Raw genomic sequence first — 72,089 nt, forward strand, 5'->3', positions numbered from 1 at the left:
AAATTTAAACTGAAACTTTCCATGCTCTGTTGTGTTCAAACTGTCGATGTTTATAAATTATATACTGTTGTTTAATGTTTTTCCTGTAAACTATAAAATTTCATTCGTGTTAACTAATGAATAATGGGATTTAATCAACTTTGGAAAACCCTAGGGACATCATTAAACTGGTTATGGTTCGTGTGGGTGTTCATCTGAACAGTATATGCATGGAGGGGAAAAACATTCCAGTTTAAATTCTTGGTGGTATAATTCATGATTAATTAGTACCGTTGGTTGAATAAGGAATTTACATGGCTTTTGATCTTACTGGAATCTAATTAAAACACTTAGGAACTCTAGGGATGAAGAATAGTTCGTCGAAAAATCACCGGACGTAGAAGAGATGAAGCACAGAGAAGAGACAGCTCAAGATTTCAAAGAGCCGGCTCATTGAAGCAAAGAGCAGGCTCTTGGAAACCAAAGAGCCAGCTCTAAGGGACTTCGAGCCGGCTCTAGTGGACTTGGAGCCGGCTCCAAGACTAGGAGAGCTGGCTCCAACCAAGAAAGAGCAGGCTCTTTCTTTGCAAGAGCAGGCTCTTTCAACCGGTTATCAGTTTTTGGTTTTTCTGCGACCTGTTTGGCTACGGAACTCGGATTTTAGGATTTTCAAATTCTGTAGGAAGTTATACTTAGGTTTTTTGAGATGTTCTAAATCTAATTAACACTTGTAAGAGTGGATTAATGCTTAATAAACCCATAAGTGTTTATAGCTTGAACATTGGTAAGTCTCAACGGAAGTTGTTTTATTTCAGTACAGAGGAATTTTAAATTACTGAACCTTAATTTATTTATTCTCTGTGAGTGGAAATTTTATTAATATGATATTATTAATAATGGAAAATCATGATAATAAATATGATTTTTATTAGACTTGTCATGGTTTTATGGACGAGAGGAATAAATTATTTGCATGCTCAAGTAAGATAATTTGTAACGGAGTTATGGGATGAATATGATGCTTATCTATTTAATTTGTGTTCATCATGGAATTAATTGATATGCCTTATTATTTTGATCTATCAGTTACTGGAGTAAGCATGTTAGTCTATATCTCTATTTATGCTTAGTATGGTTAAGTTGCTATGTATATTGATTACGTATTCTATCAACTGTTGGATGGATTGGATTGTATGTACTGGTATGGAACGGTGACATACTAGGTTTAGATTAGCTTAAATTACTAAGTCCTACCTACTTTGGATAAGGGTATGGATCACAAAAATAGAATCCTCCTTATGTATAAGTCTGTGCGGTTGAATAAGCTGAACCACTTACTATATTTCTTATGGATGAATGTGAACGGATTTTAAATATATTATTATGGTACTGTGACTTGAGTTTGAGTCTCAGAGTCAACGGTTAGGGAGCGTATATGCAATAGGACGCGTAACTAACTATGCTGGTTGAGGTGTACCCTGTTAGGCTTAGGTAGTCATGCCCACTCAGGTGCGTTTTGCATGTTACCTTCTACTCAGGTTGAGACCCGTATCATAGTCCAGTGAGAGTCCATAGTATGGATATATATATATATAGACACGGATTATATAGTTATTGTTGAGTTGGTTATAGTGTATATGCGTATCGAGTCTCTGCTTGGATTGTAGTAGGATAGAACTTGTTCGTGGGCCTGACCCACTCCTATTTTTCAGGTGTACGTCAGTCCCAGGCTTGAGCTTGTTCGTGCTGAGCAGAGGCAACCACTCATTCTTCCGACAACGTAGGAGCTCCATTTATATGGTTTTCTTTTAGTTTTTCAGTTCAGTTTGGTTTTCTTATTAGGGGTCCACTAGATGGATTTCCGAGTTGTACCCTTAGAGGTTTTGGAGTTAGATTATTATTATCTGGGATTTTAAGTATTTAATTTTAAAGGATTTTATATTTTAGATATCTTTCAGCTCGTTATATTATTATTTTTTTTATCACCTTGTATTCCGTGTTCGTTTTACATATTAATTGTTTGATATTTCGCTCAGGTTTGGGCTTAGGCCTGATCAACCCGTGTCTCAGATCCGAGGGGTATCACAGTTGCTATCAGAGCACTCTAGGTTCAAGTGTCTCTAGGGTGTTTCGTATTAAGTCTTCCGCGTAGTGTTTTCTCTTAATTAAAGCTTAAGTGTAGAATTCGTTGAATTCTTTTACGGTTCGCTTAGAACGTACTGATGTCTGTCTTTCTGTGTTAACAGATGGTTAACGGTAGGAGAAGAGGACAGAACATGCAAGGAAATTAGAGGCAGAGGAGAGCAGCACGTAGTTAGCAAGAACACCTACAACGTCAGCTAATGGAAGAGGAGCAGCAATTGCCTGGATTTAAGGATAACAATGGTCAATTTCATAGTAGACTCCAGGTCAGGTTAGAGATCCAGAGTTTCCTCCTCACCTCAATGACTTTATTGCTCGGGCTATAGAAGCTGGGGTAACAGCTGCACTTCGGAATCAACCACCGGTTCAGCAGGCACCTGTACTAGCACCGGTTGTTCAGACAGACTCATGGGAAAAGGCTAGGAGTTCTTTCACAAAAGGGAGTCCACCTGTGTTCTCAGGCTCCACCGATGCAAGAGTAGCTCACCAATGGAAACAGGACATTGAGCGACATCTTCGTTTGGTTCAGTGTACGGAGGTTCAGAAGTAGATGCTTGTTACCTTCAAGCTAGTTGGAGATGCACTACAGTGGTGGGAGTCAGTTACCACCACAGAGGAGAGGATGTCATTGACCTATGATCAGTTCAGTGCACGCTTTGATGAGAAGTACTTCCCTTATACAGTCAGGGCAGCTATGAAGATTGAGTTTCTTAATCTACAGCAATGGAACATGACAGTGGTGGAGTATGAGCAGCAGTTCACGCGCTTGTCTCTTTTTGCACAGAAGGAGGTGGATACAGAGGAGAAGAAGCACAACAGTTTCGTTAAGGGACTGATGTGGTCTATCAAGAGAGCTATTACAGGTAGTCCAGGTTATACTACATATGCTCAGGTGGTAGACGCCGCGTTACAGTAGTATCAATTGACCGTGGATATCAGACAGGCCAAGGGTGAGAAGCGGGGTGACAGAGACTCTGCTAATCAGTCATCTGAGAAGGGGAATGGCAATGGTCACCGACAGAATGACAAGGGCAAGTTCTAGGGACAACAGCCTTGGAAGAAGCACAAGAGTGGTTCAGATGCCCACAGGAATGGGTCACCTATTCAGAGGCAGTCGAATGGGGGACCACAAGCAGGACAGGGTCAGCCACCGGCTAACCGACAGAGGAGGCCATTTGGTACTTTCCAGGGTAGTTGTTACACTTGTGGAGAATATGGTCATACTATTAGGCAGTGTCCTAAAGCAGGATAGGGACAGGGACAGGGACAACATATGTAGCAAGGTCAGAGGGTGCTAGTGCCTCTACCAGCTCCACAGGTTCCATGGATTCAGGGACAGACACATCTGGCTTTACCGGCACCACCGCAGACTCAAAGACAAGCACAACAGCAGTTGCACTATGGCAGGGTATACAACCCCGTGCCACAGGATGTTTAGGCACCTCAGGCTATTGAGGGTAAGTTTCCAATTCATGGTTTGCATGGATGTATTTTATTTGATACGGGTGCTACACACTCATTTGTAGCAAGGACTTTTATTGTTTTATCTGGGATGAGGACGAGGGTATGCACTAGACCTCAGGGTATTTCTACACCATTGGGTGATACAGCCATTTTACATAAGAGTGATGGGCCTGTGACACTAGATATTGGCAGACTCAGGTTTCTAGCCAATCTACTGGTCCTGGACATGCACATTTATGACGTGATACTTGGGATGGATTGGTTATCTCATTACCATGCCCAAGTTAATTGCTTTGATAGGTCTATTGTGTTCACCATACCTGGTCAAGATATGTATGTTGTAGCTATGCCACATTCTAATGGGGGCGGTAACATGTATTTGTTCCATATGGAGGAGGAAACAGAGGAGGAGGTTACTGTATCATTGGATTGTATACCAATTGTACAAGACTTTTCGGATATATTTTAGGAGATTCCAGGGTTACCACCTAGTCGCGAGATCGACTTTGTGATTTACTTAGCTCTAGGCACTATGCATATTGCTAGGGCACAGTATAGGATGGCACCAGTAGAGATGAGAGAGCTGAGGGATCAGATTCAGTAATTACTCAGCCAGGGTTTCATTCGTAGGAGTACTTCACCCTGAGGAGCACCAGTTTTGTTTGTGAAAAAGAAAGATGGTTCGCTTCGCCTGTGTATTGATTACAGGGAGTTGAACAAGGTTACTATTCGTAACAAGTATCCGCTACCCAGGATCGATGATTTGTTTGATCAGTTAAGGGGAGCCACATATTTCTCCAAGATTGATTTGCGTTCTGGGTATCATCAACTGAGGGTTAGGGAGCACGATATTCCTAAGACAACATTTCTCACGAGATATGGGTCTTATGAGTTCTATGTCATGCCGTTTGGGATAACTAACGCACCAGCAGTGTTCATTGACTTAATGAACAAAGTTTTCAGGGCTTATTTGGATCAGTTTGTTATTGTCTTTATTGATGATATCTTGATCTATTCTTGGTCGAAGGACGATCATGCGAGACATCTTCGTATAGTATTATAGACGCTTCGTGAACACCAGCTGTATGCCAAGTTCAAGAAATGTGAATTTTGGCAGTGGAAAGTGAAATTTCTGGGTCACGTGGTGTCAAAAAGGGGAATAGTGATGGATCCAGCCAAGGTTTCAGCGGTGGTTGAGTGGGGACAGCCTACTTCACCTATCGAGATTCGGAGTTTTCTCGGTTTGGCAGGATATTACAGGAGGTTCATCCAGGGATTCTCTAAGATAGCGGGACCACTCACTCATCTAACTAAGAAGGGTGTACAGTTCGTGTGGGATGAACATTGTCAGAAAGCTTTTGATGAGCTGAAGACTAAATTGACTTCTGCACCGGTTTTGTCTACCCCACAGAGCGGGATAGAGTATCTGGTTTACACGGATGCTTCGCTGCAGGGTCTTGGATGTGTTTTGATGCAGGAGGAGTGATCGATTTCATATAGATCTCGGAAGCTTAAGCCTCACGAGTTTAATTATCCAACACATGATTTGGAGTTGGCAGCTGTGGTCTTTGCCTTACGTATTTGAAGGCATTATCTGTTGGGTGAGTCCTTCAGATTATTCAGCGATCACAAGAGTTTGCAGTATTTGTTCACTCAGCGGGAGTTGAATATGAGACAGCGCAGGTGGTTAGAGTTTGTGAAAGACTATCACTTTTCTATACAGTACCATCCAGGGAAAGCGAATGTGGTGGCGGATGCACTTAGTCGCCGACCTGTTGGTAGTCTTTTTGCCTTATTCACCACTGAGTGGATTGCTTTGAAGAATGTATATGAGTTGTCGGACACTTTTATGGCTTGCATGGTGGTTACACCTTCCATCATTCACAAGATTTTGCAAGCACAACTCACCGATCAATAATGTATCGACAAAGTTACAGAGATAGCTTCTGGTGAGGTTCCATTTTACCATGTTGGGGATGACAGAGGCCTGAGGTACAAGGGACGCTTAGTGGTACCTTCTGCTGATGATTTGAGGAAGGACGTGATGATGGAGACTCATCACTCTGAGTTCTCTGTTCATTCAAGCGAAGACAAGATGTATCAGGATATGAAGTGGTAGTTTTGGTGGGCAGGTATGAAAAGGGACATTACTCTATTTGTTTCTTAGTGTAGTACTTGTCAAATGGTTAAGATTAATCTTCAAAGGCCGCCAGGAGCTCTACAACCACTACCAATACCGGAGTGGAAATGGGAGAGCATTTCTATGGACTTTGTGGAGGGATTGCCCACTTCTTTCAAGGGTCACAATTCCATTTGGGCCATCGTGGATAGGTTGACCAAATCGGCTTATTTCCTACCTATTCACACTGACTTCACTTCAGAGCAGTTGGCGAGGCTTTACATTTCAGAGATTGTAAAGCTACATGGTATTCCGTTGTCTATTATATCGGACAGGGATTTGAACTTTGTGTCTGGATTTTGGAAGAGCTTTCAGCAGGCTTTGGGTACAGAATTGCATCTTAGCACTACTTATCATCCTTAGACTGATGGACAGACTGAGAGGGTGAATCAAATTATGGAAGATATGCTTCAGTCGTGTGTGCTTGATTTCAAGGACCACTGGGAGGATTATTTGCCACTTGTGGAGTTTGCTTACAACAATAGTTTCCAGAAGACTATTGGTATGGCACCATTTGAGGCATTATACGGTCAACTATGTCGATCGCCTGTTTATTGGATGGAGGTTGGAGAGAGCAGATTCTTAGGTCCTGAGTTTATTAAGGATACTTCTTAGAAGGTTGCTCTTATTCGGGGATCGCATGCGTACTGCTCAGAGTAGGCAAAAGAGTTATGCTGATCGGCTTACTCGTGCTTTGGAATTTAGGGCTGGAGATTAGGTTTTACTCAAAGTGACGCCTATGAAAGGTGTTATGCGCTTTGGGAAGAAAGGGAAGTTGTCACCGCGGTTTGTCGGTCCATTCATGATCACGGATCGCGTTAGAGCTGTTGCTTATAGATTAGCACTTCCGGATACTTTGGATCGCGTTCACAATATGTTCCATGTTTCCATGTTGCGGAAATTTCTGCAGGATAAGGATCGGTATCAGCATATTGGTATTGGGGAGATAGAGTTGCAGCCGGATGCGACTTATTTGGAGCCACCGTGTCGTATTGTCGACCGGCGAGATCAAATCCTTTGTAATAAGGTTATCCCTTTGGTTCGTGTTCAGTGGAGTCATCACAATGAGGCTGAGTCTACTTGGGAACGGGAGGATGTCATTCGCTCACAGTTTCCGGAATTATGGGAAGAAAGTAAGAGCGAATTCCGAGGATGGAATTCCTTTTGTTAGGGGGAAGAATGTAATACCCATAATTTTAAAAGGATAGTCCTGGTATTTAATTTATTGTTTTAATTGAATTTTAAATTTGTTTAAATTGTTGATTGGCATGTTTATTTGCAATAATTGATGGTTTGTTATTTAATGGTGATTTTGTGACTTAATTAATTATTAAATTGTATTTTATTTCTGTATTAATTATACACTTGTTTTTATTTTCTGTATTACGTTAAATTGGAATTTATTGTTTGCCTTTAATTAAATTGATTATTAAATGTTTTAATTTAAGAAGTATTTTAATTAATTATTTGTTATGAAATTATAATTAGGGTTTTTGTTTTTAGAAGTCACGTATGTAGCCGACGCAGGTATTAATTAGGTTTTCTATGGACCGACTAAGAAATAGTTTAGGGTTTAGTTAAACTAGGGTTTTGGTGTAAACCTATAAATATAAGTATTACGTTCAGTTTAGGGTTTGAGAACCCTATTCACGACATAAAGAGAATAGAGAGAAGTCTGGAGGAGTCTGGGAAAGAACAAAGAGGGAAAACCAAAGGATCACCGGGACAGCTTAGGAGAAAGACGCTGAGATTTCTGAACCGAGTCTCACAGGCAAGTTCTAATCTAAACTCTTTCCCTTTGCCTCATGTTCTTTGCACATCTAATACAACTCCAGGGAATATAAGGATTGAAATTTAAACTGAAACTTTCCATGCTCTGTTGTGTTCAAACTGTCGATGTTTATAAATTATATACTGTTGTTTAATGTTTTTCCTGCAAACTATAAAATTTCATTCGTGTTAACTAATGAATAATGGGATTTAATCAACTTTGGAATACCCTGGGGACATCATTAAACTGGTTATGGTTCGTGTGGGTGTTTATCTGAACAGTATATGCATGGAGGGGAAAAACATTCCAATTTAAATTCTTGGTGGTATAATTCATGATTAATTAGTACCGTTGGTTGAATAAGGAATTTACATGGCTTTTGATCTTACTGGAATCTAATTAAAACACTTAAGAACCCTAGGGATGAAGAATAGTTCGTCAAAAAATCGCCGGACGTAGAAGAGATGAAGCACAGAGAAGAGACGGCTCAAGATTTCAAAGAGCAGGCTCATTGAAGCAAAGAGCAGGCTCTTGGAAACCAAAGAGCCGGCTCTAGGGGACTTGGATCCGGCTCCAAGACTAGGAGAACCAGCTCCAAGAAAGAAAGAGCAGGCTCTTTCTTTGCAAGAGCAGGCTTTTTCAACCGGTTATCAGTTTTTGGTTTTTCTACGACCTGTTTGGCTACGGAACTCGGATTTTGGGATTTTCAGATTCTGTAGGAAGTTATACTTAGGTTTTTTGATATATTCTAAGTCTAATTAACACTTGTGAGAGTGGATTAATGCTTAATAAACCAATAAGTGTTTATAGCTTGAACATTGGTAAGTCTCGACGGAAGTTGTTTTATTTCAGTACAAAAGAATTTTAAATTACTGAACCTTAATTTATTTATTCTCTGTGAGTGGAAATTTTATTAATATGATATTATTAATAATGGACAAACATGATAATAAATATGATTTTTATTAGACTTGTCATGGTTTTATGGACGAGAGGAATAAATTATCTGCATGCTCAAGTAAGATAATTTGTAACGGAGTTATGGGATGAACATGATACTTATCTATTTAATTTGTGTTCATCATGGAATTAATTGATATGTCTTATTATTTTGATCTACCAGTTACTGGAGTAAGCATGTTAGTCTATATCTCTATTTATGCTTATTATGGTTCAGTTGCTATATACATTGATTACGTATTCTATCAACTGTTGGATGGATTGGATTGTATGTACTGGTATAGGACGGTGACATACTAGGTTTGAATTAGCTCAAATTGCTAAGTCCTACCTACTTTGGAACAAGGGTATGCATCACAAAAATAGAATCCTCCTTATGTATAAGTCTGTGCGATTGAATAAGCTGAACGACTTACTGGATTTCTTATGGATGAATGTAAACGGATTTTAAATATATTATTATGGTACCGTAACTTGAGTTTGAGTCTCAAAGTCAATGGTTTGGGAGCGTATATGCAATAGGACGCGTAACTGGCTATGCTGGTTGAGGTGTACCCTGTTAGGCTTAGGTAGTCATGCCTACTCAGGTGCGTTTTGCATGTTACCTTCTACTCAGGTTGAGACCCGTATCATAGTCCAGTGAGAGTCCATAGTGTGGATATATATATATATATATATAGACACGGATTATATAGTTATTGTTGAGTTGGTTATAGTGTATATGCATATCGAGTCTCTTCTTGGATTGTAGTAGGATAGAACTTGTTCGTGGGCCTGACCCACTCCTATTTTTCAGGTGTACGTCAGTCCCAGGCTTGAGCTTGTTCGTGCTGAGCAGAGGCAACCACTCATTCTTTCGACAATGTAGGAGCTCCATTTATATGGTTTTCTTTTAGTTTTTCAGCTCAGTTTGGTTTTCTTATCAGGGGTCCACATGATGGATTCCCGAGTTATACCTTTAGAGGTTTTGAAGTTGGATTATTATTATCTGGGATTTCAAGTATGTAATTTTAAAGGATTTTATATTTTAGATATCTTTCAGCTCATTATATTATTTTTTTTATCACCTTGTATTCCATATTCATTTTACATATTAATTGTTTGATATTTCCTTCAGGTTTGGGCTTGGGCCTGATCAACCCGTGTCTCAGATCCGAGGGGTATCACACACAAGTCCCCGTATAATGATCTCACATCAATCCACTCACTCTGAGTATAGCAAACTCCATCAACAACCATGGCAAAACTCCCCAAGGAAAAACACGAAGGAAATGGAACCACCAGTCCTATAAAGAAAAACACCACAACTCCATCTCTGAAATAAAAGACAATAAAGTCAAAGACATCGCCCCCTGCATGGAAGTAGGCCGACCAAAATCCATCAAATCCTCACCAAGAACTCAAGACAACAATGGTGATCCTCACGGACCAACCAACCCCAAAATCGTTCACAACGCAACGAAGCGAATAGACTCACTCCTTGTGAAATCCCTAACACGAACCAAGAAAGAGAAGAGAAACCTTATTCTCCCACAGGGGTCAACACGACAAACATGAAAAAAGATAGAGCATCCTTCCCACCTTAGGGAAGTGGACAGCTCAAGACAAAACAAATGTGACAACTCCTCTACAAGGAATTTCACAACGAAACCATTGCAGAAACTGGCATTCAACTACGTGCGACTGAGGGGAAACAAAAGGGAAAACCAAACATGGAAGTCATGCATATGACAAAGAATGCAACTACCAGATAAGAAATCTACTCGCATAGATAAAATCAAGGGTACATGCTGCACGTCTCAACGTAAACATAAAAATATGTCATTAAGGCATAATAAAAACATGGCATCTCTAAGCATGTATATAAAGCATGCTAATGTCACACAACAGGAAGACAAATTTGGATACACTTCCACCTACTCATGCATCACAATATCATAAATCTTACTACTAACATGGTAGTAAACGAAACTGCAAAAGATAAAATGATGCAACGATAAACCCTATAGACATCATGTCCTAGAGTGTCTAGGTAAAAAGAATGACCAATCCTAATCATAAACTGACTCTAAAACCCAATGGAACAACAACTTATCTCAAAATAAACGTGAGCCCTCACCACAGTGGTAAGCCTCTAACAATCCATCTCCGAATCTAAAGGTGACACTACAAGTGACACTAACAATGCAATGCTCTCACTAACCCAAAATATCGATCAATCGACTCGATCCCAAAAGCGTCATCACGCAAGGAGAGCTCAAATGAAATGGTACTCTAGCCGTACAATCGAATAATCAAATCGATCTCCAAAATTGTCCCCAAAACAACCATCAATCACCGTCTCAACACCAAACACTCAAAACAAAACTCACATCATTGCCAACAAAAAGGACTACACCTATCAGAACAAAAACCAACACTGATTCCATCTGAACTGCACTTGTAGCTAGCTAGTACGGTAGCATGACAATGCCATGCACCCACCACAAATGTACCCGCCCACAAAAATTACAATCTCAGAGGAACCGGTCCCAACCAACAAAGGAGCCTGAGAGGTCCATAACCTCATCATGGCCCAAAACCAGCAATCCAACACTACGGCTACGCCTAATGGCTCACCCCATGAAAGCCTAAACAAAAGGTGACCCTTCACCTATCCAAAGCCAATGCTAGGTCAACAACGACCTAAACTACCATGAAACCAAACTGACAAATGCCAACAACATCAAAGAAGGGTGTGATACCTCCTGATTTCGGAACATGGGTTGATCAAGTCCGCGCACAAAATCAGGGGATATCAAACCAACTATCAAGCACCTAATTAAATAAAACAAAATCAGGGGATATTAAACCAACTATCAAGCACCTAATTAAATAAAATAAATCATTTCAAAATAATAATAATAATAATAATATAATATAAATTAATTCAATTAATAAATCCTTTTTAAAATATCGGGGTATTACAAAGGGTGCCTAAACATAACTAGACACACCAACCATCGCACTACGTGCAAACTCACCAAACAGCCCAACCTCAAGTGAAAATCCCATGACTAATCCCAAGTCCGTTCAAATATGCAAAAAAAATCATGCACATACAAATTTACTCTAGTATACATCATATGTCATCCTCTTTACAATAGAATTAAATCATGCTAAACAAACAGCATACCACATATAGCACATAGCACATAAACATGTTATCATTAAGCATATAAACCCATAGAGCAAAGTAACATAAACATGATATGCACACAAAACCCGTCGTCCAAAGGTTTTCGAACCTAGGAGCTCTGATACTACCTGTGACGACCCTAGATTTTTACAAACCCAATGTGTTATGTGATGACCTAAAACGGATCCAAAAATGCGGAAGCAAGAAATAAGACAACAATCTCTCAAGGCACAACACACTTTTAAGACCCTAGGATGACCTTCCATGAGGTCACGGAACCCAAGGGATAAAGTGCGGAAGCAAAAGATCAAAAAAAATAACAATTAAGCCCCAAGGGCAAAATAGTCATTTCTAAAAATATGGATTCGGGTTCCACCGAACACACCGCTGGAAATACAACAAAAAAATAATCAAGATGGACTCAAGAATCACATGGTTCAGAGTCCAGACGGCAAAAATATCAAGTCTTGAAGTCGAAGGAAGGGAAACCCCATCCCGGTTCAAACCAAATCCTTACACTACTTCACTAAAACTTAAATATCTTGAGCTACAAATGGAATATAAAACTATAATTGGTACCATTGGAAAGCTTATTTTGACACAGTCAATTTAGACTCAAGAACGGACCAATTCGGAGTTAAAACAAAGAAGATACGATGACCCGAATTCGGAGGTGCAGTGCTAAACCAAACACACACACACACATGAATAGTACGAACGAGCGCTCGTCCATGGGCAACGAGCGCTTGTATAGAGCATGCCCTAAGGAAAAAACCCACTGCCCTATTTATGAGCGCTTGTCCGCTATGGACAAGTGCTCGTCCTGCAGACAAACTTAGTAGTTTTTTGAGTTTGAAATGTTATTTTAAGGACTTTATAGGCTTTTTTGAAAAAAAAAAAAAAACCCAACGAAGAAACACCCCCCCCTCCCCCCTCCAAAATCATGTTTTCTACCCGACAACACAGACGGAAATAAAAAAAACTCACTGTAAAATGTCTAGAATGCCCCTAAATCAGATTAGGCTCAAAACGGCAAAAATGCAACTTTGCACCAAGTATGCATTTGACCCCAAATGCATTTCTAGCTGAAATGAATATGCACGCAAACATAATAAGTGATTTTGAATGCGCGGGAATGGTCCGCGGCTCCCGAAAACGGCCGATACAAAATCCGACCCCCCCCCCCCCCCCCAAGACGGCTAAAAAGGCTAATATGCACATGAAATGAAAATTTTGAAATTCAAAATTATGAAATGGTTTCAAATTACCGTTTGGCCTTTGGCCACACTTCATACATGATTAATGAGACCCTATGAAAGAATAAAAATGGAATTCCCACACCCAATGCAAACATAGTGAAGCAATAACTTGTCATTTTTCAATATTTCCATAATATTTCATAAAGTTAAAAGTTATATAGGATACAAGACAACTGTCATTGGCCTCTGGCCTCATCTCATACATATCAAATACATTCCAAAAGGTGTGCTTATACACACATTACATATTTGAAATCAAATATACAAGTTTTGACATATAATGCTACAAAATGACATTTCATGCTAATATTTGCATGAAGTGTAAAATTAAAAGTTACAAGTCACCCAAGGAATGATGTGCATCTCGAACCAAGGCATCCGTACCGGACAAATCACCCGATAACTTTGGGGTGAGTAAACAAGTTACTCGTAGGGAATGAGCATGCATAGACTCAACTTTTTACAGATTTTTACATTAATATGAAACAATTCAAAAGGATCATGCCACCTAACATCTATGTCAAAGTGAGACTCAGGGATCATCCTAAGCTGCCATAGCATACGAAAAAAAACTAATGCCCTTCCGTTTCCAACTTGGAGCAGTTCAATTCTGCTCCCTCCACATTACAATTACTCTTCTTCATTTTTTCTTTCTTTTTCCTATTAGTTCTGCAAATAAGAAAAAATTAAGTAAATTAGGGCATGTTTGGTTCTATCTTTTAATTTATGACGATATTGTGTTTTTTTTTATAATTGAAAAATAAAAAATTGTACACAAATCTATTTTGTCCACGATTTCAGCTCAAACTATATGTTGTAAACTTAGATAAAAAAATGATTTATTTATTTATTTTAACAAAACTATCTTTTATATATAGTTATTTGAAAATATTATTTATTTTCTAAATCTTTAAGAACTGTTTTTATAGAAAAGTTGATGTAGTGTCTACTTGGCAGCCTTGTCAATTGTTGATGCGGAAATCCTTACGACTCGGAACGACGGCGTTTACCTGCAAAACAAAGGGACGTCACCTCGAATGGCACCGGTGGGGTGCCGGCCGAGGACCCTCCGACGATCAAGTTAGTACTTTTAATCGTATCACATAATAATTATGTATATTATGTTTAGGGATTTTTCTCGTACCTTCTTTAACGACTTGGTGCCCTATTTATGGCTGTCGATTGGAATCTAATTGGTTTTGCCGATGTCAATGGTTGATCTTATCTTCCGCTTGTGCGAGATCATAGGAGATTTGTCAGGGATATGAATAATCCTTTTGACCTCCTCCAATTATGATAGGATTATTTTTACCCTGTTGAACCACGTCAGATTTCATTATCCTTGATAATGAAATTTAATCAATCTTATCGAGGGTAGGGTAGGTTTATATTTTTCCCTATCAATTGCCCCCCATCCCCAAGCTTGCACGTCTAGTTTTGGGAATGTAAATTTATTTATTATTATTTTTTTTTCATCAACCCTTGTGAACAGTACCCGCGGGGTACTATTCCCGCGGGTACTATTCATGTGAATAGTAACTCGGGAATGTTTTTTTTTTTTTTTTAACCCCTATGAACAGTACCCAGTACCCCGCGGGTACTATTCATGTGAATAGTAACTCGGGATTTTTTTTTTTTTTTTCCTACCTTGGAATAGTACCCCACAGGTACTATTCATGTGAACAGTAGAAGATTTTATTTATTTATATTTTTTTTTTTTGGCCCTGGGAACTCTTCCCTCGGGTACTATTTTTAGTACCATTGGGTAATCTCCTCGCGGGTACTATTTTTAGTACCTTTGGGTACTCTGTTCGGCGTACTCTTTTTGGTACCCTTGGGTACTCTTCCCTTGGTAAGGGAATAAATTGGACGAGCTTTACTCAGGTCGTCACTCCTTTAATAAGGGAATTAAATTGTATTAGCTTTACTTAGCTCGTCCCCTTTAGTAAGGAATTTTTATTTACTATCCCTTATAGTACGGGGATATTAATTACGGGATTCATTCAGCCCCGGTCCTTGCAGTACAGAACATTTATTTACTATCCCTTATAGTACGGGGGATATTGATTACGGGATTCATTTAGCCCAGGTCCATGTAGTACATGACACTTATTTACTATCCCTTATAGTACGGGGATATTGATTACGAGATTCATTCAGCCCGGGTCCTTATAGTACAGGACACTTATTTACTATCCCTTATAGTACTGGGATATTTGATTACGGGAATCATTCAACCCGTCCCTTTAGCAAAGGAATAAACTTTACGAGCTTTACTCAGCTTGTCCCTTTAGTGAGGGAATTAATTACCACATAAGTATAACACGTGAGGGGGAGGATCGTTTTTTGACCTAACCTTTGTAGGTTAAGTCCTGATCTTAGGCCCTCGTCTTGGTCTCTGATGACCAAACTTGGGGTAACCGGGCACTGATCTTGGATGACCGAGCCTTTGTAGACTTTGGACAATCAATTCTTAGTCTTGGTTGACTAGGCCTTAATTTTGGATAACCAAGCCTTGATTTATAATAACCAAGGGTTGTACCCTTCCTGTCGTGTAGAGACTAGAAACCCGACTAGCTCGATGTACCAAGGTACAATCAATCTTCTAAACCTTGTCATCATATGTAGATCGGCGATTGATATCATATGATCACTATTTTGCCCCCGATGTTAGGATCTTGGGTGATGACCCATTCTATAGACTTTTATGCAACGGACGGGGTGTCTGGTGCTGCAACAATTTACAGTTGTCTAAAAATATTGGATTGGGTAATTACTAAAAATTAACCTGTAATGGATTATCAATCCAAAATTCTGCATAATCTGAAGTCGATAGGCAATTCCTGCAAGGGAAGAGAGGTGACGACTATCGTCTGGTAGGTGGAGGCTTAGTATTCAGCGACTGGCTTGATGCCTGGTGGATAGAGGCGTGGTACCCAACGGCTGACAGATGATGGTCTGGTGGTCAGTACCTTGTTGGGTCCAATGATTGCCCTTAACTTAGGAACCTGCTTGGGAATATAGACCTCATTGGACATGGGATCTTGAGGGACATTGGACCTCCTTAGACCTGAAGGTCTCGATACATTCTTGGGTGTTAAAGGCCACCCTGATTGTATGAACGGATGGAGTAATGAAACTTCATTGCTAGAGACATCCTCAGTAGTAGAAGCTTTACTAGTAGGTAGAGACCCCCTTGTTAGTGGTGATCTTCTTGATGGATAGAGACCTACCCATTTATGTAGGTGCAGAAGGACCAGGTCTTAGTCTTCAACGATCAGGCCTTGGTTATTGGCTGCTGCCCGATATGAGATGGAGTCTGGTCTTAGACGACCAAACCTCAGTAGTGAAGGGACCAAGCATCGCTAGATGGAAAACACCATATTGGACTGCCTGGGTCGACGTGCCAAATTTTGAAGGGTGGCATCACGTAACCCACTATTTTGCCCCCAGTATGATAGACGGGTAATCAAGATGTAGAGTCCCATCCTTATATAAGAACATAGAAACCCGTTGTCAATTGATGACTTTGGGAAGGTTTCCATGATCAGAAACTTTCGTCTTGCCGTACAAGCCAAGTCGCGTCGGGATTATTATTTCTTCAGAGAACTAATCGTTCCCACAAACGGCGCCAGCTGTTGATGCGGAAATCCTCACGACTCGGAACGACGGCGTTTACCTGCAAAACAAAGGGACGTCACCTCGAATGGCACCGGTGGGGTGCCGGCCGAAGACCCTCGGACAATCAAGTTAGTACTTGTAATCGTATCACATAATAATTATGTATATTCTGTTTAGGGATTTTTTCTCGTACCTTCTTTAACGGCTTGGTGCCCTATTTATGGCTGTCGATTGGAATCCAATTGGTTTTGCCGATGTCGATGGTTGATCTTATCTTCCGCTTGTGCGAGATCATAGGAGATTTGTTGCCAGATTTGTCAGGGATATGAATAATCCTTTTGACCTCCTCCAATTATGATAGGATTATTCTTACCCTGTTGAACCACGTTAGATTTTATTATCCTTGATAATGAAATCTAATCAATCTTATCGAGGGTAGGGTAGGTTTATATTTTTCCCTATCATCAATGATATTTGAATGCTAAAGTGGTTCTTTGGAAGATCAAGATATGTTTTGAAAAATGACTTGTTTTCCTCCTACTACTTCAATTTAATTTATTGTAATTGGTATTTTGGGTCCTGTAAGTTGCCTTTGATTTAGAGTTGTCAATATTGAGTCTTGTATTGAAAGTTGGGAGTTATAGTCTCATAAATGTAGTAGTGTTGAAGATGAACCTTATATTTATAGGTGCGGGAAGTGCAGGCAGAATTTAGACTTCAAATTTTTTTTTTTTTTTGATAATGATATTATAGAGCCTAGCTCTTGCTTATTTAACTCCTCCTAATTTATTTATTTTTTTTTTTTCTTTTCTTTTTGGCTGGCACCGGAACTCACCTGAGCAGGGTCCCTTCAGGACCCACCCTAGCCAAAGCTGAGATGCTGTCAACGGCCCCACACCTCAGCAACAATTTGAGTCGAGGGTTATAATGACGATGGACGGATTCGAACCTAGAACATGAGCATTACCAGGTCGTTACCTTACCAACTCAGTCAAGCCCGCAGGGGTAAAGAACAATCCATTTAAGACAAACATTACAATAATTAACTCCTCCTATTTGTTGCCGTCTTTTGTTCTATATTTTTTCCTTCCCTCTTTTCCGCCAGCGTCAAAAGCAAACAAAATAGGTCCTCATTTTTTCTTTTTTTCTTTTTTTTTTTTTTTCTGACAAAAAAAAGAAGTTTGCTAAAATGCAGCAAGACGAGGAGTTTGTCAATAAGCTCATACTCAATTTCTGCTCCAACGATAGGATACAAAGAATGGGAAAATGCTTGCATGTATTGGATGTGTATAGGAAGAGCCTGCTCCGGGGAGAAGACCCTAGGAAAAGTTATAAACCAAGAGTCACTTTAAGTGGTGGTGGGATCATCTGGTCAGCGTCTGAGCTCAACGAAGCCGGAATCAGATTCAAGAGAAGTGGAAGTGTAAGCCTCAAAGACATCTCATTCCATGGCGGAGTCCTAAGCCTACCTCGCATTGTGGTGGACGACGTGACTGAGCCGTTGTTCCTCAACCTGATAGCGTTTAAGAGGTACCATGTCGGGACAGGGAATGAGGTGACCTCCTATATCTTCTTCATGAACAGCCTCATCAAGACTGTCGGGGACGTTAGCCATTTAAACTCCCGAGTATCATCCTGAATGCCATCGGTACTAACAAAGCTGTGACTAATCTATTCAACACCCTCTCTAAAGATGTCACACTCGACCCGGACTGCTGCCTCAATGAGGTGCACGAGCGGGTCACTGACCACTGTAGGAAGCCGTTTAACAAGTGGCGTGCCAATCTTATTCACACGGTCTACTTCACCACTCGTTGGCCTGTTCTGTCTACCAGTGCTGCAATTACCCTCTTAGGCCTCACCATAGCTCAAACTCTATACACGGCTCTTAGTTGCTACAAACAATAAATAAATAATCTCCTCTCATGCGTAGTCACTTCCTCTTTGTCCAACCGTCATCACAAGGATTTGATTTCATTTTTAGTTGACCAGCTTTGACTTTCCAACAATGTGGTTGTTTGCTTCTCCATACCAATTTGATTCGATTGATTTCAAAAGGTTGTAACAGCTTTGTGAACTTGGTAATTCAATTAAAACATTCTTGTACTATTCTTTTCTTTTCTTTTCATGTGGCGTGCAGTAATTAACCATATTTTTCTATTATTTATTTTGAAAATGAATAACCCCGGCTAGTTACTTTGAACTCTTGGGATGATGTGTGAAATCAGAATGGATGAAATTGCCTACGAACAATATGCATCACTTAAGTTCAGGCTTCATCTTCCGTAAGTCTCAAGCTGACGATCAAAGGGGAGTAGTTGGAAGGATTGTACAAACTAAGCTAACCCGTTTGGAGTTGATTAACAATTTTTTACCTACATATATAACATAGAAGTGCAACAAGCAACTAAAAAAATATGTAAGAATAATAATTTAGGAACCGAATTCCACAGTTATCGAATTCAAATTATGTGACCCCTCTCACATAATTTAAATTCGGTAATTTCTAAATTCAATCTTTAAATTATTATTCCTAAAATTATGATGGAAAATATATTTTTTTTCGAATATTTATAGAAATATTTCGATAACCCTAAATTTCCATTTCCTTGAACTACTCTAGGCAATAGCTCTACAAGGGGTTCAATGATATATAACATAAGATCAATGTAATTTCTAGGCCTTCCAGTAAAATCGAATATTACAAGTAAAAAGGTGTACCATTCTTGGCAAATAGAGGTCGTTTGCACAATTGCATGTTGAATGCCTAAAATTTTATTATGATCGATCAACAGCATGACAAGCTTGTCCAAGGTATCCTACTACTCCACATGTCACCTTTAAAGGGAAATTAATGACATTAACCTTGGTACTTTAGTTTCACAAATGATATTCTAAATTTTATATTAAAAATTATAATTTTGCAATTAATCCCTTCCAAACGTTAAACACATGTGCGAGATGTTCTGACTCAACATGCATGTTATGATGTCTACATCGAATCAAATTATGCTTGCACTTATTATTCCACTTTTAAAATCAATATTCAAAATAAAATATAAATTACAACGCGAACGAACATGTTTTGACACTGAAGTTAGTCAATACAAAAATTACATACCTCACATCTATGTGCACAGGAGGGACATCTATGAGCAAAGGAGACTCGATTTCTACTATGTTACTTACATGTGTTTCTCTCTAATTTTCATACAAAATACACAATTTTGGAGGCTCTTCTAATTCCTCCCGTAACTCTTCAATAAGAATAATAATAATAATTGAAGCAAAAAAAATAAAAGAGAACTGAATATATGTATGAGAATTCAAAGGTGAGTCCAAATATCATATATACATACCATATAGTATCAACAATAAGGCTCTTTTGTAATTTTAAAGGTCATATAACGCTAACATAATGTATTTGGTCTTATTAGAGCTAATTTATATGTGAAAAGGGCCCTTTGAAATATATATATATATATATATATATATATATATATATATATATATATTAGTCAGTGGTCTAGCGGTATCAGTCTCTTACTTCTCAAAAGGGAAGTCAGGGGTTCAAGTCTCAGAAGAGATAAGTTTGTGTGAGTACCAACTAAGAAAAAAAATGAAAAAGTAATTATTTGGGATTCTTAACTCTGAAACCAAATGTGATAGGATATGGTGAGTTCGGGTTCACCAGCCGGCAGGGATGGAATCAAAAATTCTATTCAAGGGCACAATGTAATAAATAAAAAATTAAGGGGGGAAATTTTAAAATCCTAATAATTTATACATACAAAAATGCAAATATTTAAAAGTTGAGGAGGGCACATGTCCCCTATGGACCTTAATTGGCTATGTCCATTCCCCTTGTGAGTTGCCCAATGCGAAAGGTTGTGAAATAAAACTTTGAAAAAAGAATTAGAGGAGGGTGAATAGGTTTAACTTGCTCTTTTGTACGATTTTGTTTATTTTAATTTTACCAAAATAAAACTAACAATAAATCCACAAAGCAAAAATAAAGTGCAAGTAAAGTAAAGATAGAATTAGAGATTAACATGGTTTTTAGCATGGAAACCTTTGTTGGAAGAAATTCCTCCAACCAGGACGAAAACCACGGAGATTTCGCAGTATCGAGGAAGCGATCGAGGCTCACACCCACTCCGTTTCACCAAGAACTAGCTGTTGAACACATCTGACTTTGCGACTCTCCTGTCCAAATGCTCTCGACTTCAAGCTTAGTCCTTAATTCTTATAGAAGGGTAGCTGGGAGAATACGGACTCTCCATGAATGCTTTATCCCTCCCCCTTCAGAACATGATTGAATCCCCCTTCCTTCAAATATGAATTTGTGAAGGTAAAACAAAACCCTGCTTTTGTAATTGGTGTGAGATATAATTTTTGTAAATTGGCATATTTCGATAACAAAACAAGTCCGATCGAGTTGTAATTTTTCGGTTCAAAATTGAAGATCGGATGCGGATTTGAAGAAGTTCAAGTGTTCATGATACTACACTCCGAGATGATGAGAACAATGCTGTAAGAAGTTTTGAGATGTAGTGAGAACATTGAGGAAGGGTTTTGGATGTTTTAGAAGAAGATTTTACATTCTGTCCATCTTGAACTGGTTCAAGATTTATCGAACAGGTTCAACTTGAACTGGTTCAAAATTGGCGATTTTAGAGTCTGTCCATCTTGAACCGGTTCAAAATTTATCGAACAGGTTCAAGACGTCCTGGTACTATTCTAACTTTCAGTTTCCTGTTCTGATTGTTTCCTTTTTGATCCCAATTTCTTTCTAAAGTCTTATGCACGAAATTTCCCTTATTTTAAGAGGAATAGGACTTTGCAAACCTCTATATAAACCATGTCATACACAAGGTTTATTTAACGGCTTTTAATCATTATTCATATATCATTCAAAGCCTTAGGAAGAAAATCCCTCTTAGAAAATGAAAGTTGATTTTTCTATAATCTTCCTAAAGCAGACACATATTCACCTAGATAGGTTAGAGTTGTGGAGTTCAAATCCTGATCGTGATTATACAGTTGTATCAACATCGATCAGATGAAGCAGATCTTCTTCTACATCTTTCAGACTATTGAAGAACAGAAGTAAACGCAATCACACTTTGGAAGGATTGAAGCATTCGCGGAGTGCTGTCTGATCTACCTGCTACTCTTCTACAAATATTAAGTGTCAGTCTGAGATCAAGTTGCTGTTGGACGAGGAGTTGCAAAGCCAGAGGATCGTCAGCGATTGGTGTGGTGTAGAATGATAGGATGTGAGTTAGAGTCAAAGTTCGGTATACTTTGTTTCAAGCATAGTGGATTGATTTACTTTGGACTGCACAGTCCACGAGATTTTTCCCATAACAGTTGACGTATTTTATCAACTGGGGTTTCCTCGCTAAAATCCTGGTGTCATCTCTAACTTTATACTCTGCATTATTTTATCTGCATGTGATTAACTGTTTAATTGTTAAAACATAAAATAAGCAAAGTTGAGGACACAGATCTGTTTTCTAGAACAAACTAAAACTTTTCTATATACATTCCGCTACGTATGACTCACAATTTGGTATCAGAGCAGATCTCTATACACTGAGTTGATCCTTATTGGAAAGTTTAGTTTTGTTTTCATAAATTTTTTTCATCATGTCTAAAAATTCTAGAAGGTTCCTTAAAACTAGAAAGAATATAAATTGTAATAAAGGAGATCCTTCTAAATTGAAAGATAAAGAAAACAATAAAGATGCTTATATTGCTTTTATTGCTCATGTTGATAATGATACTACTAATAATTCTTCTTTGTGTGTAGGAAATCTTACCCAACTTGAGCTATTAAGTAAGGATGTTAAGGAGCAATCTAAGAAGTTAAGAGAAATAGAAAGCATGAATGATGCCTTGAAAAAGGAAAGAGATACCTTGAAGATGGAGAATGATTCCTTGAAGAAGGATGATAAGCAAAAACAGAAATTGCTTGAGGAGAACAAATCTGAAATTCAAAATCTTCATGACAAGGTAAAATTCCTTGAGAGCGAGGTATGTCAAGCTAATTCTGCTAGAGAATCTATTATTGCCAAATTTAATTTTCTTGAACTTGATTTGAAAAAATCTCAAAAGAAATTAATTGCTTTTACTTCTGGGCAAATTAAGCTTGATAAGATGATTAGTTTTGGTAAGCATGTAAGTGATAAAACTGGATTAGGTTGTAATGAGGCTTCATCCTGAAAAAAGGGTCAAACTATTTTGGTTAAACCCGTGAACTTGAATGTGCCTAAACATAAAGTTTTTGTTGAGCCTATGCATGCTAAGAATGTGTCCAAGGTGCTTTATTGTTCTTATTATGGTAGAACTAGACATAGTCAACACTATTGTTATAAAAAGAAAAGGGATAATTCTTTTTATGATTTTCATGGTTATAATTCCTTTGCACAAAATAGGTTTCATGCTACAAAGCAAAATTAGAATAAACTTAGAAATTTTCATGCTAAAAAGAATTCACACAAGAAAAAGAAAGATTTTTCTAAAATTCATTCTCATGATGTTCATGCTAAGAAAAAGGTGTTTTCTAAAAAGAAAAAGGATTTTGTGTCACCTAAGATTTCTAAAGCTGAAAATTTGCCTAGGAAAGAGGTAAAATTTGAAAAAGAATTTCAGGAAGTGAGAGTGAAAGCTGTGTGGATCAAAGAAACTGATTTGATCAATTATGTGTCTGTTGAGTCCGTGGAACTAGTTTCCAAAAGGACTTCATCTTCAAACTGAGTCCTATGAATTTTAGTGATCATAGCTTGCGCTTTAAAAGAAATTTTTGTTGTCATTGGTTCACTTACTAGGGTTTAGTTTAGGGTTGAGTTTCTGATCATAGTCTTCATGAAATATCTGTGAAAATTCTTTTATTGAATTTATGATCTATCTTGAATGTAAATTTGGACACATGATTTTTGATTAAAAATAGATTCTTGGCTTGTAACCTATACAATGAAAGTTCATTTGCAATGATTAAGGGATGTTTAAATTTAAATCTCTTAAGTTCATAACCTTTTGTGCACTAGTCCAAATCTGAAAAATTTGATTGAAAATTTTTAATTTGTTGACTAGGGTATATTGATCATAAAAGTTATAAAGGTTATTGTTTGAAATAAAAAAAAAATAGGAGTTTAAAAAAAATTGAAAAAAAATTCAGCTTGAAAAAGGAAAAAAAATATATATATATATGCTGAATTCTTTGTTTAGGAAAAGGCGACCTATTGAGATGTGGTCGAAAGCTCCCATAAGACTTTGAAGTGGAGCTAAATGAGTAAAAAGAAAGGTGGAGACAAGTTGAATTGGGGAATTGCTGTCTGCTCTTTAGAGTAAAAGCTACCTAACTTAGAAAAATTGCTTAAAGACAATCTTATCTTGATGCTTTTCGATCAATATGGCTTAGACAATGATTTATTGATAATTGATTGGAAATTGAGGAGATGGATTGCACACATACACTTGAACTTGCTAGATTGATTTCTAACTGGTTCATTAATATTTGCAAGTGAAAATTCATGTTGTGATTACTTCCTAAGAATTGAAATTGACTGACTACTCTGTGGTGTCAAGAATTTTTGTTCATAGATATCTCTATAATTCTCTGGGAAATTGGATCAGGTATGGACCTGAAAAACTTTGGTTGAATTGCTCAATGATTTGTGTTTTGTTTTATTTTTAAAATGAAAAAAAAGAAAAAAGCTGAAAAAAATTCAAAAAGATTCTTGTTTTTAGCTTATAGTTTTTTTTGGTTTGATTTGACATTAAGTGATTCAAAAGGTCCAAGGAAAAATATCTATAAAAAAATTCAAGTTTAAAAACCTACTGATCATTACCTACCGATCCCCAAAGCTCCTACCGGTACCCAGTTAAAACCTTCGAGGTTCAAGTTTCTGGAGGCTCGCTACAGGTACATGATTTGCCTACCGGTTCCACAGTGGTCAAGAACCAAGTTGGAGTTACTGTCCAGTGGGAACCGATTCCTGGCAGCGAGATTGCATTTAAGAGGAACCCATTTGGCATATTGTTGGGTCATATTGCATGCACCCATTCTCTCTCTAGAGTACCCACTTTCTCTCTCTATATTGCTCACATATATTCACATCTTCAAATGCATTATTCTCATAATATTGGTGCTTACATTCAATCATATATTGTTATATTTGTATCAATAAAAAGAATTGAAGCTTGAAAGTTGAAGAGAATTTGTGGAGTTTAGGAGTTTGAGAAACTTAGAGATTGAGACTTGTTTGTGTTGTGATTGAAGCTTTGCTTGCTTTGATATTGGGTTGATTATTGGGGTTTTGAAGAATCAAATCAAGCTTGTCCAAGAACAAGTGTTGAAGTTCACACTAAGTGTTGATAGAATTCTCAAGAGAAGTTGGAGGCTTCAAAGTGGAAAATTGTGTGAAAAACATGGCATCTCAATTACTCAAAGAAGCCAAAGGTAAAGAAATTGAGATTCCAGAAGCTCCCAAGCAAGCTAGAACTAGTATTGTCATCGTGATGCATGTGTGATCAAACAATGGATGCAGAGTCTGATAAGGATGATGATAAGAATGATGGTTGAGAGTATTGATTTCTTTCTGACATTATTTCTGGACATACTAATGCCTGATATTTTGTCCTGCATCATGACATTACTTTTTGCTCAGTTTTTACATTGTCATGACTTGATATTTTTGGATATTTTGTTTCGGTTTCTGACATGTATTAAACTTATTCCTGTTTACTCTGTTTTCGTATTATTTCTCTCTGGTTATTTTGCTATTACTTTGTCAATTTTGTTCCAAAAAGGGGAGAACAAGATTACATTAAGGGGGAGAAAATCTAAAATTTTTGGATACTTAATTTAGGGGTAGTTTTTTATTTGTTTTATTAAACTTTCACCGGTAGTTTTGCTTAATCCATGTGCAGGAATTCAGGTGAAATTTTGTCCAATAGCAAAAGAGAACAGAGATAAACACATTCCATGTTTCCTTAAACAATTGTAATTTATTTTTCTGCTTTGGGTAGATTATAAATTGTTTTTAGGGTTTTGTCACGAAATTGCCAAAGGGGGAGATTGTGAGATATAATTTTTGTAAATTGGCATATTTCGGTAACAAAACAAGTCCGATCGAGTTGTAATTTTTCGGTTCAAAATTGAAGATCGGATGTGGATTTGAAGAAGTTCAAGTGTTCATGATACTACACTCCGAAATGATGTTAACAATGCTATAAGAAGTTTTGAGAGGTAGTGAGAACATTGAGGAAGGGTTTTGGATATTTTAGAAGAAGATTTTACATTCTGTCCATCTTGAACTGGTTCAAGATTTATCAAACAGGTTCAACTTGAACTGATTCAAAATTTATCGAACAGGTTCAACTTGAACTGGTTCAAAATTGGCGATTTTAGAGTCTGTCCATCTTGAACCGGTTCAAGATTTATCGAACAGGTTCAAGACATCCTGGTACTATTCTAACTTTCAGTTTCCTATTCTGATTGTTTCCTTTTTTATCCCAATTTCTTTCTAAAGTCTTATACACGAAATTTCCCTTATTTTTAAGAGGAATAGGACTTTGCAAACCTCTATATAAACCATGTCATACACAAGGTTTATTTAACGGCTTTTAAGCATTATTCATATATCATACAAAGCCTTAGGAAGAAAATCCCTCTTAGAAAATCAAAGTTGATTTTTTTGTAATCTTCCTAGAACATACACATATTCACCTAGATAGGTTAGAGTTGTGGAGTTCAAATCTTGATCGTGATCATACAGTTGTATCAACATCGATTAGACGAAGCAAATCTTCTTCTACATCTTTCAAACGATTTAAGAACAGAAGTAAACGCAGTCACACTTTGGAAGGATTGGAGCATTCGCGGAGTGCTGTCTGATCTACCTGCTACTCTTCTACAAATATCAAGTGTCAATCTGAGATCAAGTTGCTGTTGGACGAGGAGTCGCAAAGCCAGAGGATTGTCAGCGATTGGTGTGGTGTAGAACGATTGGATGTGAGTCAGAGTCAAAGTTCGGTATACTTTGTTTCAAGCATAGTGGATTGGTTTACTTTAGACTGCACAGTCCACGAGGTTTTTCTCATAACAGTTGACGTATTTTATCAACTGGGGTTTCCTCGCTAAAATCCTGGTGTCATCTCTAACTTTATACTCTGCATTATTTTATCTGCATGTGATTAACTGTTTAATTGTTAAAACATAAAATAAGCAAAGTTGAGGACACAGATCTATTTTCTAGAACAAACTAAAACTTTTCTATATACATTCCGCTGCGTATGACTCACAATTAGAAATAACTAAATCTTCAACAAGCTTGAACTCCAATCAAATAGTTAACACCATCCTAATTCACTCTCATGTACTAGTGTGTGCCTAAAAATAAAAATAAACTCTAAAATCAGATTTAATTTTCTTATAAAAAAAATTTTAATTCTCAAAGAGTCTCTAAGTCGTATGAATGTTTTCTCTTCAAAGACGTTAAAAAATTTTAAGTAAAAGAGAGTTTTTATAGATGTTAGAGAGACCTAACTATACCTGAAAAATAAGTTTAATTCGTGCAAAAATATCTTCCTAAAAAAATAAAAATCCAAATTAGACAATACAACAATTTCTATTTTGGTTCCAACCTAGTTGGACTGGTGAACTTTTGACAGAAAGTGAAATCGTGAATAACTGGGGTCCATTTTTGGCAAAAACAGAATTTGACGAAAATCTAGCAAGTTGAAATGGTCCATTTTTGCTAGACTTCAAATTTTTTATCCAAAGTTATTCTTTTCTAAGCAGTTCCACGAAAAATGAACTACAAAGTCTTGTCATCATATACCTTGACTAACGATGTTCTCTTTTAAGTATGTTTGGTGTCTAACCTTACTATTCCACTCCTGACATTGAGACTTGAAAATAAAGCATAAATAATAACTCAATTGAACACGTTTTGACATCAAAATTTATCAATTACACACTTCATAACTCACACCTTTCTCACATAGTTTTCTGGATTTCAGAAATAGGAGAACAATAAATAAATCCAGCGCGTTATACTTTCTCTGCTAGAGTCAATTACTTCCAAGTTATCAAAGTAACAACGCAGCACATGGATAAAGTATGCAAGGATGCTTTTACTCATACCAAGAAAGGAATGTGGAATTCTAGTGTACATTTTATGTTTTGGGTGTTCTTATATGGATTTGGATCATATAGTTTCGGAATCTAAAAAATTGAATAAAGTTGATGCATTAATTGCGTGGTAGTTTATCCAAGATCACATGATTCTTAACCATCTAATACTTTCTCATTTTAAGACACTGAACACGTTAAGAAGTACTTTTGTTTCCAGAATCAATCCAATGTGAGGGACAATCTATTCTAGAGTACCTTGGCTGTAAAGAAAAGGTTTATTATGCGGATGAAATACGTATAAAATGCATGCATAATCTCCTTTAAATCATCTGCCATGCGCTTGAGTTCATCGATCCTACTTCGATGACCCAGTTCAAGACGTTCTGATCTCCCATTGTGTTGCTTTTCAGATTACTAGCTCCAACAGTTGGAACATAGTGCCAACACCATCACAGATCGAAACAAAAAAGCCTATAAGCCTCAGACAGTCTCCTTTGGCCCTTACCATCATGGCGAGGAACATTAATTTGGAACCTACGGAGGAGCACAAGCACCGCTATATCTTCTTGATGATAAACCCCATCGAGAATGTCAGCCAATCTTATGTGTCTAACTACTATCTGTCGAACCAGTGTAAGATGCAGTGGAACCTGTGGCGAGCCAATCTTTTGAACACCTACTTCAGAAGTCCCTGCTCCATTCTGGCCGTCATTCCTGCAATTTTCCTCTCTGCACTCACCATGGCTCAAACAGTATACACCGCTCTTAGTTACTAGAAACAATAATCAACAGTCTTTCTCATTGATTTCAGTCACTTCATTATATCCATCTGTTTTGAGTGCGCTTCAACCGATCACTTTCTGTCTGTCTTCCTTTAGAATCACAAGGATTTGATTTATTTTCTTAGTGGATCAGCTGTGAGACCCAACAATGTCGTTCTTAGCTTGTGTACAAATTGGATCTGATTGATTTCAGAATAAAATTAAGAATAAAGTCGTTACATAAAAGCATTCCAAAAATAAGATGAAGATATTCCAATAACCATGAATCTTCCATTGCTTTAACTATGTACATCAGCTCTAGTGTCCTAAAACAGAGAGAACATTCATTAGCTTCAACCTGTACATATACCCAACTCTAAAAACTCTATCCTATCTTCTCCTGAAGCTCTCGTCAAACTTGAACTTAAATGGCATGGTATAAGTTCATCGACCTAAAATCTATCAACAGATGGCGTGGTACAAGTTCCTCGGCCTAAAATCTATCAACAGAATAGGAAGCATAAGCAAAAAGTTTCTCTGCTACTTCTTATGCCCAATTCCAATTAATCTAAGCTGCAAAAGAGAAAATTGATTGTGAGACAATTATCAAAATGAAAATATGTAAAAGATCGTAATGAAGACGTTACAATATCATTTCCAGGCCGCTTCAAGTAGAATCCCTGTAGAAAAATTGGTATGATATTGCAGGCAACGAGAGTGTAAATCACCAACGCATGCTTCCCCATCCACTCTAATACAATAGTTGGGCGCCTACATCCATATGCATCAACCTGTAAGAAGAATAAGTTCATACTTGTACAATAGAATAAGATTGAAATGCGAAATCTTTAGTGAAAGAGAATGAAATAATGAAGAAAAGCTGAAGGTGTCATCTAGCCTAAACGGTTACATTAACTAGTCGTACTAGTATGACCTGGGACAATATATGGCCTTCACCCAGGTCGGGGGGTGTTAATGGGGACAGGGGGCTAACTCCTGTTGTGTGTAGGGGTTTACTAAATAACTGCGTTTCCAAGTATCATATATACATGCTAGATAGCATCAAGAAAACATTCTGCAGTATCAGATGAGTTCAAAATCTTACCAGTATGTATATTCCAGCAAAAACAATGCCAGCAACACCAGTTGTAACGCACATGTAACTCAATGTGTACAGAACCTTGTTTATATGCATTCCTATAATAGGGAAACTATTAGTCCTGCCGGCTGCCACCACCACTAGACATGGATCTATAACAGGAAATGATAGTAGACAGAAGTCATGGAATGGATACAAACTTACCAAAGAGCTCAAGGGCCTCACCCAACACTAGGAGAGCAAAGGATGGAATCGACCACTGCAAAACTCTAATCTTGTGGTCCTGCATGTGGTAGGGGAATAAGAAATAAGCAAAAATAATCCTACTATTTGAAAAACAAAAATTATTCACGGAATGATTAATTTGTAAATACCTTGAAATGGACTAGAATGTGTCCATAATGCAAACCAACCAAGCAAGTGGCAATAGCCATCAGTGAACTGAAACCGTGAAGAACGATGTTTTTAGAAATCGGAAAATCAAAAACCAATAACGAAAACCTAATAAATTTAACCAATCAGATGTCCTTTTTTTGGGATCGTGACATGATAAACAAGCTGGAATTTCAGCGCATACCATCACAACGAGATGCAAAAACTGTCAGATCGACCAAATGACATTTTGGTCTATGCATAAAGGTTCCAATGATTGGTTCACTAGACATACAACAGAATCATTAAACCTAGTGTTTCTTAGTATATTGCCTTGTGATTGGTAAGTATTTGACCTCAAGAAGTAGTAATATACAAACCTCAGAAGTCCTTCAGGATCAAAAGGAGCTTGACACCATGAAGGAGCATTAGGAGGAAGTGCACCATAATCTGGGGAATTGATACTACATTGCTGTTAAAGATATAGCAATAAACATTATTGGATAGAACTGTAAGGAATCCCAGGAGGCAACTGGAACTAACTAAAGCTCATATTATTGAAGAAAATAGACGTAAAAAAAAGATACCTTCGTTCTCAAATAGATTGGTCTGTTGTATAAATGTTGAATACCTAAAATTTTACGATCAATCATTCCAACAGCATTACAAGCTGGTCCAGTGTCTCCCCGTACGTCACATTTGACCTTCAAAGACAGTTTAACGACATTAATTTATTTAGGCATTCTAGATTCAGATTTGAAATTCTATCCAAGCCTTCTTAGGACTTGCGCCGAAAACATAACTAGAAACAGAAAACTCACTGAGAATGTCCCCGAAGCCGAAGCAGAGGTTTCCTTTGAAATTTGATACTCCCAGTCAGGGACGTACAATCCGTATAACAAGGATAGGTACAAGGTAGTAAGCACAAAAGTCACAGCCCTGGAAAAAGAAAAAAAAAGAGAGAACAAGGTGGCAAAGAATTACAATTGTGCAATAACAAAAAAAAAAAAATCAAATTACAGATAAGAAATGGGTGTTTGAACAAAAGAAGCAGTCCTTGTAATAAAGGAAGACATGAAATAGTTGCAAATAAAAGAAATTCCCCAACCTGCAGAATCACCTTACTGAAAAAATGCATAAGGGGTCTCCAAACCGTTTTTTTTTTTTTTTTTTTTTTTTTTTTTTTAATGTGGTCCTCCCGACATGGAAATATGGGGCACATATTTTTTTATTATTTGAAAAAATTGATTCTCTGTTTCGAAAAATCTTTTATATTCATTTGATAGTAGAAGGATTAAATTACACCTGTGTTAAACAGACATGCCATGAATAATTATATCATTTTCTTTCTCTGAATTGCAAAACAAATGAAGTTCAATTATATTTTTTCCGAAGAGTAAAGGTGGCTTTGTGAACACCTTTTAGAGGGGGAAACTTTTTAGTTTGTGGATGTAATTAGGAACAAATTCCAAAACAGAACCTCTAGGAAGGCTTGTTACTAAGGAGAAAAAATGATCAGGTATAAATGCTTTCTTCAATAGCCACAATTCGATTATCAAAGGTTGTATTGTCATTACATATTCACTCTCATCCTTCTTTGCATACCATGGATCAGTGTTGTGTGAATTCATTTTCTCCATTTTCATAAAATTTTCTCTTCAAAGTCTGCTACACAAATTCTTGTATCAAAATCAACTCTTCATTTGTAGTGAAATTACAGAAACCAGATTTTAATGTCATTTTCTCTGTCAGCTATAAGGAATAAAATACAAAATTCTTCTAATTAAGGACTACAGAAGCATGATTAAAGTAGAAGACTTGCTAACTAGATATAAGAATGAGCGAAACTGCATGCATGCTATTTTTCCTTTATTGACTATCCGTACATCCAAATTTATGTATTGCATTGTCTTCTAAGCAACCGATAAAACAACAAATCAGGACAATTATTGACTAGAAAACTTAATCAGGGACTCTCTTTACATTGATCACCGAGTTTTCAACTGATATAGAGGCATCCATATAGTATTGCATTGTCTTCTAAGCAACCGATAAAACAACAAATCAGGACAATTATTGACCTAGAAAAGCGAATCAAGGACTCTCTTTAGATTGATCACCGAGTTTTCAACTGATATAGAGGCATCCATAGTATTTTTAAAAAATAATTCTCAACGTCTCCCTTATTTCTGAATATTCTCACTCGTGACTTTTGCATGTCGCTTAGCCGTCCCCTATCTCATAAAACTGTAGTTCAACATCTCCTCTTCCCAACCGGTTCACTATTGAAAGAATTACTAATATGTTGTCATATATAGGAGGTATGCCTGTCCTTGTCATAACTCATAAATAGTTAAAGAAATCTTTTGGGCATACTGCTGCTTATGTCAAGCTTCTAACGGATAAATCTCTGCCTTCAGTAATACATTGGCACTGTTCTCTATTCCTTTAGAAACAAGCTCCATGCATAAAAGGATGTTGACTTCTGTAATTCAGGCAACCTGATCAGTCTCTGTCAGATTGTTGTCTCCTTACCAAGCTTCTCCCTTTTCTGCCCTGCATGATGCCAAAACTAAATAAACCTAAAAATACATTCTGCTGCCTTAGGTTTGCTTAATTTCACTCTCAAAATTGAAGTTCACCGCTTGCAATATAGATAAACAAGTTGCTCGACAAGTCTCCAGCAAATTGATTATTATTCTACTACTTTCCTTTGCCTCTGACAGCTTTACATTTACCATTAAGGGCGTAGGTAATTGGAACCCTGCCCTTGTATTACTTGATCATCAGGAATATATTTCAAAAGCCAAAAGATCAGCCATCTTGATTTCACTCATCAAAGCTCTATCATCTCATTGCATCTTCTTTTTACAATTTGTATTATGTTCGCCATTATTCTCACCATTTCAAATCATTAAGACAAACGCATACAAAAAGAAAACATGTATAACCAGATTTTAACAAACAATGTGGTGATGGGTGCCTATTTAAACCATATGGTGCTTTCTGAAATCAGTAGACTTTCCTTAAAGGCCTTAGTAACTCTGTAATTGGATATGCCTATAAGAAGTTCTTGATGACGAGATTTCCAAATCATTGCCTTCAGTATTCTGCACCCTTAAGCTAAATTTAGGCTTGGATAATAAAAGGTGTGTACTGGCAGGCATAAACCGGCTTGGTTCTATGACTAGAAAATAAATCTCTCTTCTCCATAATGTAGTCCGTAAAAATTCAAGAAAACAATATTTTTTATGAGAAATGGCCCACTTAAAAACTCATGATTCAAGATTGATTCATTTTGAATCCCATTAAATGTTTTATTTAGAGATGTACATTTGCAATTAAGGTGGACTTGTAAACACTTTGATTCCAATCTTAATAATTCACCTTTTATTACAAAGTTTCTAGAATTGAAATTTATATCAACTTATAGAACTCATAAGATGTGGTGAACTTGTGGACGGGTGCCAAGCACTGGCAGGCTACAGGTACACAATCCCACATCACCTAGGGTAAGGTGAAGGTGAAGTGTTTATATGTGCTAGGGCCCAAAGTGGACAATATCATACCATGTGGAAGAGTTGGCTATTACAAATGGTATCAAAGCCGAAGCCCAGCCGAAAGTGTGGCCAACGAGGACATTGGGCCTCTACCAGGGGATATGCCTAAAAGAAGTTTTGATGACAAGATTTCCAAATCATTGCCTTCAGTATTCTGCACCCTTAAGCTAAATTTAGGCTTGGATAATAAAAGGTGTGTACCGGCAGGGATAAACTTTATGACTGGCTTGGTACTATGACTAGAAAATAAATCTCTCTTCTCCATAATGTAGTCCATAAAAATTCAAGAAAACAAATTTTTTTATGAGAAAAGACCCACTTAAAACCTCACGATTCAAGTTGCTTCATTTTGAATCCCATTAGATGTTCTATTTAGAGATGTACTTTTGCAATTAAGTTGGACTTGTTTATAAATTAATAAATATTTTATAAATTTATATCTTTTCAACTTATTCTTTAAAAAATTTCCAATTTAGTTCATACTATAATTCCAACTTATTCTTTAAACACCTTGATCCAACACTTCTATAAACACTTTGATTCCAATCTTAATAACACTCCGAATCCACCTTATAATACAAAGTGTCTAGAATTGAAATTTGAAATTTATATCAACTTATAGAACTCATAAGATGTGGCGACCTTGTGGACGGGTGCCAAGCACTGGCAGGCTACGGGGCACATAATCCCACATCACCTGGGGTAAGGTGAAGGTGAAGTGCTTATATGTGTTAGGGCCCAAAGCGGACAATATCATACCATGTGGTGGAATTGGCTGTTATAAATGGTTTCAAAGCTGGAGCCCAGCCGAAAGTGTGGCCAACAACAATGTTAGGCCTTTACTAGTTGGTGATTGTGGAGACCTTGTGAGGCCTTTTGGGATAAAACCCATCAACAAAACCATGCGCGCTCAGAGCTGGAGCCCAACCAAAGGTGTGGTTAATAAAGACATTGGGCCTCTACTAGGGGGTGATTGTAGAGACCTTGTGAGTTATGTCAGGCACTTACAGGTGCACAAGGCCACATCACTAGGGTAAGGTAAAGGTGAAGAGCTTATATGTGCTAGTGTTGTCTCCAAATGGAATGAGGCCTTTTGGGATAAAGCCCATCAACAAAACCATGCAGGGGCTCAGATTAAAGCGGACAATATCATACCATGTGGTAGAGTAGGCTGTTACATAAGAATTTCAAATCCACTAAAGAACAAATATATGGAGTAAAGACCACATATAGGACATGAGTACAGTACATGCCTTTGAAATTTATAAATTGCAAAATAAATTATTAACCATTAAACATCACAAGACATTTACAAGATTTAATCACTAGCACATGTAATAATAAGTGCTAACAATCTCTCCCATCTGAGAGATGTAGTCCATCACAGTCAACCCTAGCCAGCGAGGACGCGCTGGCCTAACCCTCAGGGGATCGGCTATGCTATCATCTACTGTGACCTGCTCCACTGTGTAGATATTGCCCACTTTGGCTATGCTATCATCTACTGTGACCTGCTCCGCTGTGTAGATATTGCCCACTTTGGCCTCTACATGTAAGTGTCGACAGATATTGTTTGCTTTACACATTCTTTATGCTCAAGGTTTCAAAACGTAGACTACACAGTTGGAAGGCATCCACACTTAAAAGTGCCAACAATGGTCACAGTGGACCTCATCTTGTGATCAAACCGTTCTCTAAAATTTTCTTCTTTCCATTTTCTATTTCATTCTTTTCATGGACTAAAGACTAGAGTAGTCTATTGTGAATAAAGTTTTTCTATCATATTTGGAAGGAAAAATTCTTACATAAACTCCTCTAGAGCAGTCACAACCATGTGGCAAAATAATTGTTTATACAATCAAAGAGAGACTTGATTCACTTCGCTTCAAAAACAATGACAAAAGCAAAAACACGATCGCTTATAGGATCTTCTTGCTTCAGTTATTGTGTAGCCCGTCTAAATATCCTAGTGGCTAGAATTTCAATGGCTCTTTCTCCCATGTCGATTGCTTATAGGGGTTTCTTCCTTAGTTTATCTACTTCCCTTCATCTTGGAATGGGCCACGAGTATACTTGTAAAAGTTGGTGCCTTAATGACAGCCTACAAATGGAGCCCTAGCATGAATGGAGTATCATTCTACATTTTACTCTCCTATATGGTCCTTTGGGCTTCTGATGTGCTATGGTCTAAGCTGCAACTCCTATTGGGTGCAAACAATTCGTTGAGGGGAGGTGTGAGTATCAACTAGGGAAAAAAAATTTATATCTCTTTATTTAGAGCTCTTCGATAGTATTTTGTTTAGTCGTTTGTGCAAGCTTGCTTTACTAGTCTTGGTCTGGTTGACCCTTTTAGTTGTGTGACTTTGCGTCGTTCTATTTATTTTCTGCATTTCCCAGCTATGGCCCTTGTAGTTGCAGAAGTGTATTCTTTTCCTCTCTAAATAAATACCCACTAACTAGAGGGGGAAAAAAATTTCAAAGTCCTAGTAAAATTCCAATAAAATTCCAATAGTATGCTTGGTCCAATAAAGGTCAATTGAGAGGATTTTTCAAAGTTTTTCCGGCCTTTTCGGATAGCAAGATGTAATCCTAGCCTTAGTTATGATAACCAAAGGATTCTAGGATAAATTTCCCGGAAGATTCCTCAATGGTTTTTTGCACTTCTATACTTGCAAAGAGACTTTTTCTATTTTTCATCTTTTTGAAATCACATACCAACACATTTTAGGGACTTGAACCCTCAACCTTCCACTCTAAGGAGTTGAGGAGATTCCATTGATAACCCAAAATATTCCCTCCATATATATCCGAAGTCTAGAAACCCAAAAAGAAATAAAAAAATGTTCTTGGTTACTATATAGCTTAAGAACATTCTGAACAACTAGTTGTACAACTTGATCAAGTTGTACAACTTCATCAAGTTGGTTGGGTCACAAGCGACTCGATCAAGTTAGGCCCGGTGAGACTCGGGTTATGCTTGGGTCGCTTGAGGACTCTACCAATTGAGTTGAAAAATTTTAACCCAAACACATACCCAACTCAATAACAAAAAGCATTTTTCCAAACCCATCTGAATACCAAATTAGGTTCGTATTTTACAGATCCAAGATCCGCGAAAGAATTAACTATGCAAAAATCAAGAGATTATGAGTTTCAGAACCCAAATCCGAGCTTTCTCTCTCTCTCCCAATATTCTCTCGTTACTCACTCCAAACCCTACATGCCCTTATACACTAGGCACAAGAGAGTTCTTAATGCAGTTAGAATCCCTAATTTTCTGCAATTAACTTTTTTGTTTTTTGATGCAATCATTTCTGAACAAGGTCCATGACCCGCAAGCGAAAAAACGAGTCAATAAAATTTTTCTCACTCACTTTTCAAGTCAAAAGTTGCGACCCCAACCAAAACAAAATTCGGGCAACATCCCATTACCATGAAAATTGACATAAATGAGTCGCAAGCTCGTAAATTCCAGCAAAACATACAATAAGATTAAGTATGATCATGATGTGGAGTGCAAAAATTCATATTCATTTAAAAACCAAAAGAAAATTATATGAATGATAAGACGTCTGAGAGTTGTGAGCCTAACGGAAGGTTCTTAGCCTAAAGTATGTTGAGGTACTCCAACTAAGTCTTGACGAGCCTGGGGCCTTTTTGGAGCCTAAGCATGCCTTCAACAACTATAAACAAAAGCCTAAAACCATTCTTTTGCGTCCTCAAAACTCAACTAATCACTAATCTACCACAAACCTTAATCTGGGCCGACACTTGTAGCATTTTAAAATATTTAGATCTTAGTTTTGTATTAGAACTTCAAGGAGAGTAGGAGGATGTCCTATGTCATGTCATACTCCTTCAATGGAGCCAAAAGGCACCATTATGCGCCTCCTCCAGTAGTGGTAAGGATAATCCACAACCAAACAGTTTTATTTTTGGGTTGGTTTGCCCCTAGCTCTTGCGTGGTCAACCAAAGAGTTTATTTTTGGGTTGGTTTTCCCCAGCTCTTGTCTGTTCAATCAAAGAGTTTGGTTTAAGGTTGGTATGCCCCAGCTCTTGTAAGGTGTAGATGGTTTACGTTGTAAGTTTATTGGATTAATCTCAGGGCATATACTTGTAGCGTTTTAAACTATCAAAATCTTAGTTTGGTATCAGAATTTCAAGGAGAGTAGGATGTCATATGTCATCCTCCTTCAATGAAGCCAAAAGGCGCCATTATATGCCAGCTCCAGTAGTGGTAAGGATAATCCACAACCAAACAGTTTTATTTTTGAGTTTGTTTGCTGGTAAACCAAAGAGTTTATTTTTGGGTTGGTCTGCCCCTTGCTCTTGTGTGATCAACCCAAAAGTTTGGTTTTGGGTTGGTATGCCCCCAACTAACATAAGAAGCACAGAAACGGATACAGGACAAGGATACGACGCTACACGGATACGGCGACACGACAATTCCTAAAAAATTAGAACACATACACGGCAAATAATAAATAGTATATACATATATATATATGATGTACTTTATGAAATTAAGAGTAATATTATTTTTTACAATCTCGTAATAAAAAATAAAAAAATAAAAAAGTGTTTTGCTGAGAAAAAGAAAGAATGATAGAAAAAGGGCCAAGCAGAGGGGGTAAAAAAAGAAAAAGAAAAGAGGTTTAGGGTTTTGTTAGAAAAAAATTTGTCTTGGTTAAAAAATAAAGGTAAGAATCCATAGAAGAAAGAGAGAAAAGTTCATGGGGAATAGAGGGAAAAGGAAAAAGAGACACAAAAAAGAAATTTATTGTGAAAGGAAAAAGAAGAAGAATGTAGGGTTTGTGAAGAACAAGATGAAGAAAGAAAAGAGGAAGAGGATGTGAAGAATAAGAGAGAAAAGAGGAGAGAGAGAGAGATGGAGAATCCACCAGTAGCGAAACTTGGTTGGCGGGAGAAAAAGAGAATGGGACACGCGTGTCCATGGAGTGTCAGGTATTCAAAAAAATATTCAATATTCAAACACGTTTTTTGGTGTGTCCAACATGTGTTGGGGTGTCCGTGTGTCGGTGTCCAACACTAATTCTGTGCCCTTTTAGGCATATCCGTGCTTCCTAGTCTAGTTGTTGTGTGGTGTAAATGGTCTACGTCGTAGGTTTATTTGATTAGTTTTGAGTGTCTTGTTGGATGGAATGAACCAAAGATTAGGCCGGAGAGGCGTGCACCTTTTTACTTGGTCTTCCTAAAAGTAAGTACTTCCAATGCACATGTCATGCTTCTGATCCCTTGAGCAATTGGTCGGGACCAAAAGCCTATGTAGCCGAGAGATAATTGCTCAAAGCGTAGAGCCTAGCCATTTACAAAGCCCACTAAGGCCTATTTCCAAAATATATATGACTTAAGAAGACTCAATCTTTATCTCACTCACTGCTACTGCTGTGCCTGCCGTACCTTTTTCCCTTGATTCTCCCTAAAGTTGTGCTCTACCGCATTTTATGCTAGTCAACTCATCCATCATACAAAAAACTTAACAGTCATGAAGTATGTGAAACCACATATCTATTACCAGTTTACCACTTACCATTGGAATCGATACTTCTTTAGCAAAGATAATCCTGAGTCAACTTTGTCCTCGCCCTTGAGCCAAATCTCACATAACGCTGCCAGCAAATATGCTATTGCAATTCTCTGAAAGAAGAATTGTAACTATTAGTCATGCAACTTCAAAAACATGTTATATAAACTACATACATGAGAGCACTTGCTCGTTGTCTGCCAACATAAATTATGTGTGAATCAAATTTTAGCTAAACTAGAGAGAAACAATAATATATTGAAGCAGGCGGAAGAAAGAACAACCCTATAGAATACCTGCAGTATTCCCGTCCATCTGAAATGTTCAATGTCCACTCCATATGTTAAACTGTTAAGACCATGAAAAAAACCGCCTAGACAGGACATGAATAAAAATTATAAGCACAAAATGATATATGATTGTGTAATGCCGAAGAGAAAAGGTAGATTCTTTTACACAACACGAGGTCAGTGCTCATTCTCATGACACTTCCTATAGCCTTATGTTCTATTACACTATAAATGAATGTTTCCAAAAAGAAAATCAATAACTATATTTCTACAGAGCCAGAACAGCACCTTGGAGAAAAAGACCCAATAACAGTAGCTTCAGTGTTCGAAATATTGCTTTTCTAGTTGCTATAACTCTGGAAGTTAAGTTCTGCAAATGAAATACATCTCTTAGCTATTCATAAAATTAGTTGAATTGTTAACACCAATAGAAAAAGTATTCCTTGAATGTGATTGGATAAGGTTACAATAGTAACTCCGCTCTTCCTCAATCTATAACCAGCAGCAATAGCTGCATAAAAGATCATTAGTCTTGAGTGTTGGGAGAGGTGATCTGGGTTACTGATCATTTAGCACTATTTGCACAAAGTGATTAGCTTCAAACTCGAATTGTCAATCCACAGCCTTAATATTAAGGAACAATTCGTAGCTTACAAATGTAAATTTTGACGATGCCATTTGCGCTCTTCCTCACACTAAAATCTCATTGGCCGCACCACTGACAAATACTAATACATTCTAAAGCAATCAAATATTTTATATAAACAATGAGTTTCTGCGAAACAAAAGATACCTTGTATGCAAGAGCAAGGGACACTCCAACCATAAAGAGGAAAAATGGCATCACAAAATCTGCTAATGTTAAACCATTCCATGGTGAATGATTGATAGCAGGTAAAATTCCGCCAGCATCATCCACAAGTATCATTAACTGAACAGAGAATAAGATCAAAACAAATCAAGATTTGAGGTTTTTCTTATGCTCATGAAATGTGCTATATAAGCAAAGCATCACAAGAGTATCATGATTTTGCAGATACAAAATTACAAATAAAGTCAAAAATAATTCCCATTTCAATAGGTTTTCCAATTTTATTATAATTGGTAACATTCCATATTTTTGGGATTGTGCATAAAAGAAAACTGGTGTGGCATATACATACCCACAAAGAATAAATGTTTACTACTTGGTAAAATTTGGAAACAAAACAAAATATATGTATACTTTTCACTCGTAGTGATTTTTTTAACTGGTACTCATACAATCCCTCCAAAAAAAATTGTTTTCACCTAATAGGAGTAGAACCTTCAACCCGACACCAATGCCAAGTTGATTACCCACCCCACTCGAGCCGAGCCAACCCCTCGCTAGTAATGATATTTATGATGAGCGTTTGGAATCATCCGATCATTGCCTTGGTAATTTACAAGGCAAAAAAAATTTGAAAAGACTGGTATCCGACAAACAATACTCTGTAGTAACTAAATAGTGCAAAAATTTTCCTACTTTCTTCCTTCTTTTTATTTAATTTTCTTCTATGTTTAAACCAAAACTATTTACTTTTCTCTGTTTAAACAGAAACTGTTTACTTTTTTCCTAATTTTTTTCTTCTTTTTATTTAATTTTTTACTTTTTCTCTGTTTAAACCAAAACTATTTACTTTTTCTCTGTCTAAACAGAAACTATTTACTTTTTACCTAATTTATTTCTACTTTTTATTTAATTTTCTTCTCTGTTTAAACCAAAACTATTTACTTCAAAACTTGGACGAGTAAACCAAAAGTTCAAATATATATGTATATATATATATATATAGATTTTGCAATAAACAACGGCAAAAGGAAACAACCCACTTACGGCGACAGTGAATCCGCGAAACACGTCGAGGGAGGCAACACGGCCTTTTCCAGCGCCGGCGCCGGCGGCAGCCTTCCTGGTGTTGCGCCCGCCGTCTCCGCCACCGGACTTATGGGTCTCCGCCGTCGTCGTTTGAAGCTTCCCCGACTCAACATCGTCAATGTCGGCGACCTTATCGTCAACCCGAACAGGCCCGTTCTCCAGATCCGAAATCCCCCGCTCCTCCACCCCTTTGACGAGCTCATACGCCCCCATATCTCTCTTCAATCCAATCAACAAACCCCTCTTCTTAATCAAATCTATCTTATTATACATCAATGTTCTACTACAAATTCAAACTCTCTGCAAAGGGTTGCTTATATATATATATATATATATATATATAGACAATATATATAGAGACTAGAGAGAGAATGTGTATATCCTGAATAGTTGTTTATGGGTATAAAGATGAGAGAGAGCCTCCTAATGGATTACTTACCGCCCACCCATTACGATTTACGATCCTCCTGCTCCTTATATATTTATAGTATTGTATATCTGTATATATACAGAGAGAAAGAAACGTTAAGATTTAGAGAGAGAATTAGAGGCGACGCTTGATGTGTGATGATGGGCTCGCGGGCTTTATCGCCCCTCTCGGGCCTTCCAACATCTATACGTTACTCTCTATCTCTCTCTAACCACTCTCTTTCCCTTTCCCACAAGGTTACGCAATTACGAGACTGTCACATTGATGCCTTTATATATAGGTTTTCCAGCTGCCAATCGTTTATTGCCAAGTGTACTGTAGAGTTGTTTTATTTGACATGTGGCGCTTTTTAACTGGACTGTTTAAAACCTCTCTTGGCTGTTCGGTGATTCTATGTTATCCTAACTAGAATCTTTTTCATATCCAGTTAAGGCGCGATTAGAATGTAACAACAAATTGCACTCCATCCCCAACACGCCTGATGCGAAAATTTATGATCTTTCACTATATTTTTGGATCGGAAATCTATTTTGTTACAAACTTTTGTGATGTTAAATTAATGTTAGGGGTATTATTATTATTATTATTATTATATTTTTTATTTTTATCTGAGTTAAGAGTTGGTCCGAATAGGGGGGACAGGCGTTCAAATTTAAGATCTAGAGTAGGGACACTTAAAGCTTAGCACTTAATTATGGAGGTAAATTAAGCGATTCAGTTGGTAAAGAGCCTATCTCTCAGCAAATGTATCGAGTCTCCCTACTCCTAATTTATCATGATAAAAAATAAATTAAATAATTAATTAATGTTAAGAAAAATGCTTTTTAAGGCCAAGTATTTGTTACAAACAATTTATGTTCAAAAGAGTAATGCCAGCAAGAGAGAGAATCATCACCTCCACACATTTAATGATTAGATTGAGATAATTTTTTTGAGATATGTAAAAATTTAAATAAATTATATAAGATATCCTAATTAGAATCTTTTTAGTATCGAGTTATCTCAAAAGCAATGTGCAATTAGAATGCAACAACGAACTGCACTCCAACGTGCAGTGATGCGGAAATTTATGATCTTTTAAATTTAAATAAAAATTTAAACCTCTCTTGACTGTTTGGTGATTGTTATGTTATCCTAACTAAAAAAATTTTCATATCGAGTTATCTCAGAGGAAAGGCGCGATTAGAATGCAACAACGAACTGCACTCCATCCCCAACGCGTGTGATGTGGAAATTTATGATCTTTTACTTTATTTTTGGATCAGAAATCTCTTTTGTTACAAATATTTGTGGTGTTAAATTAATGTTAGGGATATTATTATTATTATTATTATTATTATATTTTGTTATTTTTATCTGAATTAGGAGTTGGTCGGACTAGGGGAAAGGGGGTTTGAACCTCTCTTGACTGTTTGGTGATTGTTATGTTATCCTAACTAGAATCTTTTTCGTATCGAGTTATCTCGGAGGGAAGGCGCGATTAGAATACAACAACGAACTGCATTCCATCCCCAACGCACATGATGCGGAAATTTATGATCTTTTATTATATTTTTGGATCGAAAATCTCTTTTGTTACAAATTTTTGCGGTGTTAAATTAATGTTAGGGGTATTATTATTATTATTATATTTTTTATTTAAGATATCCTAACTAAATAAATTATTTAAGGTATCCTAACTAGAATCTTTTTCTAGTTATTATTTATAGTATTGTATATATACAGATATACAATACTATAAATATATACAGAGAGAGAGAAACGATATATGAGATTTAGAGAGAGAAAGAGATGCGACGCTTGATGTGTGATGATGGGCTAGCGGGATTTATTGCCCCTCTCAGGCCTTCCAACATCTATACGTTACTCTCTCCCTAGCCACTCTTTTCCCTTTCCCTGTTACGCAATTACGAGACTGTCACATTGGTCCTTTATATTTAGGTTTTCCAGCTGCCAATCGTTTATTGCCAAGTGTACTGTAAAGTTGTTTTATCTGACATGTGGCGATTTTTAACTGGATTGTTTTAAACCTCTCTTGACTGTTTGGTGATTGTTATGTTATCTTAACTCCAATCTTTTTTGTCAAGTTATCTCAGAAGAAAAGTGCGATTAGAATGCAATAACGAATTGCACGCGGTCCCCAATGTGCGATGCTAAATTTTATGATCTTTTACTATATTTTTAGGTCAGAAATTGTTACAAATTTTTTTAGTGTTAAATTAATGTTATGGGTATTATTATCATTACTATATTATTTATTTGAATTAATTATAATGACACCCCCTGAGATTTGTTATAATAATACTCTTAGATAAGTTAGATGTTTTTTGAACAATGGCACCCCTTGACAAAATTTGGAGCCAAACAGATCCTTAAGAGGTTTGAAAAGACAAGATTGCCCATCAATATTTAACTAATTTTTATTGTAAAATATTAAAATTTTAAAATGACACTTTTGTCCTTCTACCAATTTCTTCTAAACCCATCCATCCGGCCCTCTCTCTCTTCACCCATTGATTGAATCTACTCCGGGAAGCAAAAGGCTTAGAACACTTTGTTCTGGCCACAGATGAGTATATGTGAGTCGATATATGTGTGTGTATATATATATATATATATGTGGTCTGTAACTTCTATCAGTATATATATATATATGGTCTGTAACTTATATATATATGGTCCGTGAGTCGATATATATATGGTCTGTAACATCTATCAATATATATGGTCTGTGAGTCGATATATATATATATATATATATATATATATAAGTTATGCGATCACGATCGGTCTCTGCCAAACATAGAAATATATTATCTCTATGTTTGGCAGAGACCGATCGTGATCGCATAACTTTTATATATATATATATATATATATATATATATATATATATATATATAATATATTTCTATATTGGCAGAGACCCAAATCATAACTTCTATATATATATATATAGACTATAGAAATCATTTTGCACGATCTGTATGGAGATAAATTATATATATGTCAGGTTATATATTGTTCATATTAGATAGCGCAATCTGCAACTTGAAATCAGGATTTTAGCGTGCTTCTCGTTGCTCCAGAAATGGATTTGCTTTAAAAGCTAAACCTATATATATATGTGTGTGTGTGTGTGTGTGTGTGAGAATTTCAACTCTCAAAATTTTCTTCTTAAATGCAATTACAACTTTTCATATTTTTCTTCTTAAATGCAATTACCAATGGAATTCCATGGAAGTTAGAATCATGTTCCAATCAATGAAGCTCATACATATATGACTTGGATGTTTGGTAAAGGGAAAAACATGCAACCAAACCAGAACACCTAATTAGCTTTAGAGAGTAAACAAAATGATTCTAATCTTGGCAATCAAAAAAATTAATAAATAAAACATCCGATTTGTAAGCGTATGTGATAGTATTTTCTTTTATAATTTTTCTCAGCTTTCTCGGCAACCATGCAAGGGTTTTAGAATAGAGAACACACAAAATTCACCTTGAGAAGACCTTTTGCTATTTTGCGAACGAGATCTTTGGGGAATCCATCTATATATATATATATATATATATATATATATATATATATATATATATATATGTCAGGTTATATATTGTTCATAGTTTTATATAGAGAGATGTGAGAGAGGTTATTTTGGACATTTCAAATTTATTAGAAAGGGTAATTTAGTAATTTTGTGTCATTTCATAAGCCAAAAGGGCATTTAGGTCATTTTATCACATGTCGGCCCTTCAATGGGTGTCTTTGTCAAAGGCAGCAAAGCTTAGGGGGTGTCATTGTTCAAAAGTGGACTAACTTGTATATGACTGTCAATAAGGTAAACCTCAGGAGGTATTATTGTAATTAACCCTTTTTATTTTTATCTGAGATAGGAGTTCATCGGATTAGGGGGAAAAGGGAGTTCGAATCTAGGATCTAGGTTGGGAGCATTTAAAGTTTGGCACTTAATCATGAAGGTAAATTAAGTGATCTAGTTGATAAAGAGTCTATCTCTCCACAGATGTATCGAGTCTCCCTATTCCTAATTTATAATGATAAAAAATAAATTAAATAATTAATTAATGTTAAGAAAAATGCTTTTTAGGGACAAGGATTTGTTGCAAACAATTTATGTTCAAAAGAGTAATGCCAGCAAGAGAGAGAATCATCACCTCCACATATTTAATGATCAGATTGAGCTAATTTTTTTGAGATATGTAAAAATTTAAATAAATTATTTAAGATGTATTTTAATTTATTAATTAAAATAAAGAGCTCATGATGAGAGAGCTTATATATGTCAATAAATCGGGACAAAAGTACGAGTGCTATCTGTTTCTATTTTTCTAGCGAATGTGTATGGAAATGAGTTTGGATCCATTCGATGTCATGAATAAAGTCAAATCACATCCACTTGATGTCTGGAGAAAGTCAAATGTTAATTTTATATAGGGTTGAGAATTTACCCCCAAACTTATCAACCCGCCCTGACCTTGATTTGAATAAGCGGGGGGTCAATCGGCAAAGGATTTACAATATCTTTCATTGTCATTGTTGGGACCAAAGTTTGGTCCAAACACAACAAACACTATTAGCGTGATGAAAAGTGGCATTTGACATCAATAGAGGACTTGTAAGACTAGTCGGACACAATCCAGACTATAATTTCGTAATTTAGAATGGTGGGCATAGGAGAGAAATGTAATAGATTCTTATCGGATTTAATTTAGGGTTAAGTGCAAAAAAACCCCCCTCATATATAGACTTTGTGCAGAACAAGTCTTTACTTTTTGAAAAAGTGCATGCAAGTCCACAAATTTTTAAAAAGGTGCATAACCGGTCCCTCTGACAATTTTTTACAAAAAAGTAAAACTTAAAACCCCATTTTACCCTTTTGTTTCCCATTTTGCCCCTCAGTATTTGTGCATAAAAAGTCCCTCAGCATTTGTGCATAAAAGACCCTCTATCTCTCTCTCTCTACACACAGACACATGATGTAACTTGTTAAAGATTGTTTCACCCAAGTCAGATGGCGATTCCAAGTCCGGTGAAGTTCAGTTTAGTTAGGCGAAGTTCGCAACGGAGGACGGCGACTATGATAAGAACCTGTGTCATCCATGGCTGCACATCGTCGATCTGAAAATCGACAAAATGTCTCCACACGAAATTTTCAACCCAAGCTAACATTTCTTTAAATTTAGTAAAAATCAAAATGTATAAGCTCGAACTAATGATGAATTTGAACTGCAACTTGTTTCCATTGAAGTCTCTGATTGTAGCACAATCACCATCACTGTCGATGCTTGCGACTTAAGCACAGTCACCGTAACCAACACAGTTGCTTGAAAGCTTGTAGGAGTATGTGTGTTTTCCCATTGGTTCAGCGATGTTGCCGAAGTGGATTGAGTTTTTTTGGGACATTGCCGAACTGAAATTGGGTTGCTCTTAATTCAGTCGTCGCTAACGTCATGGCTCACTCACCAGAATCAGTTTTGAGCTTTGCGGTTTGTAATCCAAGTGGGTCTCGTGAGCTTGTTCCTTATTGCCGTCTAGGGACATGAAGCATACCGGTGTACAACTCACAGGAGCAATGACTGAAACACGCCGTGTGTCACTGGCTTTTTGCATGCAGGTCATGGGACCAGAAAGTACACCGAAGCTTAGTGATTTGTCATCTTCATCAAAGCATGTGAGTCATGGAGCTCGTCGTTGGTTATGGAGTTTACCGGCGTTCAATTGCTGCTTTGAAGCTCACTAAATACACATGCATAGAAGTGTAGCTCGCTGGATGATCACCGAAGTAGGTCTCATTTGCTTGAACTGTTTGTTGTAATTTGGAGCTTTCTGTTTGTTTTTGCCGACTTTAATGGTGGTTTCGCCGTCGATGGAGCACCTAAATGATGGTGACGGTGGTCTATATCTATATATATATATATCAAGCTTGGCCACGATTTCATTCTTGCATGGGCGTGTAGAGGTTTTAGAGATGACTGGTATCTTTCGCCGTCGATCTTGTTGCTGATACGTTCACCACCATCAGGTCCGATCTTGTTGATGCTGATACAACCTCCTCACAAGATTCAGATTTTGGGTTGAAGACTTAGATACCTCCTTCGACTTCATCAATTTTCATTATGCTCTCCTAAACAGAACCTGCAACTACACTGTTTTTTTTTTTTCCAATTGGATCTTGGGTCTGCTAATGGCATTGTTTACAAAGGGTGATTGTGGATGCCGATATGGGCTTTGAAATTTTGATTCTTGAAGCAGATAGATAAACTAAAATATATGGGTTTTGAACTTTTGATTCTTGTAGTTTGCAATTGCAAAGAGAGGGTGGGGGGGAAGTTCAGAGTTGAGAACGAAGACGGCCACGGAGGCGAAGGCTGGCGCCCACGCGCACACACATATATATAAATGACAAATTTATTTATATTTTAAAATATCAAAGGGCATGTTTGGTTTTAGATTTAATTATATTCAAGTTTAGGTTATCCCAATTTTATACAATTTGAGGTTTATATTATTCTTCTGCCAAACAAACCCCATTTTATACAAATTTGGACAAAATGGTCATTTTACATGGCCGGTATTATAATCATTAATTTATTCAACTGAAGTGAGGGTATTATCGTCATTTTACACCACCAGGGACCCAATCGCACCAAATTGATAGTATAGGGGTTTTTTTTTACTACACAGGGACTGATATGCACTATATCGATAGTAGAGAGGGTTTTTTGCACTTAACCCTTTAATTTATGTGAAAGAGGGGGTTTCACCACTTAATATCATAATAATATTTTGTAACGGGTGGACGTTTATCTATTTATTTAAAAACTTAAATTATTGGGTAATATTGTCCATACCCACTCATTTATACTCATTTTACTTTTCAGTCGAATATGATGTAGGACAAGTCTCCCCTGGTAACATTCTCTTTCACCCGAACTCGCAACGACCTCGTTGCGGTCAAGCCACCCTGCTTATCCCGGTGGCTCACCTGGACACCTTCTGGGCCGGGTACTTGGCGTGGCACCGGATCAAGGATTCGGGCTGGCTCTGATCGATGCCAACTGTAACGAGTGAGTACTTGCTCATTTACCCAAAAACTTAATTTATTGGGTTGTGTTGCATATTCATTCATTTATACCCATTTCACTTTTCATTCGAATCTGATGTGGGACACAAGTCTCCCCTTGCAATATATTTTATAGTGGGACTCGCTATTACACTCACATAAATTGAATTTGGTATTTAAAAAAAAAAAAAAATTATCGAATTCGGTTCTTAAATCATTATTCTAATAAGAAGAAGCAAGAAAATTCATGTGTTAAAATAGTTAAAGAAATTTGATTAGAATGAGAGAAAGGATGCTTGATTGTTTGATGATCCAAAATTCATGTGTTAAAATAGTTATAGAAATTTGATTTGAATGAGAGAAAGGATGTTTGATTGTTGATAATGGATCATAAATGTGACGGTGAGTCGCACCGCGTCAAGGGTTGGGATGATCTGGGATTGTTTGAAAGAAAGGAAGAGTCAATAAATATTACCTCTTTTTCATGCATTCTTTTTAACAATTGAATGTTTCTTTTGTTATTTTTACTTACATTATATACATATTAGAAAAGAAACAAGTGAAATGCATTTTATTAAAAGTTTTATGAAAAATAAAAGGTAAACAAAAATATATTAAATATATATATATTATTTGATGATCATTTAAATGAATTCAAGCCTAAGCTTGTCAAAGCAAAATAGTAAATCAATATGTATTGAAATTTTATAGTAATTTGATAATCATGTAAATGAATTGAAGTCTAATTTTGTTAGAGCAAATATAAATAAATAAATACATTACACGAAAAAAGATAAAAACGAAATTAAATAATGTTCAACCCAAGAAGTGGTCCAATTGTTAAAGCCAAAGAAGATGAAATTGAATCAAAAGGTTTTGAAACAACTATATTTTATATTACGCATTAATTAAATATTATTGGTTAGCTATTGCTAACCTCCTGTTTCTTCTTTTATAAAATTTATCATTTTATCATTCAAAAAAAAAAAAAAAAAAAAAAACCTTAAATTTTAATTCCTAAATGTCTCATAAAAAATGACAGGCAATTTATTGAAAAAATAAAATAAAATAAAGATATGAATTAAAGAACGTACAAAGATACAAACCGGTAATTCTTCGAGATCAAAGGCACATTATTTGCCTTGAGGATAGCAAGAGTTGAGTTTAGAGTCGAGTATGAACTTCTTATGATCTAAATACTTCTTGTTGATTACTTGTCTCCTCTGACTCAACTTATTCCCCATTAAATAAATTATCAAACCAAAATACGTTTGATCTTGATAAATCATAACGGTCATATTGTAACTTATTCGCAACACTTCTTCACTTCCAAAACATACAAAATATACTGGACGAACACCTCATATAAAACATTATAATGGTATATACATACATACATATATATATATATATATATATATATATATATATATATATATATTTTAGATTTGAAAAACCAACCTTGGGGTTGTAGGACAATTTGGACAAGTGAATCGTAGGTTGCATGACTTTAAGAGAGCGAGCAACGAGGGGTAGCGTGGGGAAGAGAATTCTGAGTCTCTTGTGTGTTATTAGGAGAGTTTTTTTTTTTTTTTTTTTTTTTTGATGATTTTGATGCGAAACGGTTGAACTATTCAACTTGGTGGAAGAGTGTAACATTTGGTATGTTTCTATTTAACTTCTTGTATTAGAAATTTTAAATATTATTTGATAAAAAAATTAAAAAAAAAAAAATAATGTGCAGAAAACTGCTGGACTACTGAATTTGGTGGGAGAGTGTTACGGTTGGTATGTGGCTATTTAACTTTTTGTAATGGTTGGTATGTGACTGTCTAAATCTTAACCTCCTCAGTAACAGGATTGAGCACTTACATCACATGATCGGGAAAAGAACATTGATGTCCTCACACAAGTTGCTATTTTACTTGTTTTTTTCATTGAACCCAGGAGATAAATTACTTGGTTGAGTTCCCATAACATCACAATATTATTGATGATAGGCTTTAATCTAATCCCTTTAAAGAAGACTAAACTAAACAGTAGTTATTAGGGTTTTACATCCATTAATTCTTCATCACCTATGACCTAACATACCAGAACTCAATGTTAGGTGGCGACTCCTTAAATCTCTGTCAATTGGCCCTACAACTCGAAGGACACATGGCGTAGCAGACTAGATATGGGTCCCAAATGAGGCCGAGATTATTTTGAGTGCAAACATCTTACCTTTTTTTTACTGGCCTTGGCATTGATCAAAGAGGTTAGTGAAAATAGTCTCCCTATTTTTTGGGACTCAAATCATTTACTTGGCAATAACTTGTGTTTTGATTAGACATCTGAATTGAGACGCCTCTTGAATTTTTGTGCTGAGTTACCGCCATTAGGAATAATTTCCATGTACAAGTGCAAATCTTCTATAAATAACCATTTTCCTTCTCTGTTTTTCGCACTTATAACTTCTCTGAAACCTTTGATAGAGTGTGCTTTTTGTTTTTTTAAAGCTGTGTTATGCGGCGACGGTCGATTCTTCATGTGTGTGTTTTCTGGCTGTAGATACCTGTTCCTTAGGGGTCGTTGAATAGTCAAAAGATCTAGGAAAATACCACTAAATAATATGATGAATGCAGAAGAGGTAGGTGAAGGGAGGAAAAACCAGTCCAGTGAGAGAATTGGAGCAATGGTCGGGAAGAAGCTGCCGTCAATTCTCTTGACCCTTGCCTTTTTGTCATTGCCTCCTTTTATAGCCTTAGGTCATTCAGGTGGTACACTGTTGGGCCTCCATCCTGAAAACGGGTCAGAGTCATTCCTCTTTGGGTCGTGTTTCCCTAATCCCTATATTTCTGGGGCTGCTGCCAAGTGTACCTTTCCTGTTGAATGATCTAAAAATGGTAAGCTGTAAAGGCAATTATACTATTCCAGCTGTCTTTTGCTCTTATCCTCAAACTGGGCCTTGCCTTAATGGGTAAGACGTTACTAATTTTCCATCCTCCATTCCAAAATCCCTTCTGCATCCCATCATCACTTGAAGAGCCCTACCATAACTCTTCATTGCTCGAATCGAGGTTATATCGAATTAAGGTTCAAGGCCCGTCAATCGACGGTTCGTGGTTAGGTCGGATCGAGGTTCGAGGCCCGTCGATCGACAGTTCATGGCTAGGTTGGATCAAGGTTCAAGGTCTGTCGATCGATAGTTTGTGGATACGTCGGATCGAGGTTCAAAGTCCGTCGATTGACAATTTGTGGGTACGTCGGATCGAGGTTCAAGGCCTACCGATCGATAGTTTGTCGCTACGTCGGATTAAGGTTCAAGGCCTGCTGATCAGCAGTTTGTCGCTACGTCAGATCGAGGTTCAGGGCCCGTCGATCGATAGTTTGTCGCTATGTCGGATCGAGGTTCAAGGCCCGTCGATTGACAGTTCATCGTTACATCAGATTCGAGGTTCGAGGCTTATCGATCGACAGTTGTCATTACATCGAATCGAGGTTCAAGGCCCATCGATCGACAGTTTATCATTACATCAAATCGAGGTTTGAGACCCATCAATCGACAGTTTGTGGCTAGGTCAGATCGAGATTCAAGGCCCATCGACCGACCATTGGTCCAAAGTTCCAGGCCCAGTGGTCGCCTATTACTTATCTTGATGAGGTGGACTTTGCCTGAACGTTGACTGTTTGACTTGACCCTTGGTGATGTGGCTGAACCACATCCACATTTAGTCCCCCTGCACATGGCGTTTTGAATTTTGAAATAAAAGAGCAAAGTGGGGCGTGCATAGACGTGTTGATTGATGCTTTTTGGAAACCGATGCATTTTTGGCTGCTGTTAATTATGCATTTAATGAGGGGGTGGCGGTTGAGTACAACCGTTCAGGTCTTCGTCTTCCCCAAAGCCCTAAATGTGTTTTATATAAAGAACCGGCATTGGGGGAAAGAGAAGAACAATACAGAGAGTGTCAAAGAAGGCAGTGTGGGAGTTAGATATTGACGAATTGCTATGGAGATACTTGTTTGTGTGAGTAATAAAGAGCTTAATTGTAGAAGCAGTGAGGGTGTTTGGCAAAATGAAGAAGAGGAAACAGTTGAGTAAAGCAGGCGAACCAGTGCTGGAAGTTCCGCCGAAGGAAGAGTGGAAGAGAGCTTCGTTCTTTGGGCCATTGGATAGATTCTGGACATCAACTGGGGATATGACAAGAGACGAGATTGACAGTGAGGTGGGTCAGTTGATGGAAGAGAGGTCACCGTAAAAAAAGGGGCTTCGCGGCTGGCGGACTATGTCCACCGGCTTGCCATTGAAATAAAGGATGTATCCCTACTGTTTTATGGATTTCAAAGTGTGTTGGGTGGGAGGAATGGTCAGAGCACATCTTCAGTTAGAAGATGTACGTGCAGTGGTTGCGTCAAGCGCGGGTTGCACGAGCCATGCGTCTGTCTCGCAAGTTGAAGGTGCTCCTCGATGGGCAAGGACTAGAGCTATTGTTGTCAAGGTAGTGTAGTGCAACGCACACCTTTATTGCTAAATGGGGAGAATTTACACCCACGCTGGAAGATGTGACCCAATTGTTAGGCCTACATGTCATAAGTAGGGAGTTTACAGTGCCTTTGGTGATGGATGCTGCGGAGAAGGGTATAATGGCTACGCTAGAAGAGGGTCTAAAGAAGACCAAAAATTATGGTTCGTTCTTTAATGCGAAGGGAGCTATGCGTAATGAGAGGGTAGAGGGTGCTAGAAAGAGTACAACATGGGCGTGGATACGATACTGGTTCAAAGATCTACAACCCCCATTTAAAGGAGACAAGTCAGAGTGCTCTTCTGTCAATGGGGACAAGATTGGGCACCCTGCGGAATTTGTAGCGTATGTTCTGTGTTGGTTGTCAAAGTACATATTCCCAGGGACGCCAGACGATGCGCCGTTGAGTCGGTGGTGCCTAATAGCAGTGAAGATAGCGAGTGGAATAGCGATCCTTTTGGGGCATGTACCAGCGATTGGACATGATTGCTGAGGACAGTGCATGCTCACTTGGGCGATATCCTATGGTGTCATATGTGGCGACGGGGTTTTTATAAATGTTTCTGTATGGGCCATTCCTTGCCTATGGACCTGTACCATTGGAGTTGAGCGATCAAGGAGCATGGGGGAGATGCTGGATAGGGCAATGTTGCAGGTTATCGCTGGGGAAGGTGATTGACTCCGAGCGAGAATTTACATTCAGACCCTACAGAGAGGATGTGGTTGGAGTGGCTGATTTGGGAATATACTGGGAAGAAGCAAGGGTGTTTACACTGAAGCAAGAGTCGGGGGATACAGAGGCATAAACATTTGCCTTAGTAATGGAACCAGGATATTTGCCTAGGTGATTTGAGCTGGGCGATGTGTTAAAGGTTTATAATCCATGGCGTGTACCTAGGTATTCCAAGGTGCTGCGAGTTGGTGGAAAAGTACGAAGGGTTAGAGGAAGCCCTCTTTCAGTTTAGTGTGTTGTATGACCTGGCCGATGAGATTAGTGACAGTATCGTGATCCCATCACGAAGTTGGCAGGGCTATATTACGGGAGGCTATAGGCGATATTGGGTGGACTGTTTGGGAGCATTCAGGATGTTCTATTTGCAGATCCCTCACCGATACACTCTAGTGGCGGTGTACAAGGATGATGTCTCCCTTCACATGCCCAGGCCAGGGGTGCGAGGTCAGAGGTCGATAATGGCGCCATTAGTCTCGGAGATGGGTGATATGGCGTATGACACCGTACCGGAGGCTTTTGTGCCTGCCACATCAGTCGATCCAGGGGTTGGCGAGGGAGGCTCCCTCTGAACCTAAGGAGAAAACTGGTGAAGTACCGGACGATAGTGAAGAGCCTATTGCCAACCTAAGGCGGTGAAAGCGGAAGACTTGGGTAGTCAATATATCGGAGGACGAGGAATCGACTGGAGGAACGGAGGAGGTGGTGGAACTAAATGATGATAGCTCTCCTAGTGCCGAGAACGTGGTAGAATCACCAAAAGGGGGTACATCGAGCTCCAGGGAGAAGTTCAGTGGAAATGTTGGGGAGGCGCTAGCAGGGGGCTCCAAGAGGGAGATCGTGAGGCGATTGATAACAGCCAGGAGTTCTTTGCCTCCAATTCATACAGTGATGGGTAAGTATAATTTATCAAATAAGTATGAATCTAATCCTTCGATTTTGGTGTCCCTTTAACACATTATGATTTTAGGGCAACGGCTAGAAAGAGCAGTAAAAACGCGAGTCACTATGCTTCGCATGCCACAAGTGGAGGAACCATCTATGCAAAGGGTACTAATGCCAATATTGCTGTTAGAGTACCTTGCAGGTGGGGTCCCCAAAGCAGAAGAAGAAAAATGGAAGAGCAGACCTTTGCCAATACGATGAGGTTGGAGGATATTGAAATGCGGCGATAACCACACGAGGTAGAAGATGTCCAACCATTATCTTCTTTGGAAGGCTCGAATAGTGTGGTAAATAGGTGAGCCTTAGACGAGGAGGGCGAAAGTGGGGTAAACAGCACAATGGGGGGGCGCATGATACCCGCGATCCCCTTTGTCAAGGAGGAATAGTGCCACCTCACGAGGAAAAACAACAGAGGATCGAAGGGGCCAAACAGGAAGTGGGGAGCACAGGAGAGAAAACAGAAGTTGCCTGGTGAAGGGTAATGATCGACGTAAACTATGTTCCGTTGCTGGAGGCAGCTGCTCGAGCGCACTCGGCGATAGTGGAAGCTATCAGAGAAAAACATCCAATGTTTCGACGTTTTGCCTATGAGGCATTGGGGTGAGCTCTCGAGATATTTGGTGTGGCGGTGCGGGGAGGGGGGTCTGAGGATTTGATACAGGAAGCCCGTGAGCTGATTGAGCTACTAATAAATAGGGTGGAGACACAGTGGATGAAGATGAGATTGGATACTAGCGAGCGAGTGGTGGGGCGAGTTTTCCTAGTCCAACAGATGGTTGAGTTGGATACCCGCATTGCCAGGGACAGGCATATGATGGGAGAGATTCAGGCTCGCCTGGCGATGACAGAGTAAAAGCGGGCTCTTGTACAGGAGACATACAACGAGCTTGGTGGTGATGAAGCGATTTTGCTATCTTATGAGTAGGCTAGTGGTAGGAAATTAATGGCCAGCAGGTCTATGATGTATCCTATTTTGTTGTTTTATGCTTGAATAAAATCAAGTATTTGTGTGAACATTAAATATGGGAGATATGATATCAAACAGGCATGTATTATTATTGATAGTGAAATAACTCAAAGTACAGAAAAGAACTAACTGTGATAAAGCTTTAACCAACTAGAATTTATAGGCTTAGCCTTGTGCCTATCACCTTGTAGTCTGTAGTATCCACTAGGTTAGAACTCGATGACAACAAAGGGTCCTTCCCATTTGGGAGTGAATTTTGGGGTGGAGGTGTTGTGCATAATGTGTTTGGCAGCTTTGAGAACAAGGTCGCCTACCTGGAATGTACGAGGTCATACATGTTCGTTATAAGCTTTGGCCAAGGTGTGTTAATAAACTTTAAGATGCTGCCTGGCTAGCTCCTGTCGCTCATCTAAGGCCTCGAGATGAGTGAAGTGATCAACCTTATTACGGGCAGCTAAGGTAGCAGTAGGGATGACACTCTTAACTGGGAGAATAACTTCTATTCCATAGAGGAGAGAAAAGGAGTTTGGCCAGTTGCGCGCTTCTTGGAGGCTCGATGGGCCCAAAGAGCTAACGGTAGTTGATCAACCCAAGTAGATTTATGCTCGGCGACCGTTTGATTGAGTATTTTAAGAAAAGATTTATTGGTTACTTCAGCCTGGCCATTGCCTTTGGGATAGTAAGCAGAGGATCGGCGTTGCATGATATTATAGTGCTGAAGGAGTTAAGCAACTTGAGAATTGACGAAAGGGGTACCATTGTCTAACAGGATAATTGCTGGGATGCCGAAGCAGCAAATAATGTGTTCGCAAATAAAGGCTGTAACAACAATGCCTGTAGCTTGGCGCAAAGGGATGGCTTCGACCCACTTGGAGAAGAAATCCGTAGCCGTGAGGATCTAATGCATTTGACAAACTGTGGGGTTGATTAGGCCAATGAGATCCAAACCCCAAGTGTGAAAGGGCCAAGGGGCTATAAGGGGGTGAAGCATGGTAGGCGGGGTGTGGATTTGATGATGATGATATTGACATGGTTTGCATTGTTAAACAATTGTCTTGGCATCGCATTCCATATATGGCCAATAGAGCCTTTTGTGGACCAAGTGTTGAAACAATATATAGGCGCCCTGGTGCTCAAGGGAATGGGCTTGGTGGAGTGCCTTGTGGATCTCAGTGCCAGTAAGGTATCGCAAGAGGTTCCCTTCGCGAGAGAGACGAAACAATTAACCCTTATAGATTTGGAAGCGTGGTGTTTGGTGTTTGAGTTTGACGGCTAAGGCTGGATCGTCCGGGCAATGGCAATGTTAAAGGTAGTGGATAAAGGGAGTTCACTAATTAGCTAGTTCGAGCTCGAGGATTTCAGCTGCATCGGGGCATTTCTGGCAGGCGACACAGGCGTGTTGCAACGCAGCCACCTGACTTGACATTTGAGACCAGTAATAGCCTTGTCGTTGGAGCTGTTGATAAAGGGCGATATCGGTAGTGGCACAGTGTTGCAGATGAACTCGGTGGAGAACTTCACTGGCTTTCGTATCCTCCAGACAGTGACTGAGGATGCCGGAGGGGGATCAATGATAGAGGACCCCCTGGATCAGATAAAAGTTTTTGAGCTAGGCGAGAGGCAAGGGCCCGTGAAGGTCTGCATTTGATCGATAATTGGGCGGCGCCAATCAGTGAAGTCTTCGGGAGGGAGAAAACTGGTGATAGCAGGTTGTGTTTGTTTATGAACAGTGATCTGTTGGGAGTCGCTAGAGATGTCAAGTTTGGATGCGAGCGTGGAAAGTCCATCAGGGTATCAATTGACAGATTGAGGGATATGAGCCAGGTGAACGGTGGTGAACCGAGAGAGAAGCTTTTGAATGATTGTGCGATATGAGGCCAAGGAGGGCTCGCGAATTACGAATTCACCTGAAGTCTGTTTGACGATCAACTTAGAGTCACCATCGATACATAGCTGAGAGATTTGTCTGTCGAGAGCTGTTAAGAGCCCCAGAATGAGTGCTTCATATTCATCTTCATTGTTGGTGCATTTGAAGTCAAGTTTGATAGCAGCGGTAGAGGTGAGGGTTGGGTAGGAGAGCACAATGCCTGCGCCTACGCCCTTTGCTGTGGAAGAACCATTAAACGACAAGTGCCATTCTTGAGGGTGTTCGAGGGAGGCGACTTGTAGATCATCGAGGGGCAACTGCGCATCCACAGGTTTGTGAGCTTCATTAGGGAATTGATGCAAGAGCTTGATTTTTGATGGCCTTAGGTGGTTAGCAGGTGATGTCAAATTCGGCAAGAGAGAGGAGCCATCGTGTTGGCTTACCCGTGGGTAGTGGTTTGGAGAGAAGGTGCCTGTAGGGATCGCATTTGGTGAGGAGAATGATGCGATGAGCAAGAAAATAATGTTAGAACTTATGTGCTGTGAAGACTAAGGTAAGGTAATGCTTTTCGATAAGGGATGAACGCACTTCAGCATCACGGATTAGATGTCTAATATAATAAACTGGGCGCTCTTGATTATTGACCTCTTGTGCAAGCAGTGCCCCTATGGATCGAGGTGTTGAAGTAATATACAAGAAGAGAGACTAGTCTTTGTGCGGAGCATGCATGATCTGTGGGGACAGTAGCACATACTTGATCCTCTCGAAGGCCGCTTGATGAATGTTTGTCCAAAAGAACTTCATTTTCCCTTTGACAAAGGTGTTAAAGGCATGAGTTGCCTTAGTGAGGGCGGGCAGGAATCGACGAAGATAAGAAACTTTTCCCAAGAAGCTTTTTAGTTGTTTGGAGGTCGTTGGAGAAGGCATGTCAAGAATTACTTTGGACTTGGATGGATCCACTTCAATACCCTGGCAAGTGACCATAAAACCTAAGAATTTGCCATGGTTAACACCGAAGGCACATTTAAGGGGATTCATTTTGAGATTATATTGATGGCACCGCTTGAACACTTGGTGTAAGTCATAGAGATGATTTGCTGCCTGTTTAGACTTAACAACCAAATCGTCTACATAGTCTTCGAGATTGTGATGGAGTAAATCATGAAAGATTGCAGTCATGGTGCGCTGGTAGGTGGCACTTGCGTTTTTTAAACCGGAAGGCATGATAATATAGTGGAAATTACTAAGAGGAGTTCGGAAGGTTGTATTTTCTGCATCACCGTCGGCCATTCGAATCTGATTGTAACCACTAAAGCTGTCCATAAAAGAGAACATTTCATGGCCTGCAATGCCATTAACCAGAGTATCGGTAATAGGTAAGGGGAAATCATCATTCGGGAAAGCCTTGTTAAGATCTTTGAAATCAACACACACCTGGATTTGGCCATTCTTCTTCGGCACAGGGACAATGTTAGCCAACCACGTGGGGTGAATGATAGGTTTGATAAAACCAGCCATTAACAACTTCTGGACCTCATCTTTGATTTGCAGTTCAAGTTCTAGCCGGAAAGTTCATGAGCCTTGTTTGATCGGGCGAACGTTGGGTAAGACGTTGAGGTGGTAGGAGAGGGTAAAGTCCCGGCATTTCACTGTATGTCCAAGCGAATACATCGCGAAATTCCTACAAGAGAGAGACAAGGTGAGAACGATCATGAAAGTTGAGTGTGCCGGAGAGGAATGTAATGTGAGGCTGCTCATTGGGATGGGCAAGATTAACTTCAACAAGGTCCGGCAATTATGCTTTCTCAAGGATCCAAGGCTGGTACTCTGGGGGCAGTAGAGTGAACTTCCGCTGACCCCACGCATCGTCATAAATGGTAGATTACATGACCATTGGGGAGGCGGACGCTTTTGCATTCGCGTGGGGCATCGCTGGTCTGAACTGGATATAGTGGATGGAATATGCCCTTTTGGGCATCTGCCCATATGGTCAGGGTAGTGCTGATAATGGTAGCATCGCAGTCTTGTGCATAGTCATCAAGATCGTTGAAGAACAGTGCGTCAATATAGTGTGTAGCGACCTGGTCATTTGCCTCCCTTTCCTTTTTCTTGAAATTTTACGAATAAATTTTTTTTGTTTAATTTTCTTTTCTGAGCTCTATTTCGTGTCGCTTAGTGTCATCTCGAGTGCTTGGAATTGGTTTTTGAGACTCTTTCATGTGAATTGACAACTTCCTTTGAGGACCGAATCATTTTCGCTTTTCAGACAATATGGGTCTTTCGTCATTTTCCCTGTTTCGTCTTTTTCCCTATTCTGTCTTTTCCCCGTTTGTCACATTGTTGGCACAACCTCACTTCTCATGCTCGGAGATGGTTTTTGACTTCACGTGCCTTCATCTCGAGTGGTTTCCTTGAAATACGTATCTTTACTTTTGCAATAAAGTACTCTGGTTGCTCTCGGTGTCCATAGGGGCATGGATGCACAATTCTTCAGAATTTTTTTCATTCTTTGGGTTGTTTTTCATAAATATCTTTTGAAGATATTTTATTTCAGGGGTATCTAAGAAAATATCTTTTGGAAGATATTTTCATTCTAGGGCAGTTCCGCAGTTAACCCTTTCTGTAGGGGCCATTGTGCAATTAACGAAAGTTATTGCAAAATGTTTCGTCTGGAGCCTAAATACTCGCACAGGATTCATTTTCACATTTCGTCAAGTCGTGGACTCTTAGAATTCCGCTCTGGTCATTTTTCTCCAGTTTCAGAGTTTTTGGACCCGGTTGCCGCCGAACTTGTTCGGGACATAACTTTTTGCTCGGGACTCAGTTTTCAACACCATTTCTTCCATTATTCATATTTTCTAATTTTGAATCTTTTTTGTTCACAAAGTTTTGCCGTTTGAGCGTGTTTGCTCAAAATCCATTTTTTCGGACCTGGCGGGGCCCTTTCGGGGCACTTTTGAGACTTAATATAAGTAGGTTGCCCTAATTTAAAAAGTCAGATTTCAGCTTTCTTCTTCCTCTTGGCCGGCAGCCATGGGAGCCCAAGGGGCTGCCTTCACTCTTTCTTCTCCTCCACTTGTATTCCTAAGTGAAAATCCTTCGGCCTTAACATTTGTTGTTCACCTCGTCATGCTCTACCATTACCCCTTTTAGAAACCATTTTTGACCAAATTTCGAGTTCGGGATTGAGGTCAAGTTTGGATTTTCATGGGGCTTCTTGAGGATTCATATAGATCGTGTTGTCCCTGATAAAACCTAGGAGTTTCGTCGGATTCAGAGCCGTTTCAATTCGGTGGGGATTTGGAATTTTCATCTCAAATTGAGGTAGAGGGTGTTATAATTTACTTTCTTACTCTATTACATGCTTGTGATGCTTATTCAACTCAATTGCATGCTTGGATATTAAATCTAGAATTTTTGATTATTTATTTTCTAGTATGAAATTTAATTTTCCCGGTAAGTTATAGAATGTTTTAAACTTGTGGCTTGACATTATATTACACCTTGATATATTGATTAACATATATTAAAATTGGAGCATTTGGATAAGAAATGAAGATTTTATTTAATATTTATCTTGAATAAAATATTAATTCATGTGGCCTTAACTAACTTGAAATCAATGTGTGATATCATATTATATTTGGCCTTAGCATGCTCTTCAACATAGTTGAATTTGAAAGTAATTGGAGGTGTTTTGAAAATTAGTAATTATTAATTAATTTCATTAATTAATTTTCCCCGAGTGCACTATTCACTCTATTTGAATTGCGACTTGATATTCTTGATTTACATGCCATATAGCTTCACATATATTTGATTTAGAATATTTGGTTAGGTTTTGAAACCTTTCATTTAATTAATTTCCTTGTTTAAGATTTAATCCTCATGGTGATATACAACTTGGAATTGAATTGTGACATGCTAGAAAATTAAGCTTTGGTATGGTTGTTCACATATATTAAATTGGGAGTAATTGCATGAGAGTTGCAACTTTTATTTTATATTTAACTTTAGTGAAAGTTTAATTCACATGGTCGTAAATTGAATGAAATAAACTTGTAATGTGATATTACATTAGCCTTTGGCATGTTCTTTAAGATTTGTTAAATTGAGAGCATTTGGTTAAGTTTCAAAATCTAGAGATTTTAATTAAAAGAATTAATTAAAATCTATTTTTGTGGTCCCATTAGCTTAATTAAGATTTTAACTTGATATTTGTATTGGCTATGACTTGTTTACTAGTATATATTAATTGTGGACCATTTGAAGTTGCTTTAGAACCTTGGTAATTAAATTAGCATGATTTAATTAGAGTTCTACTTTGTTGTTCCAATAACCTAATTGAGTTTTAGAATGGATATAGGTGATGACCATGCCATGTTCTTTAATATGTATTAATTTGAGGTTATTTGGAATTGAATTATTTTTAATTAATTAAATTCTATCTAATTGAGCCATGGATTTAATTGTGTTTGAAAGTCGTTTCTATATCAAAATCCTGGACATGGACTTGTTGTATATTCATTTGGTAATGTTTTGAGCATTGGATAACATAGTTGCTATGTTTATACTTATGAGAATATGTTTTCCTTATTGAATATATTGTTGCTTTGTGTAATGATTTGCACACTTCGTATTTAACATCTTTCATGCATAGCGTGTAACGAATCACACACTAAAGATTCGATATTCATCATATCATATTAGTTGTGAACTTAGAGCATGTATTGTATAGATTTTCAAATTTGGTTGTAGTTGATTATCTTGTATATACATGTTGATATATACGTTGTTGCACAACTTGTTGATTTTGGAAACTTGGGGATGTCGTTGTTTGGCTATGGCTAGGACGTGGTTCTAGTACGGGGGATAGTCCCTCTATGTAGTCTAGTGCGCATATAGGGAGGTTTACCATGGGCTAGTAACCCTAAAGTAACCAAGGTGTCGGCCAAATCCGACTGATGTCCGAGTATCCACTTTGTTTGATTTCGCATTTCATTTTCAAGTTGATAACTAGATGATGTTGTAACTTTTTGTTCCTTATTTGTCTTTCCATTTTAAGTTACATGATGTTAACTTTGCGAAATTGTGCTTTATGCGTTGCATTAGAAGTTTTCATGTTGGTTAAATTGCATAAGTATTGTAAATTGTGTTTTGATGTTCTAATATAGCTTAGGAGTGATCCTATAGATACATTGTGAACATAGACGTTAGGTGGCATGACCCACTTTTGTTAATTTCATGCTTTAGATTTTAAGTTGAAGGCTTTAAGAGTTTATACTTTGTTGCATTGTATAACTTGCTCTTAGGTTGTTGAATTGCATGGATAATGTGATTCTTGTTAACTTGTATTCAAATATGCTTTTGTCATGTTGTATGGATTACTCTAGACGTAGTTCAATTACATTGAAAATGTGATTCATGTTAACTATAAACTTGTTGTATTAATTGGATTATTCCAATCTTAATTTGTTTCACATATGTATATACATTATGATTCTTGTTGTTTATACTCCATGATAGCTTAGGATGATCCCTGAGTCTCACTTTGACATAGATGTTAGGTAGTATGATCCCTTTGAACTATATCATGTTAGTCCTAAAAATCTTCAAGAAATAGAGTCGATGCATGCTCATTCTCTACGAGTAAACTTGTTTACTCACCCCGAAGTTACTGGGGGATTTGATCACGTATGAAGACTTGGTTCGTGATGCTTGTCGTTCGTTGGGGTGGCTACTAGCTTTTCAAGTTTCCATTCCTTGCAAGTGTTAGCATGAAATGCCATTTGTAGCCATTTTGTCAAATGTGTATATTTGATTCCAAACTTGTATTATGTGCTTAAGCACACTTTTTGGTATTCATTCCATGTATATGATATGTGGCCAAGGGCCAAACTTCATTTATAATCCATGTATATTGAAAAAATGTAGAATTTTTGCCTTTAATGAGAAAAGCATGAAAACTTGGTTTCAATATGTCATTTTCGCACCGGTGTGTGCATTGTGTATGTAATTCATCCTTTAGCATTCATTTTTCATATGTGAGGTGTGGCCAGGGGCCAAACACCTTTTAGTTTTCATTTTTGCATCTTAGTTCACATATTGCATTTTTGGGCTAAAATAGTAGAAACCGAGCCTTTAAGGGTTCATTTTCAAATTGGGTGGTGCAAAGTGTGTTCCGGCACCTCCACTAGGTCTCATTAATCATGTATAAAGTGTAGCTAAGGGCCAAACGGTAATTTGAAATCATTTGTCAATTTTAAATTTCAAATTTTCCATTTCATGTGCATTTTCGCCCTTTTGGCCATTGGGGGGTCAAATTTTGCATCGGTGGTATTTTTAAGCCATGGACCATTGTAGCGCATCCTAATAGGTAAGTTACGTTTGCGTGCATGATCGTTTTCAAGAAAAATCTCTTTCTTTGTGAATTGAGCCTCCTAGGGACTCATTTTGAAATTTTGTTGTATAATTTGATCTGGGGGCATTCTAGACCTTTCACATCAATTTTATTTTCTCCTTTCGACACGGTCGCTTAGAAAACGTGATTTTAGGGGGGGTTTATTTTTTTGTGTTTTTCTAGAAAATGTCGTCTTGGTACCGGAAATCCCTCGTGAAGTTTTAGCTTCGAGTTTTCATTTAGCAGCATTATGACCCTCATGACCAAATTTCTTGGAGGGGCATTTCGGGCATTCTACATTATGTTTTTTTTTAATCCGTTCGTGCTGTCGGGTAGAAAACTCAATTTTAGGGGGGGTTTCTTCTTCGTGTTTTTCCAGAAAAAGTCGTTTCGGACCTCGTTTCTACTCTCAATGATGTTTGAGTTGTTTTCCTTCCTAGCATGTCATGATGCATGGCATTGGACACCGAATGGGGTGCCGGCATGGGCGCCGGGTGTGCATGGGATATGCCATGGCCTTCGTCGGGCCGCCGCGACGTCATAACTTCAAATACTCATTTCTCTCTTGTCCGGACTCCAAATCTGGTGAATTTTTTTTTGAACTTGACTAATTTTTTGCTGTCTTTCCAACGGTGTTTCCGGTTGCACCCGAATCTTCCTCGATAATTACCAGTTTACCCTTTTAGCCTTAAGTGCTCATTTTTCTTAGTCAGGCCATTTCTCCTTCGTCCGGACTCCGAATCATGCAATTCTTGAGTCCATCCTGATTATTTTTTTGTTATTTTTTCAGTGGTGTGCTCGGTGGCATCCGAATCCATATTTTTTAAAAATGACTATTTTGCCCCTGGGGGCTTATTTGTTATATTTTTGATCTTTTGCTTCAGCATCAGTTCTCATTGAGTTCCACGGCCTCATCGAAGGTCACTTTGACTTCTTAGAGTCTTGTTTTCTGTTTTCACTTCGGCATATCGGACTCGTTATCGGGTCAATCTTCGGTTCATCACAGGACACGCTGGCCTAAAAACCAGGGTCGTCACAGGTGGTATCAGAGCATCCGGGTTCGAATACCTTGGACGACGGGTTTTGGGTGCATATCATGCTCACGTTGTTTTGCTTTGATGTGTCATTTTTATTTTGATAACATGCCTTGTTTGATAACATGTCTTGTATGATAACATGTTCACATGCTTAGGTGTTTTGAGACATCTATTATTTGTTAAGCATACTTTATGTGCATATATGCTCTTAATAATATGTTTTGATTTGATAACATGTCTGTTTGCTTATGTGACACCTTGAGTAGATAGTCCATTGCTAGGATTGCATGATAGCTGTTTCCTTTTATGTCTGGTTTTGGCATTATCTCTTAGGATTTGTCGTATCCCTTGGATGCATTCTTCTTTCACGAGTTTCCTCTTTGGATAGGGGAAATTCATTCTGTAAGGACCCATGTCAAGAACCTTCTTGTCTGTTCTGTCGATTGATGCGAGTAAGGCTCATATGAGCGTAGAGGACTACGATTCATTTTCTTTTCCTTATCTGGTGGAGTGAGATGTGGTCAGGGAGGCACCGTTTCATTTCCTTTTCCTTCGTGGCTTCTAGATCTAAGGCCTTAAGCGTAATGGTGCCAGTGTTATTGTTGTCAGAGTTTTGGGATTAGCTACCCCAACTCTCGCAAATGCCTAGTTTCTGTAGTGCCTTTGGTAATGATCATTTTTGACATTGATGTCATTTGCATCGAAAAGTTCCCTTCTGGGGCATGATATGAACTAGTGCCTTATACTGTCATGCTACTTTTACTGACGAGTAAGTATGGACGGGTTCTGGTTGCTGTTCGTACTGCCTTGTCACTCTCTTCTTTCACCGCGTTTGATGATTTCTGTTCTTGGGATTCTCTCGGTGGTTGACATTGAGTTAACGTGCCGATTCGTAAAGGGTGTTGTCTCAGTTCATGGTTTCGCATTCCTTCAGTTGATCTTTAGACTTCAGGATTAGTCCTTTAGTGCATTGTGAGCTGTCCTTTGATTTGACCTTTTGTTCGGCCCCTGTTCTGTTTCCTTCCGGTGTGTTCCTAATTTTGGGGACGAAATTCCTTTAAGGAGGGTAGGTTGTAACGACCCGGTCATTTGTCTCCCTTTCCTTTTTCTTGAAATTTTGCGAATAAATTTTTTCGTTTAATTTTCTTTTCTGAGCTCTATTTCGTGTCGCTTAGTGTCATCTCGAGTGCTCGGAATTGGTTTCTGAGACTCTTTCATGTGAATTGACAACTTCCTTTGAGGACCGAGTCATTTTCGCATTTTCACTTTTCGGACACTATGCGTCTTTCGTCCTTTTCCCTGTTTCGTCTTTTTCCCTATTCTGTCTTTTTCCCGTTTGTCACATTGTTGGCACAACCTCACTTCTCATGCTTGGAGATGATTTTTGACTTCACGTGCCTTCATCTCGAGTGGTTTCCTTGAAATACGTATATTTACTTTTGCAAGAAAGTTGCTCCCTGTGTCCATAGGGGCATGGATGCACAATTCTTCGGAATCTTTTTCATTTCTTGGGGTATTTTTCATAAATATCTTTTGAAGATATTTTATTTCAGGGGCATCTAAGAAAATATCTTTTGGAAGATATTTTCATTCTGGGGCAGTTTCACAGTTAACTCTTTTTGTAGGGGCCATTGTGCAATTAACAAAAGTTATTGCAAAATGTCTCGTCTGGAGCCTAAATCCTCGCACGAGATTCATTTTCACATTTCCTCGAGTCGTGGACTCTTAGAATTCTGCTCTGATCGTTTTTCTCCAGTTTCAGAGTTTCTGGACCCGGTTACTACCGAACTTGTTTGGGACATAACTTTCTACTCGGGACTCGGTTTTCAACACCATTTCTTCTGTTATTCATAATTTCTCATTTTGAATCTTTTTTGTTCATAGAGTTTTGCCGTTTGAACGTGTTTGTTCAAAATCCACTTTTTCGGACCCGGCGGGGCCCTTTCGGGGCACTTTTGAGACTTAATATAAGTAGGTTGCCCTAATTTAAAAAGTCAGATTTCAGCCTTCTTCTTCCTCTTGGCCGGCAGCCATGGGAGCCCAAGGGGCTGCCTTCACTCTTTTTTCTCCTCCACTTGTATTCCTAAGTGAAAATCCTTCGGCCTTAACATTTGTTGTTCGCCTCGTCATGCTCTACCATTATCCATTTTAGAAACCATTTTTGACCAAATTTTGAGTTCGGGATCGGGTCAATCTTCGGTTCATCACAGGACACGCTGGCCTAAGAACCAGGGTCGTCACAGGTGGTATCAGAGCGTTCGGGTTCGAATACCTTGGACGACGGGTTTTGGGTGCATATCATGCTCACGTTGTTTTGCTTTGATGTGTCATTTATATTTTGATAACATGCCTTATTTGATAACATGTCTTGTATGATAACATGTTCACATGCTTAGGTGTTTTGAGACATCTATTATTTGTTAAGCATACTTTATGTGCATATATGCTCTTAATAATATGTTTTGATTTGACAACATGTCTGTTTGGGCTAAAATAGTAGAAACCGAGCCTTTAAGGGTTCATTTTCAAATCGGGTGGTGCAAAGTGTGTTCCGGCACCTCCATTAGGTGTCATTAATCATGTATGAAGTGTGGCCAAGGGCCAAACGGTAATTTGAAATCATTTGTCAATTTTAAATTTCAAATTTTCCATTTCATGTGCATTTTCGCCCTTTTGGCCATTGGGGGGTCAAATTTTGCATCGGTGGTATTTTTAAGCCATGGACCATTGTAGCGTGTCCTAATAGGTAAGTTACGTTTGCGTGCATGAACGTTTTCAAGAAAAACCTCTTTCTTTGTGAATTAAGCCTCCTAGGGACTCATTTTGAAATTTTGTTGTATAATCTGATCTGGGGGCAATCTAGACCTTTCATATCAATTTTATTTTCTCCTTTCGACACGGTCGCTTAGAAAACGTGATTTTAGGGAGGGGTTTATTTTTCGTGTTTTTCTAGAAAATGTCGTCTTGGTACTGGAAATCCCTCGTGAAGTTTCAGCTTCCAGTTTTCATTCAGCAGCTTTATGACCCTCATGACCAGATTTCTTGGAGGGGCATTTCGGGCATTCTACATTACGTTTTTTTTTTGAATCTGTCCACAATGTTGGGTAGAAAACTCGATTTTAGGGGGTTTTCTTCTTCGTGTTTTTCCAAAAAAAGTCGTTTCGGACCTTGTTTCTGCTCTCAGTTTTGGCTGAGTTGTTTTCCTTCGTAGCATGTCATGGTGCATGCCATTGGACACTGAATGGGGCGCTGGTATGGGCGCCAAGCGCACATGGGGTATGCGATGGCCTTCGTCGGGCCGCAGCGACATAACAACTTCAAATACTCGTTTCTCCCTCGTCCGGACTCCAAATCGAGTGAACTTTTTTTTGAACTTGACTAATTTTTCACTGTCTTTCTAACGGTGTACTTGGTTGCACCCGGATCTTCCTGGATAATTATCAATTTACCCTTTTAGCCTTAAGTGCTCGTTTTTCTTCGTCAGGCCGTTTCTCCTTCGTCCGGACTCCGAATCATGCGATTTTTTAGTCCATCCTGATTATTTTTTTGTTGTCTTTCCAACGGTGTACTCGGTGGCACCCGAATTCACATTTTTTAAAAATGACTATTTTGCCCCTGGGGGCTTATTTGTCATATTTTTGATCTTTTGCTCGAGCATCAGTTCTTATTGAGTTCAACGGCCCCACGGAAGGTCACTTTGACTTCTTTGAGTCTTGTTTTCTGTTTTCGCTTCCGCATATCGGACCTGTTATCGGGTCAATCTTCGGTTCAACACAGGACACGCTGGGTTAAAAACCAGGGTCGTCACATAGTGAGCCTCGAAGGTTGCAAAGGGATGATCTGAGCAAGGAACCATAATAACCTTGTTGTTCCAAACACGTTTGAAACATTGGTGGTAAGTAGAAGGGATAATGCCAAAATGGTGCATCCATGCTCACCCAAGAAGGATGTGATATGAGGTGTCACTGTCAATGACATAGAACTTCGTGGAGGCTTAAAATTTGTTAATGGCTAGATCAACATTAACATAGACCATCGTATGGTGAAGGTTATTGCTAAATCCTGCAACCTCAATTGGCTCTTTGATCAGACGATTTTCAGATATGCCGGCTTTGCGAAAGGTGGAGAGTGGCATGACATTGATGGAGGAACCATTGTCAAGAAAAATGCGCTTGAACTCCACCCCTTGATGGAAGCCAGTACATAGAGTGGTCAATTTTAGGCACCTTGACTCTGGTTGTTAGCATTAGAGAAGGATAAGGTCTTTTTTAGTCCAGGGGAATTGGGTTTGGCAGAGGCGACCAAAGGATACGCATCAACCTCCGAAGATGGTTCTGTATCATGGCCAGAGTTTATTTCTGCAAGCTCATCATAGCAGGTTATAACAACCACACGATGGTCAAGGTATGGGAATCTATGAACATCTTTGAGAGGGGTGACCTTAAGATCGCCAGTTGCCATTCGTCGCTGAAAGAGAAGGCGTAAGTCCCGGCAATTGATTGTAGGATGAGTGACACTCTGATGGTAGGCGCAGAAGTCAGTGTTGGCCCTATCTGCTGTGGTAGGCTCGCGGCGTGGGGTGGGTAACACAACAACACTATCCTTTACCCACTGGGCCTGTGTGTTATTGACCTCCTCAATACAAATGGGGAATGGTGGTGGTTCTTCACTTGTGGGCTTGGATTGGGATTTGTCAAACCGCTTTTGTGGGCGCTCTTCGATGGTTATTGCAGATGCACGCCTGCGATTGGAAGCCTTTGGAACCTCAAACTTAGGAGGTTCATACTTTGGAGGCTTATACTTGGCAGCCACTGGCTTGAGATCTTTGAGATTCCGAGCTACGATCTTGAGCTCGCCAAAGTTAGCAATTCTTAGGTTGACAAGACAAAGCTTATAAACTTACAGCATTCCCTGGATGCAAATATTAACTAAGTCCATTTCATTGTTGCTTTCAAAGCACTCGCCTGCACGATCGCTGAATCAGTTGATGAAGGCGTGGACATCTTTATTGTCTTCCTGAACTTCTTTTGTGAGCGATAAAGTGGTGACAAGCTCTTCAGCCTGGAAAAACTTGGCGAGGAAACTATCTTTCAACTATTTCCAGGTGCTAATGGAGTCTGGCTTGAGATTGAAATACCAACGGTAAGCACGGTCGGTAAGGGACTTGGAGAACTCTCGTAAACGGACCATATGATTATTGCCAAAATAACCCAAAGCCTCAACAAAATGCATGACATGCTCCCTAGGGTCTCCAGTCTTGCCATTGAATTATGGGAATTTAGGGACCAAATATCCCTATGGGTATAGTGTTTATGCAATGGCACGAGGGTAAGGAGACTCGTTGCCAAAGTCCAAAGCACGAGAGGTTGGTGTGCCTTTCTTGAAGAGATTACGCACCTCAGAGCGTGTGAACACCTCCTTTGGGGCAGAAAAAGAGTAGGAAGGGAGAGGGCGATGTGTCTTGTGGTTCACTTGAGCGTAAGTAGGTGGGAAGCAAAACATAGGTTCTTTGCCTCAAGATGGAAAAGTATGAGGGGCATCAGGGGTCACCTGTAGTGCAGGGTTGTAGGGCTCCGGAGTGGGCTGTGACAAAAGGTCTGCGTTATAATCTCGACCCTTTGGCGACCTCATGGGCTGTTGCTCACACTGCAGGGGCAAAGTTATTTCGGCTGGAATGGGAGTAGTGAATGCCATCTAAGTCACTGAAGGGAGCTCCGCTTGAGCTGTGATTGTTGTTGTCAAAACTCGTTTGTCAAGAACGTGAAGGGCTTCTTTGAACCTTTCCATCCGGGTTATCAATTGTTGGTTCATGCTTTGCATAGCCTTCAGAACAACGTCAGTTCTAGATCTGTCAGTATCTTAAGGAATGAGACCTGGTGCTAGTAACCCTAGTGCTAGCAGCTCTTGTGCTGGTGATGAGCACTGAAAAGTGCGTATTTAAACCCCTTAAGCTTATGCATTCTAGTACCTTTATCTATCTTACTTTATCGCTTTAGATTGATTTCGTATTATTTCCATTTTTAGGCACTTATCCCGAAAATAAGCTAACTCAGCCAAATAAGAGCTTAATTGTAGCAATTTTGGGGTTAAACAAAGAAAGGAGCAAAGTGGGGGAAGAAAGAAGCAAAATGAAGCAAAGTAGCAAGTTCGATCGATCCAAGTCCAAGGTTCAATCGATCGAATATTGATCGATCTCAGTACTTCAAGATAGATCCAAGCCTTGACCCAAAGCACTTAAGTCCAAAAGTTCGATCGATCCAACATCATTCTTCGATCGATCGAACACCTTTGTCCTTATCCAAATGATTGATCCTATCCACAGCTGTACTACCCATTAACCACCTTTTGTCCTTTTCCCAAAAATATCTCCCAAAATATATCGGATTTGTCTTTTTCTAAAAAGTTCAGCCAGTTGGATCGATCTAGCCTCAGTTTGATCGATCTCAGCCAGTTCGATCGATCCAAGTCCAAGGTTCGATCGATCGAACTTCCTTCGAGTGCAAAAAGTTAAAGTTCCAGCTTATTGAAAGTTGTCCTTTATCCAATCATTGGAGAATATTGTGTGCACAACCCTAGCTCATTTTAGGTGTCATTTTGACCTACCTATAGAAGGATAAGGATTGTTTTTTCAAGGTGAGCCAACATTTATTTTTGATATCATCTCTTGGAGAGGAAGTTTAGAGAAAGAGGAGGCTAGAGACAACATTGGAGATCTTCATCAACAAGGAGCAAACCTCTTCCATGGAGTTAGCCCTTGGGGGTTGGAGCATCCTTACCATGAGTGGCTAGACATCCTCTTGGGGCTAGAGTTAGCCCCAAGCATGCTTTCTATATCTTAATCTTGTGTATTATTGAGGGATTAGTGTTGTAATTAATGTTTTGATACTTTGATAT

General features: G+C 38.4%; 2 protein-coding genes across 2 annotated transcripts; one reads left to right on the forward strand and one right to left on the reverse strand.

Moving 5' to 3' along the window:
• Positions 1-17,742: 17,742 nt before the first annotated feature.
• Positions 17,743-28,475, forward strand: LOC132305010 (UPF0481 protein At3g47200-like). The gene is made up of 2 exons (XM_059802696.1): positions 17,743-18,159; positions 28,110-28,475. Exons 1-2 carry the CDS (start codon positions 17,743-17,745, stop codon positions 28,473-28,475), a joined length of 783 nt encoding a protein of 260 aa, XP_059658679.1.
• Positions 28,476-28,643: 168 nt separating this feature from the next.
• LOC132303316 (uncharacterized) lies at positions 28,644-41,832 on the reverse strand. The gene is made up of 13 exons (XM_059800533.1): positions 41,185-41,832; positions 40,120-40,257; positions 39,615-39,696; positions 39,333-39,409; positions 39,043-39,149; positions 30,753-30,870; positions 30,519-30,635; positions 30,312-30,403; positions 29,934-30,000; positions 29,764-29,842; positions 29,566-29,657; positions 29,108-29,251; positions 28,644-29,033 (listed from the first exon to the last, which is right to left on the reverse strand). Exons 1-13 carry the CDS (start codon positions 41,497-41,499, stop codon positions 29,001-29,003), a joined length of 1,461 nt encoding a protein of 486 aa, XP_059656516.1. The 5' UTR covers positions 41,500-41,832; the 3' UTR covers positions 28,644-29,000.
• Between the last annotated feature and the right edge of the window lie 30,257 nt (positions 41,833-72,089).

Source organism: Cornus florida, unplaced genomic scaffold, assembly GCF_030987335.1.
Source record: "Cornus florida cultivar Cherokee Brave unplaced genomic scaffold, ASM3098733v1 CherokeeBrave_3.0.0_Hap2_Chr04, whole genome shotgun sequence".
Taxonomy (NCBI): domain Eukaryota; kingdom Viridiplantae; phylum Streptophyta; class Magnoliopsida; order Cornales; family Cornaceae; genus Cornus; species Cornus florida.

What these genes read in the sequence shown, in the direction of transcription:
- LOC132303316 (XM_059800533.1), bottom strand. Translation starts at nt 41,499, where the DNA reads ATGTATAATAAGATAGATTTGATTAAGAAGAGGGGTTTGTTGATTGGA. An exon ending in CGGCTTCGGGGACATTCTCA is followed by an intron (nt 30,636 to 30,752) that starts GTGAGTTTTCTG and finishes CTGTCTTTGAAG; the next exon opens with GTCAAATGTGACGTACGGGG. An exon ending in AGCGGCCTGGAAATGATATT is followed by an intron (nt 29,034 to 29,107) that starts GTAACGTCTTCA and finishes TCTCTTTTGCAG; the next exon opens with CTTAGATTAATTGGAATTGG.
- LOC132305010 (XM_059802696.1), top strand. Translation starts at nt 17,743, where the DNA reads ATGCAGCAAGACGAGGAGTTTGTCAATAAGCTCATACTCAATTTCTGC. An exon ending in TCATCAAGACTGTCGGGGAC is followed by an intron (nt 18,160 to 28,109) that starts GTTAGCCATTTA and finishes GTTGCTTTTCAG; the next exon opens with ATTACTAGCTCCAACAGTTG.